This window comes from Thalassophryne amazonica, chromosome 13 (genome assembly GCF_902500255.1).
Source record: "Thalassophryne amazonica chromosome 13, fThaAma1.1, whole genome shotgun sequence".
Lineage (NCBI taxonomy): Eukaryota > Metazoa > Chordata > Actinopteri > Batrachoidiformes > Batrachoididae > Thalassophryne > Thalassophryne amazonica.
The window spans coordinates 97733228-97785864 of record NC_047115.1 but is presented as its reverse complement, the minus strand read 5'-3'; the positions used below and the strand labels follow the sequence as shown (position 1 = coordinate 97785864).

General features: G+C 44.4%; 2 protein-coding genes across 2 annotated transcripts; both read left to right on the top strand.

Annotated features, from left to right (window-relative positions):
* The first annotated feature begins 2928 nt into the window (after nt 1–2928).
* Nucleotides 2929–18586, top strand: LOC117523010 (F-box only protein 28-like). The gene is made up of 4 exons (XM_034184426.1): nt 2929–3187; nt 14094–14203; nt 17213–17351; nt 18326–18586. Exons 1-4 carry the CDS (start codon nt 3011–3013, stop codon nt 18584–18586), a joined length of 687 nt encoding a protein of 228 aa, XP_034040317.1. The 5' UTR covers nt 2929–3010.
* Nucleotides 18587–24966: 6380 nt separating this feature from the next.
* Nucleotides 24967–50741, top strand: fbxo28 (F-box protein 28). The gene is made up of 5 exons (XM_034185151.1): nt 24967–25225; nt 36121–36230; nt 39243–39381; nt 40357–40552; nt 48871–50741. The coding sequence occupies exons 1-5, from the start codon at nt 25049–25051 to the stop codon at nt 49380–49382; spliced, it is 1134 nt and encodes a 377-aa protein (XP_034041042.1). The 5' UTR covers nt 24967–25048; the 3' UTR covers nt 49383–50741.
* Nucleotides 50742–52637: the final 1896 nt, after the last annotated feature.

Sequence of the window (52637 nt, the reverse complement as noted above, 5' to 3'; positions counted from 1 at the left end):
AAAAAAAAAAAAACCTATTTTGTCATAAACCAATATAGAATAAACTTGTTATAGCCTGTCAAAGCGGGCACACAAAGTGCAAATTTGGTGACTTAACTAGCAAAATTTAAACATTTTTAATACAATGCCATATTTTTTTAATGCTTTCAAAATCTATGGGGGTAGTGTTAATAAAATGCAGTGTAACTTCTTATACTAGTAATTGCCCCTTTCTGGCTGTCTTCAGTTCAAGACTAAATTCTGCAAAAAATGATGTATCTCACATCTTTAAAACTGTCACCACAGGAACAAGGAAAGGTGAAATTCATACCGAAAAGTGCAGAATTTCCTATCAATTTTGTCACTGGACTTATGCAGCAACTTCTTGTAAGCGCCCATAATATCTGCTGAAATAAATTTTAAAAAGTTTTTTTCACACAAACCAAGCATAAAGACAATCTAAGGTTCAAAGAACAGAATTACTTGATTCAGTTTCAACACAGAACTTGGAATATGTGACACTTTGACACTTATTTTGTGGACATATTTTACTTAAAAACTCAATGAGAGACTCATATTTGGACAGTTTTGATACTTTTATCTGAACGAACACAGTTTTTTTTGCATAAAAAACACCCAAGGTTGTGTTCAAAAGTTAATTTTCATTTCCACCAGATTTTTTTTTTACACAAATGTCTACTAAATATGACTCAAACTTGTCATAAATAGAGATGATGACATCGTCCCTGTTTCTGAAACTCCAAATAAGAACAGACAAAGGAATAAAAAATAAATAAAGAAAGAAGCTGTGTTCTTCATCCAAAGAAGGCACAGTGTCCACAGAGTGTTGGAGGCCACAGAGAGGATCAAGTCAATGCATTGGTGTGACATACTTGTGTCCATGGTTGTGTGATGAATTTGTTCACATGCGGTTGATGGAGTTAAGTCAGGTGGCTCACGTGATGCAGGTTTCCCTCTGAACAAAAAAAAAAAAGCTCAGTAAATGTGTTTATTGTTAACCACATAAACACCTGTTAATTACATCTATCACACAGGGTGTTATTTTATATCTCAGACTCAGTTGGCAGTTGCACACGGTGCAGACTCATAAACTCATCAAACACGGCAAATAAGTCTATATTTTGCACACACTTTTCCAGGAACCATCACCTTATCGTGGTGGAGAGGTTTGCATGTTCCTATGAACCTGAGAGGTGTGTTGTTTGGAGCCTTCGTGCTCCTGGGTGACAAACTGTCCCATGACAAACTGGTCTCAGGCAAGGGGCCAGACTAAGAATGGTTCACAGTGACACCACGGAAAAATGAGGAAATGGAAATGTGTCCCAGCCCGGGCCCCCTGGCTGGAGCCAGGCCTGGACGACAGTGAGCACCTGCACCTGATGGCCAGGCTTGCCATGGAGCCCAAAAAGGCAATGTGGACTTTCCATCTCAACCCTGTGGGCTCACCACCCACAGGGAGAACTGCTAGAGTCAGGTGCGCTGTCCTATGGGTATCAGTGAAAGTAAAGGGCCTTGACGGACCAGACCCGGGCAGCAGGGGCCAGCTCTGGGACATTGGTGGTCAACGAAGCTGTCCAACTGAAGACAGAGTCCTCCAGGGTGTGTTATCTCTGAGGACTCCAGAGGCAGTTGCAAGGTACTGACAGACCCGAAGGGCAGCAGCCTCTGCTGTGGGGGAGGCAAAGCAGCAGGCATGGGAAGAGTTTGGAGCAACCATGGAGAAGGACTTCTGGTCTGCACCAAGGTGCTTCTGGAGGATCAGGAGGGGAAAACAAGGAACCATCCAAACTGTCTACAGTAAGGATGGGACTCTGTTGACCTCAACTGAGGATGTAATCCGCTCCTGGAAGGAACACTTTGAGGAACTCCTGAATCAGACTGGAGCACCTTCTATAGTAGGAGCAGAGCTGGTGGAAGTCACTGAGGTAGTCAAACAACTCTGCAATGGCAAAGCCCAGGGGATTGATGAGATCCGTCTACAAATGCTGAAGGCTCTGGGTGTGGAGGGACTGTCTTGGATGAGACGTCTCTTCAACATTGTGTTGAGGTCTTGGACAGTGCCTAAGGAGTGGCAAACCGGGGCGGTGGTCCCCATATTTGAAACGGGACCAGAGAGTGTGTGCCAATTACAGGGGCATCACACTACTCAGCCTCCCTGGTAAAGTCTACTCCAGGGTGCTGGAAAGAGGGTTCGGCCAATAGTCGAACCTCTGATTGAAGAGGAATAATGCAGGTTCCGTCCTGGTTGTGGAACAATTAACCAGCTCTTCACTCTCACAAGGATCCTGGAGGGTGCCTGGGGGTACGCCCATGCATTCTACATGTGTTTTGTGGACTTGGAGAAGGCGTATGACTGGGTACCCCGGGAGATACTGTGGGAGGTGCTGCAGGAGTATGGAGTGAGGAGATCTCTTCTCAGGACCATCCAATCTCTGTACTCACAAAGCGAGAGCTGTGTTCAGGTGCTCTGCAGTAAGTCAGACTCGTTTCTGGTGGGGTTTGGCCTCCACCAGGGCTGTGCCTTGTCACTAATCCTGTTTGTGATATTTATGGACAGGATATCGAGGTGTAGTTGGGGGGGGCGTCATAAAATGGTTTCATGTGCATTTTTACTTTTCTGTGAAATTATTGCTGTACTGTAGTGTTTTTCTACTTTTGGCAGCCGTGTTGGCCAACATCTTGAATTAGAGTATGATTGATCTAATTGAATTTGTATTTGTTTAAAAATGGCTATATACGAATTTTCATGCTTTTGTCACAAAATGCACAATATTACTGAGATCTGACTCTTATTTGAATTTTACGGCATATGTCAGGCTCCACTGGCGCTCCACGGGATCAATGTACCGTGTCGGCTTGTAAGCTGACAATAAACAGAAAGAGGAAGGAGGTGGCGGTGACGGTGGTTTTTCCTGCCAGCAGGTGGCGGTAATGCGCATCTTCTTTGTGCTCGCCGCCGCTAAGCTGCAGCGAAGAAGAAGCAGCGCGTGTCAGGGTGACACGGAGGAAGATGGCGGCCGTGGTGGACAGAGTTGATGTTAGCTCCTTGGACTCGGATTCGCCCAGACTCAGCACTCCTCCGCCGGACCAGCCGCACCAGAACAACCCGCTCCTCGGGCTGCCCATCGTGGCCATCGAGACCATTCTCAATTTTCTGTCTTACGACGAAATAAGCGTGCTGCGCTCGGTAAGAGCAAAAACAGGCTAACGTGGCTAATGCTAACTGTCTGCTGTCACATCTGGATTTAAAGTCTTTTTAAACATCTGGATTAAAAGTGTTTGTTCCAGCAAACTGCACAACACGTCATCACCGCTCATACGTGACGTCAGCATTGATCAGTTTGTGTCTTTAATGTGTCTTCCCACCTTCACTAGCTCCATCCTCCCTGTCTCCTTTGATTCTCGTACCCTTCCTCCTTTTTTCGCCCTCTCTCCTTCATTTTTCTTTCCTACATTTCGTCACCTACTTCTTTTCTTCCTTCATTCCTTCCACCTTTCTTATTCTTCATTTCCTTTGTTTCTGTTTTTCCAGCCTTCTTGCTTTGTTCCTTCCATCCTAATTTCCTTCCTTCCTTGCCACTCTCTCCCTCTCTCCTGTTATTTCTCCTGTTAATCTACTTTTTATTTTTTTACGTAATCTCTTCTTTTTATTACTTGATTAATGTAGTAGATGGCAGATTGATGATTATTTTAGAGATCTGGGAGTGGGTGGTTGCCATCCAGGACCCAAGCTGGTTCTGTGGTGTTGTGGATGTGGCAAAGTGCAGCATCAGCGCCTGATCCCAGTCCCAACTTTATTAATATGACAAAAAATTTACCCCAGTTACAGTTTGAAACCTTGTCATTTATATTTCAATATTAAATCATCTTCTCTTTAAAATGGTGTGTCCTCCACACTGGCACGGTTCTTGTGCACATATGAGAGAATGTAGGCTGAACTTTTTTAGTCTGTATGCGGCACTTTGTGTGTTTGCGTGCATGAGCAAATGAATGTCTGCGTACACTTGCATGAGAGCAACCCACATGCATCTCACACACACATACACCCCCACATCCCCGACGGGGCTTCTCTTTTTTTCCCCGTACAGGAAGCAGTACTGAATGTCAGAGCTGGTTGGTGCTCTGGTCTTTGGTCATTTAGCCCCTGGTTTCATTACCTGTCCCTCCCACACCTTAGATCATCTCTGGTGAGGTTTTTTCATTTCAGTTTGGTCCATGCTCTGATTACTGTCCTCCTTACAAAGCGCTGAGGCATGGTTTTTCTGGACTTCTCTGATTTGTTTTGTTTATTTGTATACCTGGTTATTAGAAAATGTTCACAAATAAAATGCATAAAAATATTAAGTTTATGCATTTCATAAAAATTTAACCCCAATGATGATGTTCCTAAATTGAAACCATTTAAAATAATTTGTAAAGTTGTCAGAAACCTGAGACATCTGGTTTGCACTGGGATGCACAACAGGGTTCTAGCTAGGACCATTTTAGTGCCAGGTAAATTATGTGATTGCGGCTCATAGTTGTAGGGGTTTTATACCACTAAAACATTATTGGCAAGCCCTATTTTAACTCATTTTGAATGGTTTTAGATGCATTGAAAGCAAGAATAATAAACCAAAAAATTCTATTTATGTTAAATGTTTGTAAGATCAATGTTGTTTTTGTAGGTTTATGTCTAAGTTAAATAATGTTGAAAATGTTAAAAACACATTAGCATTTAATGGACATAGCATTTACTCTCTTCTTCAAAAATGACACACAGTTGTTAATCCAGTGAAGCAGGCAGTTTTTCTGTCATCCTGACAGTTTTTCCCCCCAACATTTTTGGGTGGGATTGTGTGACATTTCTTTTTAAATAATATAACACTTAATTGCCTTGTTTGAACAAGAGCTGAACCTGGACTGATTTGTCAAACCTGCTCTTTTAAATGAAAAACTTTCTGAATCAGATTCAATTTAATCTTTCACTGACGCCGTGCTCCTCCTCCTCTCCACCCCTCCTCCTCCGCTCGCTCTCGCGCGCTCTCTCTCTCTCTCTCTCTCTCTCTCGCACTCCCCCTCCCTCGCTCATCACATCATCTGCTGTTTTTTGATCTCTGAGCTTTTTGAAAACACAAAGCCTTTTACCTGTAAAAGAAAGTGTAAATTTCTGAATATATCATCACAGAAGGACAGTAGAGAAGCTTAAATCTTTGACTGGACTGGGTTACTTGACGCGAAGACGTTTTGCTTCAAATCACAGAAGCTTCCTCAGCTAAAATTCTTGCTCTGGTAGTCAGACTTCTGTCTTGACTCTTGTAGAGAAGAATAAACAGAAGCCACAAAAGCTGGAGTTTTAAACCTAACCAGACTCCTCCTACCGAGAGGCAGACTGTTAAGGCTAGTGACTAAACAATAGCTCTAATTAGCACCTATTGTGCTTTAGTTAGCACCCTCCTAATGACAGGGCAGCTGTCCCTCCTAATGATGAAATTGACACCTCTCCTGATGGCTCCCTTGATGACTCTCCTGATGACGCGAATGACTCATTACCATGAACAAAAGATTGAAACTGATTTGACCTGAGTACCCCATTTTAAACAGGGGACAAAGCGTGTCTCAGACCCCCCTCCCCGGTTTAGGCTGGGTTTCAACTGTTTTACATAGAATGCCTCCTTGATCCCTCTCTCAAACCATTTCTTCTCTCTGATTTTAACTTCCTTGTCCTCAAACGTGTGGTTAGTGTCTTTAAGGTGGAGATGAACTGCAGACTGAGGTCCACTGGCGCCCTCTCTGCGGTGCTGGTATAGCCTTTTGTGTAAAGGTTGCTTAGTCTCACCTATGTAGTGTTCGTTACAGTTTTCCTGACGTCTGATAGAATACACTACATTGCTCTGTTTGTAACTAGGGATCCTGTCCTTAGGGTGAACTAATTTCTGTCTCAAGGTGTTAACCGGTTTAAAGTAAACTGGGATTTTGTGCTGTCTGAAGATCCTCTGTAGTTTCTCCCCTACTCCTGCTAAGTAAGGGAGAGACACTCCTCTTCTTCTTGTCTCTGTCTCCTGTCTATCTGGTCTCTTTGTTCTCTGGGACTTCTGCAGTGAACCAGTTTGCTGCGGGGAGAGGGGTGTTCTGAGCTGAGGTGACTCCATGGAGCTGTATATAAGAACTAGAGAGCGCAGTAGCGCTGAGCTGTGTGCCGACAAGGATTCGTGATCGCCATTTTAATTCCGGGCAAGTTAGTGATTTGCGTGCATAGAAGTTCACTTAGTCTCGTCAAGAAACAGGTGGAACATGCTGGAAAGCTGCGCATGTTGGCAAAGCCACAAACGGAGGAACAAGGGAGACAATATTTCCTTCCATAAGTAAGTGGTTTTGGTTCTTCTTGTCACTTTGTCCGTGATATTTGGATGATAAACAGCTGTATGTTTCCTGCCATACCTGTGTCGCCCGATGACACGGACCATTAACTCTTTACTTATGTCTAGTTGATATTTTCCACTGTTAGACCAATGTCTAGTTAAATACTTGTCGTTAGTGATTACAATTGTTCAAGACTGGGTATTTTTATTTATTTGCACCTTAAAATAATGAGATTATAATGACGCGCACTGTGCTGCTCACAGTCACACCCACACATCGAGATGTGTACCCACTAGAGCCCGACCGATATATCAGCCGGCTGATATTATTAGCCGATATAAGCCCTTTTCAAAGTACTCACTATCGGCCCAAATTTTGCCGATAGAATGCCGATAATTTCTCAGAAACAGAACAGTTACTGAAATAATGTTTGTGTCAGTAATGTAAAATGTCCTTACACCGTTTGTCCAGTAGATGGAGCTCTGACTCCATTCAACTGAGACCTGCTTACACCACTGCTTAAATGTGTTCATCACCGGCCCCCGTAGTTCGCCATCATACTGCCCTGATCGGCTGACAAAAGCATACAAGTAAGTTTGTAAGGATCTATATCCTTATCCTGAACCTATATCTAAGTTGTAGCAACAAGAGGTACAAGATCAGATGTATTTCACAACTCTTTTTAAGGATATGTATTTGCTAATTTAACAAAGGTTTAATTTTTGATTGCATTTTTTGAACTTGAAAATTCTTCTGTTATAAAGTTAATCAATATGAGGACAAAGCTTCAGCTTTTAGCTCATACCTTTTTTGTTAAGGGTCCAAAAATTAACATTTTATTCATTAAAAAAAAAACATCGGGTGATTTATCGGCTATCGGCATTTTTTTCATCCAAATATCGTTATCGGCATCGGCCTCAAAAAATCCATATCGGTCGGGCTCTAGTACCCACACCGACTTCATGAATGAAACTCAGTCAATAAAGGATAATTGTGTAAAAATATATATAAATGTATTGTAATGTTTTAGGAGCCGCGCTGTGTTGAACACAGCAGCAGCTCTGCCTGGCAGCGTAGCTTAACAGCGCAGATCTGTGTAACTTTAAACACTAATATTTGGGAATGTGTGAGTGTCCGAGTAAGTTTAATACTTTCCTGACATAATTTAATGTAATTTAATTTAACTGGCTTGATATCCAGGTCAAAATGGCATTTTAACACGTATTTTGCGAGCATTTTTCTGAGTGTTCAGTCGTGAATCTCCATTGAAAATGCATTGCAATCCGGGTACTTCATCAATATTTTGCCGGTTAGGAGACGTCATGTCGCTGTCCATGAAGGGACATTTTCATTTAGTGTGCAGCATTGGGAGTGTGGACTGTAGTACTCATATACAGCTCCATGGGTGACTCTCACTGCTGTTCATTAAGTTTGTGAGATGCCTGTTCTGTCGCTGATATTTGCAAAGCTGTTACTTGTTTATTTCAGCGGACGCACTGGGGGAAGGCAGATGCTCCGTCACATCCTGAATCAAACGTTTGAAAAAGCGCCACATTTAACAACGCAAGTATTTTTTTTTTAATCGGCGCAAAAAGACAAAATCAGTCAGGATGAGGTGATTTACCCAGACTGACTTCAAATATGAGTAAATTAACTATGTTTATTAATTTTTTTTGGTGGTTTTGTGTTGTTTTGTAAATGAAGAAAAGTACCAGTGACCGTCCTGAAAACGCTTCATGTATTCAGAGCAGGAGTGCCGTCTAGTGTTCAAGAGATGACCCATTATCATTTTTACACTTGGGTTTATATCGCGACCTGTACAGTTACCATGAAGGGATTCAGTTTATACTGTGATATGAGTTTTAGGTCATATCGTACAGCCCTACCGCTAACACCATGTCATGGCATGGCGTCAGTCAACTTAGTCTCTTTATTGCAGTATCACAAAAACTGTCTACCTTTTTTTTTTTTTTCTTTTTTCTAATTTGGCAAGGGTGTAATATGGGTCGTTGACATTGTTCCCATCTAAAAATCATATTTTTAGATTTGTTCGTTCGATTTGTTGTTTGGACATGGTGGCCATATTTATGTGGAAAACAACCATTTTGGGTTTTTGGACCCAATTTTCTCAAAAACTGTCTAAAATTTCTTTTAGTTTAACAAGGGCACAATATTGCTCATTAACATTGTTCCCATCCCAAAATTGTTTGCATAGATTTGTTCGTTTGGAAATGCCAGCTATTTTTATGCTGAAAATTGCCATTTTGCCTTGGGCATTCATTGAGCCTGTAACCCAGAGTGCCCTTGGCACTTGAGTTCTTCTAACGTCTTGGTTTAACAAATTTTAAGGCATAAAGTTCCTTATAATTGGGGAGGTGGTTGAGCTGATCCTGGCTCTCACTGTGTTGGTAACTCAGTCCGCTCGATGTGGCTGCTCGCTGCTGTTGCTGTGTCTCATTTTGAGTATTTTATTACAAACACCTGGAATAATATTTCTTGTGTGGTGAATAGGGATGGGTATTGACAAGATTTTATTGATGTCGATGCCATTATCTATTCCACTTAGCGATCCGATTGGTTATCGATTCCCTTGTGAACCTCTTGTGAATTTTCTGTGTACTAAAAGTAGGCGTTACAGGTTTTCTATGTCGGGAACATTTTATTGAGTCTTAAAGTAAAATTGAATTTGGTCACTGGATCCTTGATCTCTGGACATAAATAGAAATGAACAAAATCTGTAGTTTTTGTCAAAAGCATTTCCTTTCAGTTACAAATGAGACACGTCAAGATCAATGTTTTATGAAGAATAAAGGATGTCTCATTTTTGGGAGAAGAAAACCCATTTTTGGTCGGTTGTAGTTTGTATTTCAGCGTTTGGAAAGAGGTGTCATTTGACTTAAAATGGGGATTTGCTTTGAAGTTATTAATTCCCACTAGAATCTGTCATTCTAACTTTACTCTGCACAGAGCCGCGCAGTGTTTGGAGCTGTGCAGTTACTACCACAAAACAGAGGATGTCATTATTATTATTTCCTCTACCTGATGGACATCTTAAAACAGGGGTGCCCAAGTTCAGTCCTCGAGATCTACCTTCCGATGAAAGGCTGAATATGTCTTGGACTTTATTTACGTCAGTTATGAAGAAATACAAACAGTATGACACTCTGTGGTAAATCTGTGTGGAGTAGACAGTTCTCAAAAACTGAGTGTCTGTGCAAGAAGGAGAAGAGTGAGGAAAGCCACCAAGACACCCAGACGACCCAGAAAAAGTTTTAGGCTTCTGTGGCTGTGATTGAAGAAATTGTGCACAGTGCAAATTCCGCGTTTTGTATCTGCAGTTATACAGCTTCATGATGAAGTGGTACAGAGGAGGTTCTTCATTCACTAAAACATCAAATCTAGGCTTGCATCTCAAATGAACCTTCGGGCAAATTATAGGTGAACTTTCAGGTCTTCTTTTTAAGAAAATCCTCCTCTGTACCACTTCATCATTCAGTGACTTGGAAATGTTCATGTATCCATCCCCTTACTTGTCTGAAGAAAACTGGCAATTAAACTGATTATTTAAAGGTATTTACCAAAGGGGCTGATTACTTATACAACCCATCATCTTGGCTTTTATATTTTTATCCATCCATCCATTTTCTTCCACTTTATCCAGAGTCGGGTCGCGGGGGCAGCAGCTCAAGCAAAGCCGCCCAGACCTCCCGATCCCCACACACCTCCCCCAGCTCCTCCGGGGGAACCCCAAGGCGTTCCCAAGGGAGCCGAGAGATGTAGTCCCTCCAGCGTGTCCTGGGTCTTCCCCGGGGCCTCCTCCCAGTGGGACGTGCCCGGAACACCTCTCCAGCGAGGCGTCCAGGGGGCATCCGGAAAAGATGCCCGAGCCACCTCAGCTGACTCCTTTCAACGTGGAGGAGCAGCGGCTCGACTCCGAGCTCCTCCCGAGTGACGGAGCTCCTCACACTATCTCTAAGGGAGCGCCCAGCCACCCTGCGGAGGAAACTCATCTCGGCCGCTTGTACTCGCGATCTCGTTCTTTCTGTCATGAGCCAAATCTCATGACCATAGGTGAGGATCGGAACGTAGATCGATCGGTAAATCGAGAGCTTTGCCCCCCTACTCAGGTCTCTCTTCACCACGACGGTCCGATACAGTGACCGCATCACTGCAGATGCTGCACCGATCCGTCTATCGATCTCACGCTCCATCCGTCCCTCACTCGTGAACAAGACCCCGAGATACTTAAACTCCTCCACTTTAGGAAAGGACACTCCACCGACCTGAAGAGGGCAAAGCACCTTTTTCCGGTCGAGAACCATGACCTCGGATTTAGAGGTGCTGATTTTCATCTTGACGCTTCACACTCGGCTGCAAACCGCCCCAGTGCACGCTGAAGGTCCTGATTTGACGAAGCCAACAGAACTACATCGTCCGCAAACAGCAGAGACGAGATTCTGTGGTTTCCAAACCAGACCCCCTCTACACCCTGGCTGCGCCTAGAAATTCTGTCCATAAAAATAATGAACAGAACCGGTGACAAAGGGCAGCCCTGGCAGAGGCCAACGTGTACTGGAAACAGGTTTGACTTACTACCGGCAATGCAAACCAAGCTCCTGCTGCGGTCGTACAGGGACCAGATAGCCCTTAGCAAAGGACCCCATACTCCCGGAGCACTCCCCACAGGGTGCCCCGAGGGATACGGTCGACGCCTTCTCCAGATCCACAAAACACATGTGGACTGGTTGGGCGAACTCCCATGAACCCTCGAGCACCCGATGGAGCGTGTAGAGCTGGTCCAGTGTGCCGCGACCAGGACGAAAACCACACTGCTCCTCCTGAATCCGAGGTTCGACCATCGGTCGAATTCTCCTCTCCAGTACTCTGGAATAGACCTTACCGGGGAGGCTGAAGCGTGTGATCCCCCTATAGTTGGAACACACCCTCCGGTCCCCCTTCTTAAACAGAGGGACCACCACCCCGGTCTGCCAATCCAGAGGCACTATCCCCGATCGCCACGCGATGTTGCAGAGGCGTGTCAGCCAAGACAGCCCCACAACATCCAGAGACTTAAGGTACTTAGGACGGATTTCATCCACCCCAGGAGCCTTGCCACCGAGGAGCTTTCTAACCACCTTGGTGACTTTGGCCTGGGTAATGGATGAGTCCACTTCTGAGTCCCCAGTCTCTGCTTCCTCTTCGGAAGACGTGACAATGGGATTGAGGAGATCCTCGAAGTACTCCTTCCACCGCCCGACAACATCCCCAGTCAGGGTCAGCAGCTCCCCACCCGCACCGTAAACAGTGCTGGTGGAGAGCTGCTTCCGCCTCCTGAGGCGTCGGACGGTTTGCCAGACTCTCTTCGAGGCCGACCGATAGTCCTCCTCCATAGCCTCCCCGAACTCCTCCCAGACCCGAGTTTTTGCCTCTGTGACCGCATGGGCTGCGGCACGCTTGGCCTGCCGGTACCTGTCAGCTGCCTCTGGGGTCCCACCTACCAACAAAGATAAGTAGGACTCCTCCTTCAGCTTGACGGCATCCCTTACTTCCGGTGTCCACCACCGGGTTCAGGGATTGCTGCCGCGACAGGCACCAGAGACCTTGCGACCACAGCTACGAGCAGCCGCATCGACAATGGAGGTGGAGAACATGGTCCACTCGGACTCCATGTCTCCAACCTCCCCCGGGATCTGGGAGAAGCTCTCCTGGAGGTGGGAGTTGAAGACCTTGCTGACAGAGGGTTCCGCCAGTCGTTCCCAGCAGACCCTCACGATACGTTTGGGCCTGCCAGGTCTGACAGGCTTCCTACCCTCCCAGCGGATCCAACTCACCACCAGGTGGTGATCAGTCGACAGCTCTGCCCCTCTCTTCACTCGAGTGTCCGAGACACGTGGCCGAAGGTCAGATGATACGACTACAAAGTCGATCATCGACCTCCGGCTCAGGGTGTCCTGGTGCCACGTGCACGTATGGACACCCTTGTGCTCGAACATGGTGTTCATGATGGACAAACTGTGACTAGCACAGAAGTCCAACAACTGAACACCACTCGGGTTCAGGTCGGGGAGGCCGTGCTTCCTGATCACCCCCCTCCAGGTCTCACTGTCGCCGCCCACGTGGGCGTTGAAATCCCCCAGGAGAACAATGGAGTCCCCAGTCGGAGCGCTATCTAGTACCCCTCCCAGGGACTCCAGGAAGGTCGGGTACTCTGCACTGCTGCTCGGCCCATAGGCCGAGACAACAGTGAGAGACCTGTCCCCGACCCGAAGGCATAGGGACGCGACCCTCTCGTTCACCGGAGTGAACTCCAACACTTGGCGACTGAGATGGGGAGCAATAAGCAATGCGACCCCAGCTCTCCGCCTCTCCCCGTGGGCGACGCAAGAAAAATGAAGCGTCCAGCCCCTCTCCAGGAGTTGGGTACCAGAGCCCAAGCTGTGCGTGGAGGTGAGCCTGACTATCTCTAGTCGGTATCTCTCAACCTCCCGCACAAGCTCAGGCTCCTTCCCCCCCTCGCGAGGTGACATTCCACGTCCCAACAGCCAGGGGCTGTGAGCATGGACCGGGCCGCCGGGCCACCCGCCCTCGACCGCCACCCAATCCTCTCTGCACCCGACCTCCATGGCCCCCTCTGCAGGTGGTGAACCCACAGGAGGGTGGGCCCACGTCACTCTTTCGGGCTGAGCCTGGCCGGGCCCCATGGGCTAAGGCCCGACCACCAGGCGCTCGCGCGCGAGCCCCAACCCCAGGCCTGGCTCCAGGGTGGGACCCCGGCTCCACCATACCGGGCGACGTCTCATTCCTTGATCTTTTACTCGTCATGGAGGTTCTGAACTGCCCTTAGTCTGACCCGTCACCTAGGACCTGTTTGCCTTGGGAGACCCTACAGGGAACACAAAGCCCCCGACAACATAGCTCCTAGGATCATCTGGGTACGCAAACTCCCCCACCACGATAAGGTGGCAGCTAGAGGGGGAGTTTTATATTTTTAATTAATTTATATCAGGTTGTAGAGATTTACTTTCAGTTTGAGTTCAAGAAAGATAATTTTAGAAAATTTTATATTGAGAAGCCTGGTTTACTTTTTTATTTGAAATGCCATAAACAAATTAAAATGTGTGAAATACCAAGAGGCTGAATACTTTTACAAGCCACTGTATGTCATACGTCATAGAATCCCATGGACGTCGACCTTGTTTGACCTTTACTTTGCAAACCAAGCATTTAACACAGTCAAATCTATTCCTTTTGTTAATGCTATTACTTCTACCAATAATGTGCATCACTTTCTACCTAAATTGCAGCCACTTTAACTTGTGGTCCCTGTACAAACTGATTGTCACCATTCTTAAAGTTTTTACCCCATAACTCCATTCTTATTGTTCTTACTACAGCGTTTTCAGGCTGTTTGAGTGTTAGGACACCAGCACTTTGAAAGAAAATGAGATTTCTGTCTTGTCCACACAGTAAAGACATAACATACTGATGACATCATCAAAAAAAGTTTAAACATTCAATGGTTGGAGGAAAAGGACTAAAGATTATCTTTCGGACTCCGTGAGGAAGCTGTATCATCATAATTATTATGATGATAACCGCCACAGTGGTGGTGCTCCACAGCTAGCTACCCCCCCCAACCCATGCAGGCCAAGGCTCTGAACCAGGAATTGGGCCAGCACCAGGACCCAGGGGCTCTTCTGTTTCAGAGCTACCCAGACTCCTAACAGAACTGTGTGTGTGTTTTGTTGTAGGTGTGTAAGCGCATGGACATGATCTGTCAGCGTGTCCTGAATCAAGGCTTCCTGAAGGTGGAGCGTTACCACAGCCTGTGTCAGAGACAAGTCAAAGCCCAGCTGCCCAGGTGAGTGGCACCAGAAACTGTTCACAGTGATGACATCACAGACACTTACAGCAGCACGCCTCTCTGGACCAGACAGCACTTTCTGCTGAAGAGTCTGAGTGGACCTTGTGGTGGGTTCTTCATCGGTCTTTCTGGTGCACCGATCTTGCATCATATGCATGTTTGGTTGTTATTTGGCTGTTTTGCGATGTGGCTGAAACTGATACTCTTAACATACACTTAACATAAGAAACAGAGTGTAAGTTGACTTCATTCAATAATGACTTTTTTCATTGCTACAGCAATTTAATGGTCATATTGAAGCATTGATTCACACCTTGAATATATAGATAGAAATGAATATCCGTTAGAAACGCAACTTCATACAATAAGTAAAACTGAACCAGTAAAATAAATGTTCTGTGCACAGATCTGTGCAAATGTGCCAGACGTGATTTGTCATAACATCACTGAGTGTAATATATTAGATAATGATGACAGTGAAGATTCTGATGAGGACGGCAGCGACGAGGAAATGAACTGATCACCTTTTGCTTATTTAATAATAAAATCCATAAATACTGATGAAAGTATTTATTAAAGTCAGTTTCGTGCTTTCTGTGTTATTTTGATTTTATTCATTTTTAAACAACATGCTTGATTCATGTTGACATTTTGGGACAGCTGTTCTCACTAACGGTCAAAGGTCATGTTTGTAGAATACAGTATGTTGTTTGAGGGTACTGTAGGTTTTCATTTGCCAACATTTTCACACCCACCCCAGACATAGGTCATGGTCTTAAAAGTCCAAAGGGATATTGATTACATTGCCAGTGGTATATTGGTGTAACTTGGTAATGTGCATATTATGTCATTTGAGTTTGGCCCATTTTACCAGAGTTATGGTCCTTGATTAACAAACCTGGGTACGGCAGTTCATGAGTTGGTGTCTGCATTCTGAAATTCAACCCCTCTGTCATTTTTAGGAGGAATTCATGAAACTTGGTATAGGTTGGTAATACGAGCAAGTGGCACCAGCTTGCTCATGGTACAAGGAGTCCCAACAGGAAGTGCCAAATTTTGAACCCACAGTGAAACAGGAAATTGTCAAATGTTGAACACTTCCTGGAGCTACAGCAAAGGATATTAACCTGTTTTCCATTGTGTTGTTTTTGTGCTGGTATGTTTATCCTCTCTAAAGTTTTTTGTGTAACTTCATTGTTTGTCATAATTTTTAAGAAGATTTAAAAAAGAGAGAGAGATCTTGTGTGAATTCAGTGCAACAGTCCACAAATGCTGAATGTTGAGTCGACACTGAATCCCAGTAAGGCTAAAGTGGAGAGGGAGCGTGCACCTTGACAATGCATGAGGGTCAGCCAGTGACTATTCAGTGTGTAAATTGTATGAAGCTTTTAGCCAGGCTGATGCTGCCCAGAAGCATTTACTGAAAAATAAAGTCTGAAGGACCTGAATGAGATGGTGAGATGCTGAGAGCTTTGTGTGTTCATGTCTGCGATATGTTCCCATGGGATAAAAAGCTTTTTAACCTACCATCCCTGGTTCTCAAGACCAGCACCTAAGTGGCTCTACTCTACTCTTTTCTACTCTCCTATTTTACTCTTCCTTTTTAGATATTTAGATATACCTTTGTATACTGGCATAGTTCCACCTTAGAATTGGAATATAATATATAAGATATACCTTACTGAATTTTTATGTACATATTGCACATATTGTCATATTGTTTGAGTTGGGCCCATTTTACCAGTTTTCACTGGTAAAAGGCTAAGGAGGAGCTACTTTGTTCATTATTTTACCAACTTTAAAGATTTCAATTCAGTTTTGAAGAAATGGTGCTTGGAGCCTCCGACACAAACTTTTTCAATCAATCAATCAATTTTTTTTATATAGCGCCAAATCACAACAAACAGTTGCCCCAAGGCGCTTTATATTGTAAGGCAAGGCCATACAATACTTATGTAAAACCCCAACGGTCAAAACGACCCCCTGTGAGCAGCACTTGGCTACAGTGGGAAGGAAAAACTCCCTTTTAACAGGAAGAAACCTCCAGCAGAACCAGGCTCAGGGAGGGGCAGTCTTCTGCTGGGACTGGTTGGGGCTGAGGGAGAGAACCAGGAAAAAGACATGCTGTGGAGGGGAGCAGAGATTGATCACTAATGATTAAATGCAGAGTGGTGCATACAGAGCAAAAAGAGAAAGAACAGTGCATCATGGGAACCCCCCAGCAGTTTACGTCTATAGCAGCATAACTAAGGGATGGTTCAGGGTCACCTGATCCAGCCCTAACTATAAGCTTTAGCAAAAAAGAAAGTTTTAAGCTAATCTTAAATGTAGAGAGGGTGTCTGTCTCCCTGATCTGAATTGGGAGCTGGTTCCACAGGAGAGGAGCCTGAAAGCTGAAGGCTCTGCCTCCCATTCTACTCTTACAAACCCTAAGTAATGTTAACTTCCAGTGTTTAATTAAACATATGTTTAAAGGTCATTCAGTGAAATTTTGGCCATTGGACAAGTGAGGTTGTGCTTAGTCAGCTGTTACTGTTGAGCCCTGTACAAGCGTTTTGGGGGGGGTGTAACTCCTCTGACTTGACTTTCCTCCGACACCAGGGGTCAGTAGCGCTGCAGCTGCCCTGCATGTTTTCATGCTCTCTCTGTTCCTCTCTCTGATCACCAGCATGGAAACACCAGATGGGAGATGTGCAAACCTGCAGAATATATTCATTTATTTATTTATTTTGGTAAAAATGTGACTGTCTCTGATTATTTTCATCACTTTCATTTTCTTGCGCCTTTTGTCTTTTTTTTTTTTTCTTTCTCCCCATCACATCTCATTTTGCTATGAATGTTGTTCTGCAGAAATCTGTGTGTTACAACATCATGTGTGGTTTAACTTTTGTTTTTGAGCTGGTGAGAAGATGTAACTGAGCTAAATTGTCAAACGTTCAGATGTTAGGAGAGGACTGTGTCGACATGCAGGGATCCTGCTCTTACCCAGATGTTGAATGTTTCCAGGCGAGAGTCGGAGAGGAGAAACCATTCGCTGGCTCGCCATGCCGATATCCTGGCTGCCGTGGAAACGCGCCTTTCCTTGCTCAACATGACCTTCATGAAATACGTCGACTCCAATCTCTGCTGCTTCATCCCTGGAAAGGTTAGTCGGTCTGATGTTTTAGGAACACCTGTCCTCGTTTACTGCTTCCCTGCCTATGGATGGAATGGAAGGCTTTTGAAGAGAAGTGTAGAATACATGATGGAACACAGTAGACCTGAGCAGTCCACTACAATGGGTGGGTAACAGCTTGTCTGTAGACGTACATCACCGTCAGCAGGACTCGTGTCACTTTCCCTGGTTTCTTACTCTGAGAAAAAATAAAAAGATGATTAATGAATGTTGGTTGCAGGTCAACTGCAACAAAGTGAACTTGATTTTCAGCCCTCAAAATTCATCACTTATGATGTACACATACTGGATCTCAAGAAACAACCCACAGGTTGGGAGCCCCCCCCCCCCATCTACAACTTGCACGTGTGATGGATGTAAAACTCTTAGGTCGAAACTTTAAACCAGGTCTCAGACACTTCCAAACAGATAACACAGACAAACACTTGATAACTAACATAAAATAAGGAATTATCACAGATATTATCTAAAAATACAGTACACTAAGTATTCACAGCTTTTGCTCAGTACTTTGTTGATGCACCTTTGGCAGCAGTTACAGCCTCAAGTCTTCTTGAATGTGATGCCACACCCACTGATCCACTGCGTCCACATTCCTGTTTGTTCTGTTTCCTGCTGCACAAAGTATTGTTTGAGTATCGCTGCTGTTGTGTAGTCGTCACACCACAGGACACATTTAAAAAGTCACTCTAGAATGTTTCTGTGGCTCAGCCTAAAACAATTTCTAAACTTGCAGAATTGTTGTTTTCCATGACCAATATAAAATAGAAACCCATCTGATGCACAGTTCGCCACACCACATGTTCTTGTGGGTTTAAGTTGAGGGATTAAAAAAACAGACCAACTGAGAGTGCTGATGGAGAAGTATAAATATGACACTGAGCGTTTCTGAGTTTCAGACACATTGAGATGTGGTTGGTCATGGCGCTCTCCTGTCTTGTCAGGTGATTGATGAGATTTACCGTGTGCTGCGTTACGTGAACTCCACTCGGGCTCCTCAGCGGGCTCACGAGGTTCTGCAGGAGTTGAGGGACATCTCCTCCATGGCCATGGAGTACTTTGATGAGAAGATCGTCCCCATCCTGAAGAAGAAGTTGCCGGGAGCCGACCTGTCCGGGCGCCTCATTGGCTCTGCACCAGGTAATGGGCGTGTGCTTTTTCAGACGAACAAAGATCTGAGTCACAGCTTCAAAAAGGTTCAGTGAGTGCAGCTGTGGTCCTGACCCACGTGCAGGTAATCAGTATACAATAACAAGTGCCATCGCCAAGTTCCCATGTGGATTAGAGTTTGTAACACTGACCTGTGGTCAGATTTTGACAAGATTTCAACTCTGTCCGGGGCTGAAATGATTTGTTGCGTAACTCGAATAATTCGATTACAAAAAATGTTTGAGGTAAATTCTGTGCCTTGAAGCTCCGTTTAATGCTGTAGTACATATGTCAGGCCTGTGTGTGGAGCTGTAACGTCCCCGGAAAAAAAAACAGAACAACACTAGAGCATGCGCATATGTTGTGTTAGAGCTAATCAATGTAGCACCAAAGCTACAGCTTTCCAACACGACACACAGAGTAAAATAAAGCTTTTTAAGAGAGAGAGGCTCCAGGCTGATCATCTGAAACAGACTGACTGCACATTTAAAGTGAAGCAGTGTGTTTGTCTATTTTAGAAAACACACTGTTTGGTCCGCTGGCTGCTCTCCGCCCGGCTGGGTGCCCGCAGTCGAAGTCTGCTGTTCGTCCTGCGCCGGCTGCTGTCTCTCTGTCACAGTCACAGCTCCGTCCTTGTTCACACGGGCAAACGGTCTGAAAGAAGATCCTCTCAGCAGACGTCCACTCTTCCTTCTCTGTTTTGCTCAGACTTGCACTGTTTTGCTTTTTAATTTTCGCTTTTTTGGGCAACACACAAGACTTCACAAACACAGTAACTTAAATAAAATAATAAAAAAAAACACCTGACTGTGAGGCTGCATGTTCAGCCTCCAGCTGAAGTGCATCTGCTGAATTGCAGAGAAAGAAGGATAAAAAAAATTAATGCAGGCACCCAGTTCACCAACCCAAAAAAAAAAAAAAAAATCCAAAATGGTAAAAAAAAATTTTACAAGGGGGGGGGACAAAATCAGAAAACCACATCCCATCGTCATTTCATCAAAATGTCAAGACTTTGGCCAAACCGTGGTCAGGTGAATAGACTATTGTGCCTTATTCAGCTGACGATCAGGCGAATAGACATTTTGACACAGCTTTGTGTCCCTGGCTGCCGGGCGAATAGACTCGGCCCTCTGTGTGTGCACTTTAAGTCAAGATTTCGTCGACAGGGCGCAGAGCGGATTTATCAGTGTGGTTTTTGTGGAAAAGCTGCACTCCAAAGCTCAGTTTTTCACAGGCTGTGCTCACGTTCACGTGCAGCCTGACTGAATGAGGATCACACCGACCGCCTGCACTTACAGTCCGGTGTCAGGGAGTGCTGAGCTCCTGACACCGGGAAAGATCCAAAACTTGTATCTTTAGGGGAGGTGATGGTCTAGTGGTTAAGTGTTGGGTTTGAGACCAGAGGATCCTCGGTTCAAATCCCAGCCTGACCGGAAAATCACTAAGGGGCACTTGGGCAAGGTCCAGTCCTTAATGTGTGGTGGGCGATTTGCATGGCAACAGCCTGACATCAGGGTCAGTGTGAGGCGTTATTGTAAAGCGCTCTGAGCGTCTGATGCAGATGGAAAAGCGCAATATAAATGCAGACCATTTACTTGTAAAGATGTGAAAAAATAATTACCCAGGAAAACAGGAAGGGATACACTAAATTTAACAGTCTGTGTGATGACACAGTGACATTGTGCCATTGCTTAGGGAGAGCCCTGGACTGTTGATGTTGTTAAAAATGCAAAAGTACTTTTTATGCAATTACTTGATTAATCACCAGAATAACCAGTAGAATACTCCATTACTAAAATAATCAATAGCTGCAGCCCTAACTCTCCCTTCTTCAAAAGTAAAAATCAAGTAAGTTAAACATTAAATTTGAGGTGAAGAAAAAAATGAATGTTTTTTTGTAAAAGCAGCAGGAGATCTCTGACATATCAATCAATCAATCAATCAATTTTTTTATATAGCGCCAAATCACAACAAACAGTTGCCCCAAGGCGGTTTATATTGTAAGGCAAGGCCATACATAATTATGTAAAACCCCAACGGTCAAAACGACCCCCTGTGAGCAAGCACTTGGCTACAGTGGGAAGGAAAAACTCCCTTTTAACAGGAAGAAACCTCCAGCAGAACCAGGCTCAGGGAGGGGCAGTCTTCTGCTGGGACTGGTTGGGGCTGAGGGAGAGAACCAGGAAAAAGACATGCTGTGGAGGGGAGCAGAGATCGATCACTAATGATTAAATGCAGAGTGGTGCATACAGAGCAAAAAGAGAAAGAAACAGTGCATCATGGGAACCCCCCAGCAGTCTACGTCTATAGCAGCAAACTAAGGGATGGTTCAGGGTCACCTGATCCAGCCCTAACTATAAGCTTTAGCAAAAAGGAAAGTTTTAAGCCTAATCTTAAAAGTAGAGAGGGTGTCTGTCTCCCTGATCTGAATTGGGAGCTGGTTCCACAGGAGAGGAGCCTGAAAGCTGAAGGCTCTGCCTCCCATTCTACTCTTACAAACCCTAGGAACTACAAGTAAGCCTGCAGTCTGAGAGCGAAGCGCTCTATTGGGGTGATATGGTACTACGAGGTCCCTAAGATAAGATGGGACCTGATTATTCAAAACCTTATAAGTAAGAAGAAGAATTTTAAATTCTATTCTAGAATTAACAGGAAGCCAATGAAGAGAGGCCAATATAGGTGAGATATGCTCTCTCCTTCTAGTCCCCGTCAGTACTCTAGCTGCAGCATTTGAATTAACTGAAGGCTTTTTAGGGAACTTTTAGGACAACCTGATAATAATGAATTACAATAGTCCAGCCTAGAGGAAATAAATGCATGAATTAGTTTTTCAGCATCACTCTGAGACAAGACCTTTCTGATTTTAGAGATATTGCGTAAATGCAAAAAGCAGTCCTACATATTTGTTTAATATGCGCTTTGAATGACATATCCTGATCAAAAATGACTCCAAGATTTCTCACAGTATTACTAGAGGTCAGGGTAATGCCATCCAGAGTAAGGATCTGGTTAGACACCATGTTTCTAAGATTTGTGGGGCCAAGTACAATAACTTCAGTTTTATCTGAGTTTAAAAGCAGGAAATTAGAGGTCATCCATGTCTTTATGTCTGTAAGACAATCCTGCAGTTTAGCTAATTGGTGTGTGCCTCTGGCTTCATGGATAGATAAAGCTGGGTATCATCTGCGTAACAGTGAAAATTTAAGCAATACCGTCTAATAATACTGCCTAAGGGAAGCATATATAAAGTGAATAAAATTGGTCCTAGCACAGAACATCAGATGCTCAAAGTGCTTTACAATTATGCCTCACATTCACCCCGATGTCAGGTGCTGCCCTACAAGACGCTCACGACACCCGGGAGCAATAGGGGATTAAAAGCCTTGCCCAAGGGCCCTGAGTGATTTTCCAGTCAGGCGGGGATTTGAACCCATGATCTTCTGGACTCAAGCCCAACACCTTAGCCACTAGACCAAAAACAAGCACATTACTGTTTAACATTCACGTTTTAAGTAAAAAAAAAAAAAAAAACCTATTTTGTCATAAACCAATATAGAATAAACTTGTTATAGCCTGTCAAAGCGGGCACACAAAGTGCAAATTTGGTGACTTAACTAGCAAAATTTAAACATTTTTAATACAATGCCATATTTTTTTAATGCTTTCAAAATCTATGGGGGTAGTGTTAATAAATGCAGTGTAACTTCTTATACTAGTAATTGCCCCTTTCTGGCTGTCTTCAGTTCAAGACTAAATTCTGCAAAAAATGATGTATCTCACATCTTTAAAACTGTCACCACAGGAACAAGGAAAGGTGAAATTCATACCGAAAAGTGCAGAATTTCCTATCAATTTTGTCACTGGACTTATGCAGCAACTTCTTGTAAGCGCCCATAATATCTGCTGAAATAAATTTTAAAAAGTTTTTTTCACACAAACCAAGCATAAAGACAATCTAAGGTTCAAAGAACAGAATTACTTGATTCAGTTTCAACACAGAACTTGGAATATGTGACACTTTGACACTTATTTTGTGGACTATTTTACTTAAAAACTCAATGAGAGACTCATATTTGGACAGTTTTGATACTTTTATCTGAACGAACACAGTTTTTTTTGCATAAAAAACACCCAAGGTTGTGTTCAAAAGTAATTTTCATTTCCACCAGATTTTTTTTTTACACAAATGTCTACTAAATATGACTCAAACTTGTCATAAATAGAGATGATGACATCGTCCCTGTTTCTGAAACTCCAAATAAGAACAGACAAAGGAATAAAAAATAAATAAAGAAAGAAGCTGTGTTCTTCATCCAAAGAAGGCACAGTGTCCACAGAGTGTTGGAGGCCACAGAGAGGATCAAGTCAATGCATTGGTGTGACATACTTGTGTCCATGGTTGTGTGATGAATTTGTTCACATGCGGTTGATGGAGTTAAGTCAGGTGGCTCACGTGATGCAGGTTTCCCTCTGAACAAAAAAAAAAAAGCTCAGTAAATGTGTTTATTGTTAACCACATAAACACCTGTTAATTACATCTATCACACAGGGTGTTATTTTATATCTCAGACTCAGTTGGCAGTTGCACACGGTGCAGACTCATAAACTCATCAAACACGGCAAATAAGTCTATATTTTGCACACACTTTTCCAGGAACCATCACCTTATCGTGGTGGAGAGGTTTGCATGTTCCTATGAACCTGAGAGGTGTGTTGTTTGGAGCCTTCGTGCTCCTGGGTGACAACTGTCCCATGACAAACTGGTCTCAGGCAAGGGGCCAGACTAAGAATGGTTCACAGTGACACCACGGAAAAATGAGGAAATGGAAATGTGTCCCAGCCGGGCCCCCTGGCTGGAGCCAGGCCTGGACGACAGTGAGCACCTGCACCTGATGGCCAGGCTTGCCATGGAGCCCAAAAAGGCAATGTGGACTTTCCATCTCAACCCTGTGGGCTCACCACCCACAGGGAGAACTGCTAGAGTCAGGTGCGCTGTCCTATGGGTATCAGTGAAAGTAAAGGGCCTTGACGGACCAGACCCGGCAGCAGGGGCCAGCTCTGGGACATTGGTGGTCAACGAAGCTGTCCAACTGAAGACAGAGTCCTCCAGGGTGTGTTATCTCTGAGGACTCCAGAGGCAGTTGCAAGGTACTGACAGACCCGAAGGGCAGCAGCCTCTGCTGTGGGGGAGGCAAAGCAGCAGGCATGGGAAGAGTTTGGAGCAACCATGGAGAAGGACTTCTGGTCTGCACCAAGGTGCTTCTGGAGGATCAGGAGGGGAAAACAAGGAACCATCCAAACTGTCTACAGTAAGGATGGGACTCTGTTGACCTCAACTGAGGATGTAATCCGCTCCTGGAAGGAACACTTTGAGGAACTCCTGAATCAGACTGGAGCACCTTCTATAGTAGGAGCAGAGCTGGTGGAAGTCACTGAGGTAGTCAAACAACTCTGCAATGGCAAAGCCCAGGGGATTGATGAGATCCGTCTACAAATGCTGAAGGCTCTGGGTGTGGAGGGACTGTCTTGGATGAGACGTCTCTTCAACATTGTGTTGAGGTCTTGGACAGTGCCTAAGGAGTGGCAAACCGGGGCGGTGGTCCCCATATTTGAAACGGGACCAGAGAGTGTGTGCCAATTACAGGGGCATCACACTACTCAGCCTCCCTGGTAAAGTCTACTCCAGGGTGCTGGAAAGAGGGTTCGGCCAATAGTCGAACCTCTGATTGAAGAGGAATATGCAGGTTCCGTCCTGGTTGTGGAACAATTAACCAGCTCTTCACTCTCACAAGGATCCTGGAGGGTGCCTGGGGGTACGCCCATGCATTCTACATGTGTTTTGTGGACTTGGAGAAGGCGTATGACTGGGTACCCCGGGAGATACTGTGGGAGGTGCTGCAGGAGTATGGAGTGAGGAGATCTCTTCTCAGGACCATCCAATCTCTGTACTCACAAAGCGAGAGCTGTGTTCAGGTGCTCTGCAGTAAGTCAGACTCGTTTCTGGTGGGGTTTGGCCTCCACCAGGGCTGTGCCTTGTCACTAATCCTGTTGTGATATTTATGGACAGGATATCGAGGTGTAGTTGGGGGGGGCGTCATAAAATGGTTTCATGTGCATTTTTACTTTTCTGTGAAATTATTGCTGTACTGTAGTGTTTTCTACTTTGGCAGCCGTGTTGGCCAACATCTTGAATTAGAGTATGATTGATCTAATTGAATTTGTATTTGTTTAAAAATGGCTATATACGAATTTTCATGCTTTTGTCACAAAATGCACAATATTACTGAGATCTGACTCTTATTTGAATTTTACGGCATATGTCAGGCTCCACTGGCGCTCCACGGGATCAATGTACCGTGTCGGCTTGTAAGCTGACAATAAACAGAAAGAGGAAGGAGGTGGCGGTGACGGTGGTTTTTCCTGCCAGCAGGTGGCGGTAATGCGCATCTTCTTTGTGCTCGCCGCCGCTAAGCTGCAGCGAAGAAGAAGCAGCGCGTGTCAGGGTGACACGGAGGAAGATGGCGGCCGTGGTGGACAGAGTTGATGTTAGCTCCTTGGACTCGGATTCGCCCAGACTCAGCACTCCTCCGCCGGACCAGCCGCACCAGAACAACCCGCTCCTCGGGCTGCCCATCGTGGCCATCGAGACCATTCTCAATTTTCTGTCTTACGACGAAATAAGCGTGCTGCGCTCGGTAAGAGCAAAAACAGGCTAACGTGGCTAATGCTAACTGTCTGCTGTCACATCTGGATTTAAAGTCTTTTAAACATCTGGATTAAAAGTGTTTGTTCCAGCAAACTGCACAACACGTCATCACCGCTCATACGTGACGTCAGCATTGATCAGTTTGTGTCTTTAATGTGTCTTCCCACCTTCACTAGCTCCATCCTCCCTGTCTCCTTTGATTCTCGTACCCTTCCTCCTTTTTTCGCCCTCTCTCCTTCATTTTTCTTTCCTACATTTCGTCACCTACTTCTTTTCTTCCTTCATTCCTTCCACCTTTCTTATTCTTCATTTCCTTTGTTTCTGTTTTTCCAGCCTTCTTGCTTTGTTCCTTCCATCCTAATTTCCTTCCTTCCTTGCCACTCTCTCCCCTCTCCTGTTATTTCTCCTGTTAATCTACTTTTTATTTTTTTACGTAATCTCTTCTTTTTACTTGATTAATGTAGTAGATGGCAGATTGATGATTATTTTAGAGATCTGGGAGTGGGTGGTTGCCATCCAGGACCCAAGCTGGTTCTGTGGTGTTGTGGATGTGGCAAAGTGCAGCATCAGCGCCTGATCCCAGTCCCAACTTTATTAATATGACAAAAAATTTACCCCAGTTACAGTTTGAAACCTTGTCATTTATATTTCAATATTAAATCATCTTCTCTTTAAAATGGTGTGTCCTCCACACTGGCACGGTTCTTGTGCACATATGAGAGAATGTAGGCTGAACTTTTTTAGTCTGTATGCGGCACTTTGTGTGTTTGCGTGCATGAGCAAATGAATGTCTGCGTACACTTGCATGAGAGCAACCCACATGCTCACACACACATACACCCCACATCCCCGACGGGGCTTCTCTTTTTTTCCCCGTACAGGAAGCAGTACTGAATGTCAGAGCTGGTTGGTGCTCTGGTCTTTGGTCATTTAGCCCCTGGTTTCATTACCTGTCCCTCCCACACCTTAGATCATCTCTGGTGAGGTTTTTTCATTTCAGTTTGGTCCATGCTCTGATTACTGTCCTCCTTACAAAGCGCTGAGGCATGGTTTTTCTGGACTTCTCTGATTTGTTTTGTTTATTTGTACCTGGTTATTAGAAAATGTTCACAAATAAAATGCATAAAAATATTAAGTTTATGCATTTCATAAAAATTTAACCCCAATGATGATGTTCCTAAATTGAAACCATTTAAAATAATTTGTAAAGTTGTCAGAAACCTGAGACATCTGGTTTGCACTGGGATGCACAACAGGGTTCTAGCTAGGACCATTTTAGTGCCAGGTAAATTATGTGATCGCGGCTCATAGTTGTAGGGGTTTTATACCACTAAAACATTATTGGCAAGCCCTATTTTAACTCATTTTGAATGGTTTTAGATGCATTGAAAGCAAGAATAATAAACCAAAAAATTCTATTTATGTTAAATGTTTGTAAGATCAATGTTGTTTTTGTAGGTTTATGTCTAAGTTAAATAATGTTGAAAATGTTAAAAACACATTAGCATTTAATGGACATAGCATTTACTCTCTTCTTCAAAAATGACACACAGTTGTTAATCCAGTGAAGCAGGCAGTTTTTCTGTCATCCTGACAGTTTTTCCCCCCAACATTTTGGGTGGGATTGTGTGACATTTCTTTTTAAATAATATAACACTTAATTGCCTTGTTTGAACAAGAGCTGAACCTGGACTGATTTGTCAAACCTGCTCTTTTAAATGAAAACTTTCTGAATCAGATTCAATTTAATCTTTCACTGACGCCGTGCTCCTCCTCTCTCCACCCTCCTCCTCCGCTCGCTCTCGCGCGCTCTCTCTCTCTCTCTCTCTCTCTCGCACTCCCCCTCCCTCGCTCATCACATCATCTGCTGTTTTTTGATCTCTGAGCTTTTTGAAAACACAAAGCCTTTTACCTGTAAAAGAAAGTGTAAATTTCTGAATATATCATCACAGAAGGACAGTAGAGAAGCTTAAATCTTTGACTGGACTGGGTTACTTGACGCGAAGACGTTTTGCTTCAAATCACAGAAGCTTCCTCAGCTAAAATTCTTGCTCTGGTAGTCAGACTTCTGTCTTGACTCTTGTAGAGAAGAATAAACAGAAGCCACAAAAGCTGGAGTTTTAAACCTAACCAGACCCTCCTACCGAGAGGCAGACTGTTAAGGCTAGTGACTAAACAATAGCTCTAATTAGCACCTATTGTGCTTTAGTTAGCACCCTCCTAATGACAGGGCAGCTGTCCCTCCTAATGATGAAATTGACACCTCTCCTGATGGCTCCCTTGATGACTCTCCTGATGACGCGAATGACTCTTACCATGAACAAAAGATTGAAACTGATTTGACCTGAGTACCCCATTTTAAACAGGGGACAAGCGTGTCTCAGACCCCCCTCCCCGGTTTAGGCTGGGTTTCAACTGTTTTACATAGAATGCCTCCTTGATCCCTCTCTCAAACCATTTCTTCTCTCTGATTTTAACTTCCTTGTCCTCAACGTGTGGTTAGTGTCTTTAAGGTGGAGATGAACTGCAGACTGAGGTCCACTGGCGCCCTCTCTGCGGTGCTGGTATAGCCTTTTGTGTAAAGGTTGCTTAGTCTCACCTATGTAGTGTTCGTTACAGTTTTCCTGACGTCTGATAGAATACACTACATTGCTCTGTTTGTAACTAGGGATCCTGTCCTTAGGGTGAACTAATTTCTGTCTCAAGGTGTTAACCGGTTTAAAGTAAACTGGGATTTTGTGCTGTCTGAAGATCCTCTGTAGTTTCTCCCCTACTCCTGCTAAGTAAGGGAGAGGACACTCCTCTTCTTCTTGTCTCTGTCTCCTGTCTATCTGGTCTCTTTGTTCTCTGGGACTTCTGCGTGAACCAGTTTGCTGCGGGGAGAGGGGTGTTCTGAGCTGAGGTGACTCCATGGAGCTGTATATAAGAACTAGAGAGCGCAGTAGCGCTGAGCTGTGTGCCGACAAGGATTCGTGATCGCCATTTTATTCCGGGCAAGTTAGTGATTTGCGTGCATAGAAGTTCACTTAGTCTCGTCAAGAAACAGGGTGGAACATGCTGGAAAGCTGCGCATGTTGGCAAAGCCACAAACGGAGGAACAAGGGAGACAATATTTCCTTCCATAAGTAAGTGGTTTTTGGTTCTTCTTGTCACTTTGTCCGTGATATTTGGATGATAAACAGCTGTATGTTTCCTGCCATTACCTGTGTCGCCCGATGACACGGACCATTAACTCTTTACTTATGTCTAGTTGATATTTTCCACTGTTAGACCAATGTCTAGTTAATACTTGTCGTTAGTGATTACAATTGTTCAAGACTGGGTATTTTTATTTATTTGCACCTTAAAATAATGAGATTATAATGACGCGCACTGTGCTGCTCACAGTCACACCCACACATCGAGATGTGTACCCACTAGAGCCCGACCGATATATCAGCCGGCTGATATTATTAGCCGATATAAGCCCTTTTCAAAGTACTCACTATCTGCCCAAATTTTGCCGATAGAATTGCCGATAATTTCTCAGAAACAGAACAGGTACTGAAATAATGTTTGTGTCAGTAATGTAAAATGTCCTTACAACCGTTTGTCCAGTAGATGGAGCTCTGACTCCATTCAACTGAGACCTGCTTACACCACTGCTTAAATGTGTTTCATCACCGGCCCCCGGTAGTTCGCCATCATACTGCCCTGATCGGCTGACAAAAGCATACAAGTAAGTTTGTAAGGATCTATATCCTTATCCTGAACCTATATCTAAGTTGTAGCAACAAGAGGTACAAAGATCAGATGTATTTCACAACTCTTTTTAAGGATATGTATTTGCTAATTAACAAAGGTTTAATTTTTGATTGCATTTTTTGAACTTGAAAATTCTTCTGTTATAAAGTTAATCAATATGAGGACAAAGCTTCAGCCTTTTAGCTCATACCTTTTTGTTAAGGGTCCAAAAATTAACATTTTTATTCATTAAAAAAAAAACATCGGGTGATTTATCGGCTATCGGCATTTTTTCATCCAAATATCGTTATCGGCATCGGCCTCAAAAATCCATATCGGTCGGGCTCTAGTACCCACACCGACTTCATGAATGAAACTCAGTCAATAAAGGATAATTGTGTAAAAATATATATAAATGTATTGTAATGTTTTAGGAGCCGCGCTGTGTTGAACACAGCAGCAGCTCTGCCTGGCAGCGTAGCTTAACATCGCAGATCTGTGTAACTTTAAACACTAATATTTGGGAATGTGTGAGTGTCCGAGTAAGTTTAAATACTTTCCTGACATAATTTAATGTAATTTAATTTAACTGGCTTGATATCCAGGTCAAATGGCATTTTAACACGTTTTGCGAGCATTTTTCTGAGTGTTCAGTCGTGAATCTCCATTGAAAATGCATTGCAATCCGGGTACTTCATCATATTTTGCCGGTTAGGAGACGTCATTCGCTGTCCATGAACGGGACATTTTCATTTAGTGTGCAGCATTGGGAGTGGGGACTGGTAGTACTCATATACAGCTCCATGGGTGACTCCACTGCTGTTCATAAGTTTTGGAGATGCCTGTTCTGTCGCTGATATTGCAAAGCTGTTACTTGTTTATTTCAGCGGACCGCACTGGGGGAAGGCAGATGCTCCGTCACATCCTGAATCAAACGTTGAAAAAGCGCCACATTTAACAACGCAAGTATTTTTTTTTTAATCGGCGCAAAAAGACAAAATCAGTCAGGATGAGGTGATTACCCAGACTGACTTCAAATATGAGTAAATTAACTATGTTTATTAATTTTTTTTGGTTGGTTTTGTGTTGTTTTGTAAATGAAGAAAAGTACAGTTACCGTCCTGAAAACGCTTCATGTATTCAGAGCAGGAGTGCCGTCTAGGTTGTTCAAGAGATGACCCATTATCATTTTTACACTTGGGTTTTATATCGCGACCTGTACAGTTACCATGAAGGTGATTCAGTTTTATACTGTGATATGAGTTTTAGGTCATATCGTACAGGGGCCCCACCGCTAACACCATGTCATGGCAGGGCGTCAGTCAACTTAGTCTCTTTATTGCAGTATCACAAAAACTGTCTACCTTTTTTTTTTTTTCTTTTTTCTAATTTGGCAAGGGTGTAATATGGGTCGTTGACATTGTTCCCATCTAAAAATCATATTTTTAGATTTGTTCGTTTCGATTTGTTGTTTGGACATGGTGGCCAGTATTATGTGGAGAAACAACCATTTTGGGTTTTTGGACCCAATTTTCCTCAAAAACTGGTCTAAAATTTTCTTTAGTTTAACAAGGGCACAATATTGCTCTTAACATTGTTCCCATCCCAAAATTGTTTGCATAGATTTGTTCGTTTGGAAATGCCAGCTATTTTTATGCTGAAAATTGCCATTTTGCCTTGGGCAGTCATTGAGCCCTGTAACCCAGAGTGCCCTTGGCACTTGAGTTCTTCTAACGTCTTGGTTTAAAACAATTTTAAGGCATAAAGGTTCCTTATAATTGGGGAGGTGGTTGAGCTGATCCTGGCTCTCACTGTGTTGGTAACTCAGTCCGCTCGATGTGGCTGCTCGCTGCTGTTGCTGTGTCTCATTTTGAGTATTTATTACAAACACCCTGGAATAATATTTTCTTGTGTGGTGAATAGGTGATGGGTATTGAACAAGATTTATTGATGTCCGATGCCATTATCTATTCCACTTAGCGATCCTGATTGGTTATCGATTCCCTTGGAACCTCTTGTGAATTTTCTGTGTACTAAAAGTAGGCGGTCAGGTTTTCTATGTCGGGAACATTTTATTGAGTCTTAAAGTAAATTGAATTTGGTCACTGGATCCTTGATCTCTGGACATAAATAGAAATGAAACAAAATCTGTAGTTTTTGTCAAAAGCATTTCCTTCAGTTACAAATGAGACCGTCAAGATCAAGTTTTATGAAGAATAAAGGATGTCCATTTTTGGGAGAAGAAAACCCATTTTTGGTCGGTTTGTAGTTTGTATTTCAGCGTTTGGAAAGAGGTGTCATTTGACTTAAAAAATGGGGATTTGCTTTGAAGTTATTAATTCCCACGAGAATCTGTCATTCTAACTTTACTCTGCACAGAGCCGCGCAGTTGTTTGGAGCTGTGCAGTTACTACCCACAAAACAGAGGATGTCATTATTATTATGTTCCTCTACCTATGGACATCTTACAACAGGGGTGCCCAAGTTCAGTCCTCGAGAGTCTACCTTCCGATGAAAGGCTGATATGTCTTGGACTTTTATTTACGGCAGTTAGGAAAAATACAAACAGTATGACACTCTGTGGTAAATCTTGTGTGGAGTAGACAGTTCTCAAAAACTGGAGTGTCTGTGCAAGAAGGAGAAGAGTGAGGAAAGCCACCAAGACACCAGACGACCCAGAAAAAAGTTTTAGGCTTCTGGGCTGTGATTGGAAGAAATTGTGCACAGTGCAAATTCCGCGTTTGTATCTGCAGTTATACAGCTTCATGATGAAGTGGTACAGAGGGAGGTTCTTCATTCACTAAAACATCAAATCTAGGCTTGCATCTCAAATGAACCTTCGGGGCAAATTATAGGTGACTTTCAGGTCTTCTTTTAAGAAAATCCTCCTCTGTACCACTTCATCTATCAGTGACTTGGAAATGTTCATGTATCCATCCCTTACTTGTCTGAAGAAAACTGGCAATTAAACTGATTATTTAAAGGTATTTACCAAAGGGGCTGATTACTTATACAACCCATCATCTTGGCTTTTATATTTTTATCCATCCATCCATTTTCTTCCACTTTAATCCAGAGTCGGTCGCGGGGGCAGCACTCAAGCAAAGCCGCCCAGACCTCGCCCGTCCCCACACACCTCCCCCCAGCTCCTCCGGGGGAACCCCAAGGGCGTTCCCAAGGGAGCCGAGAGATGTAGTCCCTCCAGCGTGTCCTGGGTCTTCCCGGGCCTCCTCCCATGGGGACGTGCCCAGAACACCTCTCCAGCGAGGCTCCAGGGGCATCCGGGAAAAGATGCCCGAGCCACCTCAGCTGACTCCTTTCAACGTGGAGGAGCAGCGCTCGACTCCGAGCTCCTCCCGAGTGACGGAGCTCCTCACACTATCTCTAAGGGAGCGCCCCAGCCACCCTGCGGAGGAAACTAATCTCGGCCGCTTGTACTGCGCGATCTCGTTCTTTCTGTCATGAGCCAAATCTCATGACCATAGGTGAGGATCGGAACGTAGATCGATCGGTAAATCGAGAGCTTTGCCCCCCTACTCAGGTCTCTCTTCACCACGACGGTCCGATACAGTGACCGCATCACTGCAGATGCTGCACCGATCCGTCTATCGATCTCACGCTCCATCCGTCCCTCACTCGTGAACAAGACCCCGAGATACTTAAACTCCTCCACTTTAGGAAAGGACACTCCACCGACCTGAAGAGGGCAAAGCACCTTTTTCCGGTCGAGAACCATGACCTCGGATTTAGAGGTGCTGATTTTCATCTTGACGCTTCACACTCGGCTGCAAACCGCCCCAGTGCACGCTGAAGGTCCTGATTTGACGAAGCCAACAGAACTACATCGTCCGCAAACAGCAGAGACGAGATTCTGTGGTTTCCAAAACCAGACCCCCTCTACACCCTGGCTGCGCCTAGAAATTCTGTCCATAAAAATAATGAACAGAACCGGTGACAAAGGGCAGCCCTGGCAGAGGCCAACGTGTACTGGAAACAGGTTTGACTTACTACCGGCAATGCAAACCAAGCTCCTGCTGCGGTCGTACAGGGACCAGATAGCCCTTAGCAAAGGACCCCATACTCCCGGAGCACTCCCCACAGGGTGCCCCGAGGGATACGGTCGACGCCTTCTCCAGATCCACAAAACACATGTGGACTGGTTGGGCGAACTCCCATGAACCCTCGAGCACCCGATGGAGCGTGTAGAGCTGGTCCAGTGTGCCGCGACCAGGACGAAAACCACACTGCTCCTCCTGAATCCGAGGTTCGACCATCGGTCGAATTCTCCTCTCCAGTACTCTGGAATAGACCTTACCGGGGAGGCTGAAGCGTGTGATCCCCCTATAGTTGGAACACACCCTCCGGTCCCCCTTCTTAACAGAGGGACCACCACCCCGGTCTGCCAATCCAGAGGCACTATCCCCGATCGCCACGCGATGTTGCAGAGGCGTGTCAGCCAAGACAGCCCCACAACATCCAGAGACTTAAGGTACTTAGGACGGATTCATCCACCCCAGGAGCCTTGCCACCGAGGAGCTTTCTAACCACCTTGGTGACTTTGGCCTGGGTAATGGATGAGTCCACTTCTGAGTCCCCAGTCTCTGCTTCCTCTTCGGAAGACGTGACAATGGGATTGAGGAGATCCTCGAAGTACTCCTTCCACCGCCCGACAACATCCCCAGTCAGGGTCAGCAGCTCCCCACCCGCACCGTAAACAGTGCTGGTGGAGAGCTGCTTCCGCCTCCTGAGGCGTCGGACGGTTTGCCAGACTCTCTTCGAGGCCGACCGATAGTCCTCCTCCATAGCCTCCCCGAACTCCTCCCAGACCCGAGTTTTTGCCTCTGTGACCGCATGGGCTGCGGCACGCTTGGCCTGCCGGTACCTGTCAGCTGCCTCTGGGGTCCCACCTACCAACAAAGATAAGTAGGACTCCTCCTTCAGCTTGACGGCATCCCTTACTTCCGGTGTCCACCACCGGGTTCAGGGATGCTGCCGCGACAGGCACCAGAGACCTTGCGACCACAGCTACGAGCAGCCGCATCGACAATGGAGGTGGAGAACATGGTCCACTCGGACTCCATGTCTCCAACCTCCCCCGGGATCTGGGAGAAGCTCTCCTGGAGGTGGGAGTTGAAGACCTTGCTGACAGAGGGTTCCGCCAGTCGTTCCCAGCAGACCCTCACGATACGTTTGGGCCTGCCAGGTCTGACAGGCTTCCTACCCTCCCAGCGGATCCAACTCACCACCAGGTGGTGATCAGTCGACAGCTCTGCCCCTCTCTTCACTCGAGTGTCCGAGACACGTGGCCGAAGGTCAGATGATACGACTACAAAGTCGATCATCGACCTCCGGCTCAGGGTGTCCTGGTGCCACGTGCACGTATGGACACCCTTGTGCTCGAACATGGTGTTCATGATGGACAAACTGTGACTAGCACAGAAGTCCAACAACTGAACACCACTCGGGTTCAGGTCGGGGAGGCCGTGCTTCCTGATCACCCCCCTCCAGGTCTCACTGTCGCCGCCCACGTGGGCGTTGAAATCCCCCAGGAGAACAATGGAGTCCCCAGTCGGAGCGCTATCTAGTACCCCTCCCAGGGACTCCAGGAAGGTCGGGTACTCTGCACTGCTGCTCGGCCCATAGGCCGAGACAACAGTGAGAGACCTGTCCCCGACCCGAAGGCATAGGGACGCGACCCTCTCGTTCACCGGAGTGAACTCCAACACTTGGCGACTGAGATGGGGAGCAATAAGCAATGCGACCCCAGCTCTCCGCCTCTCCCCGTGGGCGACGCAAGAAAAATGAAGCGTCCAGCCCCTCTCCAGGAGTTGGGTACCAGAGCCCAAGCTGTGCGTGGAGGTGAGCCTGACTATCTCTAGTCGGTATCTCTCAACCTCCCGCACAAGCTCAGGCTCCTTCCCCCCTCGCGAGGTGACATTCCACGTCCCAACAGCCAGGGGCTGTGAGCATGGACCGGGCCGCCGGGCCACCCGCCCTCGACCGCCACCCAATCCTCTCTGCACCCGACCTCCATGGCCCCCTCTGCAGGTGGTGAACCCACAGGAGGGTGGGCCCACGTCACTCTTCGGGCTGAGCCTGGCCGGGCCCCATGGGCTAAGGCCCGACCACCAGGCGCTCGCGCGCGAGCCCCAACCCCAGGCCTGGCTCCAGGGTGGGACCCCGGCTCCACCATACCGGGCGACGTCTCATTCCTTGATCTTTTACTCGTCATGGAGGTTCTGAACTGCCCTTAGTCTGACCCGTCACCTAGGACCTGTTTGCCTTGGGAGACCCTACAGGGAACACAAAGCCCCCGACAACATAGCTCCTAGGATCATCTGGGTACGCAAACTCCCCCACCACGATAAGGTGGCAGCTAGAGGGGAGTTTTATATTTTTAATTAATTTATATCAGGTTGTAGAGATTTACTTTCAGTTTGAGTTCAAGAAAGATAATTTTAGAAAATTTTATATTGAGAAGCCTGGTTTACTTTTTTATTTGAAATGCCATAAACAAATTAAAATGTGTGAAATACCAAGAGGCTGAATACTTTTACAAGCCACTGTATGTCATACGTCATAGAATCCCATGGACGTCGACCTTGTTTGACCTTTACTTTGCAAACCAAGCATTTAACACAGTCAAATCTATTCCTTTTGTTAATGCTATTACTTCTACCAATAATGTGCATCACTTTCTACCTAAATTGCAGCCACTTTAACTTGTGGTCCCTGTACAAACTGATTGTCACCATTCTTAAAGTTTTTACCCCATAACTCCATTCTTATTGTTCTTACTACAGCGTTTTCAGGCTGTTTGAGTGTTAGGACACCAGCACTTTGAAAGAAAATGAGATTTCTGTCTTGTCCACACAGTAAAGACATAACATACTGATGACATCATCAAAAAAAAGTTTAAACATTCAATGGTTGGAGGAAAAGGACTAAAGATTATCTTTCGGACTCCGTGAGGAAGCTGTATCATCATAATTATTATGATGATAACCGCCACAGTGGTGGTGCTCCACAGCTAGCTACCCCCCCCAACCCATGCAGGCCAAGGCTCTGAACCAGGAATTGGGCCAGCACCAGGACCCAGGGGCTCTTCTGTTTCAGAGCTACCCAGACTCCTAACAGAACTGTGTGTGTGTTTTGTTGTAGGTGTGTAAGCGCATGGACATGATCTGTCAGCGTGTCCTGAATCAAGGCTTCCTGAAGGTGGAGCGTTACCACAGCCTGTGTCAGAGACAAGTCAAAGCCCAGCTGCCCAGGTGAGTGGCACCAGAAACTGTTCACAGTGATGACATCACAGACACTTACAGCAGCACGCCTCTCTGGACCAGACAGCACTTTCTGCTGAAGAGTCTGAGTGGACCTTGTGGTGGGTTCTTCATCGGTCTTTCTGGTGCACCGATCTTGCATCATATGCATGTTTGGTTGTTATTTGGCTGTTTTGCGATGTGGCTGAAACTGATACTCTTAACATACACTTAACATAAGAAACAGAGTGTAAGTTGACTTCATTCAATAATGACTTTTTCATTGCTACAGCAAATTTAATGGTCATATTGAAGCATTGATTCACACCTTGAATATATAGATAGAAATGAATATCCGTTAGAAACGCAACTTCATACAATAAGTAAAACTGAACCAGTAAAATAAATGTTCTGTGCACAGATCTGTGCAAATGTGCCAGACGTGATTTGTCATAACATCACTGAGTGTAATATATTAGATAATGATGACAGTGAAGATTCTGATGAGGACGGCAGCGACGAGGAAATGAACTGATCACCTTTTGCTTATTTAATAATAAAATCCATAAATACTGATGAAAGTATTTATTAAAAGTCAGTTTCGTGCTTTCTGTGTTATTTTGATTTTATTCATTTTTAAACAACATGCTTGATTCATGTTGACATTTTGGGACAGCTGTTCTCACTAACGGTCAAAGGTCATGTTTGTAGAATACAGTATGTTGTTTGAGGTACTGTAGGTTTTCATTTGCCAACATTTTCACACCCACCCCAGACATAGGTCATGGTCTTAAAAGTCCAAAGGGATATTGATTACATTGCCAGTGGTATATTGGTGTAACTTGGTAATGTGCATATTATGTCATTTGAGTTTGGCCCATTTTACCAGAGTTATGGTCCTTGATTAACAAACCTGGGTACGGCAGTTCATGAGTTGGTGTCTGCATTCTGAAATCAACCCCTCTGTCATTTTTAGGAGGAATTTCATGAAACTTGGTATAGGTTGGTAATACGAGCAAGTGGCACCAGCTTGCTCATGGTACAAGGAGTCCCAAACAGGAAGTGCCAAATTTTGAACCCACAGTGAAACAGGAAATGTCAAATGTTGAACACTTCCTGGAGCTACAGCAAAGGATATTAACCTGTTTTTCCATTGTGTTGTTTTTGTGCTGGTATGTTTATCCTCTCTAAAGTTTTTGTGTAACTTCTTGTTTGTCATAATTTTTTAAGAAGATTTAAAAAAGAGAGAGGAGATCTTGTGTGAATTCAGTGCACAGTCCACAAATGCTGAATGTTGAGTCGACACTGAATCCAGTAAGGCTAAAGTGAGAGGGAGCGTGCACCTTGACAATGCATGAGGTCAGCCAGTGACTATTCAGTGTGTAAATTGTATGAAGCTTTTAGCCATGCTGATGCTGCCCAGAAGCATTTACTGAAAATAAAGTCTGAAGGACCTGAATGAGATGGTGAGATGCTGAAGAGCTTTGTGTGTTCATGTCTGCGATATGTTCCCATGGGATAAAAAAGCTTTTTAACCTACCATCCCTGGTTCTCAAGACCAGGCACCTAAGTGGCTCTACTCTACTCTTTTCTACTCTCCTATTTTACTCTTCCTTTTTAGATATTTAGATATACCTTTGTATACTGGCATAGTTCCACCTTAGAATTGGAATATAATATATAAGATATACCTTACTGAATTTTTATGTACATATTGCACATATTGTCATATTGTTTGAGTTGGGCCCATTTTACCAGTTTTCACTGGTAAAAGGCTAAGGAGGAGCTACTTTGTTCATTATTTTACCAACTTTAAAGATTTCAATTCAGTTTTGAAGAAATGGTGCTTGGAGCCTCCGACACAAACTTTTTCAATCAATCAATCAATTTTTTTTATATAGCGCCAAATCACAACAAACAGTTGCCCCAAGGCGCTTTATATTGTAAGGCAAGGCCATACAATACTTATGTAAAACCCCAACGGTCAAAACGACCCCCTGTGAGCAAGCACTTGGCTACAGTGGGAAGGAAAAACTCCCTTTTAACAGGAAGAAACCTCCAGCAGAACCAGGCTCAGGGAGGGGCAGTCTTCTGCTGGGACTGGTTGGGGCTGAGGGAGAGAACCAGGAAAAAGACATGCTGTGGAGGGGAGCAGAGATTGATCACTAATGATTAAATGCAGAGTGGTGCATACAGAGCAAAAAGAGAAAGAAACAGTGCATCATGGGAACCCCCCAGCAGTTTACGTCTATAGCAGCATAACTAAGGGATGGTTCAGGGTCACCTGATCCAGCCCTAACTATAAGCTTTAGCAAAAAAGAAAGTTTTAAGCCTAATCTTAAATGTAGAGAGGGTGTCTGTCTCCCTGATCTGAATTGGGAGCTGGTTCCACAGGAGAGGAGCCTGAAAGCTGAAGGCTCTGCCTCCCATTCTACTCTTACAAACCCTAAGTAATGTTAACTTCCAGTGTTTAATTAAACATATGTTTAAAGGTCATTCAGTGAAATTTTGGCCATTGGACAAGTGAGGTTGTGCTTAGTCAGCTGTTACTGTTGAGCCCTGTACAAGCGTTTTGGGGGGGGTGTAACTCCTCTGACTTGACTTTCCTCCGACACCAGGGGTCAGTAGCGCTGCAGCTGCCCTGCATGTTTTCATGCTCTCTCTGTTCCTCTCTCTGATCACCAGCATGGAAACACCAGATGGGAGATGTGCAAACCTGCAGAATATATTTCATTTATTTATTTATTTTGGTAAAAATGTGACTGTCTCTGATTATTTTCATCACTTTCATTTTCTTGCGCCTTTTGTCTTTTTTTTTTTTCTTTCTCCCCATCACATCTCATTTTGCTATGAATGTTGTTCTGCAGAAATCTGTGTGTTACAACATCATGTGTGGTTTAACTTTTGTTTTTGAGCTGGTGAGAAGATGTAACTGAGCTAAATTGTCAAACGTTCAGATGTTAGGAGAGGACTGTGTCGACATGCAGGGATCCTGCTCTTACCCAGATGTTGAATTGTTTCCAGGCGAGAGTCGGAGAGGAGAAACCATTCGCTGGCTCGCCATGCCGATATCCTGGCTGCCGTGGAAACGCGCCTTTCCTTGCTCAACATGACCTTCATGAAATACGTCGACTCCAATCTCTGCTGCTTCATCCCTGGAAAGGTTAGTCGGTCTGATGTTTTAGGAACACCTGTCCTCGTTTACTGCTTCCCTGCCTATGGATGGAATGGAAGGCTTTTGAAGAGAAGTGTAGAATACATGATGGAACACAGTAGACCTGAGCAGTCCACTACAATGGGTGGGTAACAGCTTGTCTGTAGACGTACATCACCGTCAGCAGGACTCGTGTCACTTTCCCTGGTTTCTTACTCTGAGAAAAAATAAAAAGATGATTAATGAATGTTGGTTGCAGGTCAACTGCAACAAAGTGAACTTGATTTTCAGCCCTCAAAATTCATCACTTATGATGTACACATACTGGATCTCAAGAAACAACCCACAGGTTGGGAGCCCCCCCCCCCCATCTACAACTTGCACGTGTGATGGATGTAAAACTCTTAGGTCGAAACTTTAAACCAGGTCTCAGACACTTCCAAACAGATAACACAGACAAACACTTGATAACTAACATAAAATAAGGAATTATCACAGATATTATCTAAAAATACAGTACACTAAGTATTCACAGCTTTTGCTCAGTACTTTGTTGATGCACCTTTGGCAGCAGTTACAGCCTCAAGTCTTCTTGAATGTGATGCCACACCCCACTGATCCACTGCGTCCACATTCCTGTTTGTTCTGTTTCCTGCTGCACAAAGTATTGTTTGAGTATCGCTGCTGTTGTGTAGTCGTCACACCACAGGACACATTTAAAAAGTCACTCTAGAATGTTTCTGTGGCTCAGCCTAAAACAATTTCTAAACTTGCAGAATTGTTGTTTTCCATGACCAATATAAAATAGAAACCCATCTGATGCACAGTTCGCCACACCACATGTTCTTGTGGGTTTAAGTTGAGGGATTAAAAAAACAGACCAACTGAGAGTGCTGATGGAGAAGTATAAATATGACACTGAGCGTTTCTGAGTTTCAGACACATTGAGATGTGGTTGGTCATGGCGCTCTCCTGTCTTGTCAGGTGATTGATGAGATTTACCGTGTGCTGCGTTACGTGAACTCCACTCGGGCTCCTCAGCGGGCTCACGAGGTTCTGCAGGAGTTGAGGGACATCTCCTCCATGGCCATGGAGTACTTTGATGAGAAGATCGTCCCCATCCTGAAGAAGAAGTTGCCGGGAGCCGACCTGTCCGGGCGCCTCATTGGCTCTGCACCAGGTAATGGGCGTGTGCTTTTTCAGACGAACAAAGATCTGAGTCACAGCTTCAAAAAGGTTCAGTGAGTGCAGCTGTGGTCCTGACCCACGTGCAGGTAATCAGTAATACAATAACAAGTGCCATCGCCAAGTTCCCATGTGTGGATTAGAGTTTGTAACACTGACCTGTGGTCAGATTTTGACAAGATTTCAACTCTGTCCGGGGCTGAAATGATTTGTTGCGTAACTCGAATAATTCGATTACAAAAAATGTTTGAGGTAAATTCTGTGCCTTGAAGCTCCGTTTAATGCTGTAGTACATATGTCAGGCCTGTGTGTGGAGCTGTAACGTCCCCGGAAAAAAAAACAGAACAACACTAGAGCATGCGCATATGTTGTGTTAGAGCTAATCAATGTAGCACCAAAAGCTACAGCTTTCCAACACGACACACAGAGTAAAATAAAGCTTTTTAAGAGAGAGAGGCTCCAGGCTGATCATCTGAAACAGACTGACTGCACATTTAAAGTGAAGCAGTGTGTTTGTCTATTTTTAGAAAACACACTGTTTGGTCCGCTGGCTGCTCTCCGCCCGGCTGGGTGCCCGCAGTCGAAGTCTGCTGTTCGTCCTGCGCCGGCTGCTGTCTCTCTGTCACAGTCACAGCTCCGTCCTTGTTCACACGGGCAAACGGTCTGAAAGAAGATCCTCTCAGCAGACGTCCACTCTTCCTTCTCTGTTTTGCTCAGACTTGCACTGTTTTGCTTTTTAATTTTCGCTTTTTTGGGCAACACACAAGACTTCACAAACACAGTAACTTAAATAAAATAATAAAAAAAAACACCTGACTGTGAGGCTGCATGTTCAGCCTCCAGCTGAAGTGCATCTGCTGAATTGCAGAGAAAGAAGGATAAAAAAAAATTAATGCAGGCACCCAGTTCACCAACCCAAAAAAAAAAAAAAAAATCCAAAATGGTAAAAAAAAATTTTACAAGTTTGGGGTGGGGGACAAAAATCAGAAAACCACATCCCATCGTCATTTCATCAAAATGTCAAGACTTTGGCCAAACCGTGGTCAGGTGAATAGACTATTGTGCCTTATTCAGCTGACGATCAGGCGAATAGACATTTTGACACAGCTTTGTGTCCCTGGCTGCCGGGCGAATAGACTCGGCCCTCTGTGTGTGCACTTTAAGTCAAGATTTCGTCGACAGGGCGCAGAGCGGATTTATCAGTGTGGTTTTTGTGGAAAAGCTGCACTCCAAAGCTCAGTTTTTCACAGGCTGTGCTCACGTTCACGTGCAGCCTGACTGAATGAGGATCACACCGACCGCCTGCACTTACAGTCCGGTGTCAGGGGAGTGCTGAGCTCCTGACACCGGGAAAGATCCAAAACTTGTATCTTTAGGGGAGGTGATGGTCTAGTGGTTAAGTGTTGGGTTTGAGACCAGAGGATCCTCGGTTCAAATCCCAGCCTGACCGGAAAATCACTAAGGGGCACTTGGGCAAGGTCCAGTCCTTAATGTGTGGTGGGCGATTTGCATGGCAACAGCCTGACATCAGGGTCAGTGTGAGGCGTTATTGTAAAGCGCTCTGAGCGTCTGATGCAGATGGAAAGCGCAATATAAATGCAGACCATTTACTTGTAAAGATGTGAAAAAATAATTACCCAGGAAAACAGGAAGGGATACACTAAATTTAACAGTCTGTGTGATGACACAGTGACATTGTGCCATTGCTTAGGGAGAGCCCTGGACTGTTGATGTTGTTAAAAATGCAAAAGTACTTTTTATGCAATTACTTGATTAATCACCAGAATAACCAGTAGAATACTCCATTACTAAAATAATCAATAGCTGCAGCCCTAACTCTCCCTTCTTCAAAAGTAAAAATCAAATAAGTTAAACATTAAATTTGAGGTGAAGAAAAAAATGAATGTTTTTTTGTAAAAGCAGCAGGAGATCTCTGACATATCAATCAATCAATCAATCAATTTTTTTTATATAGCGCCAAATCACAACAAACAGTTGCCCCAAGGCGGTTTATATTGTAAGGCAAGGCCATACAATAATTATGTAAAACCCCAACGGTCAAAACGACCCCCTGTGAGCAAGCACTTGGCTACAGTGGGAAGGAAAAACTCCCTTTTAACAGGAAGAAACCTCCAGCAGAACCAGGCTCAGGGAGGGGCAGTCTTCTGCTGGGACTGGTTGGGGCTGAGGGAGAGAACCAGGAAAAAGACATGCTGTGGAGGGGAGCAGAGATCGATCACTAATGATTAAATGCAGAGTGGTGCATACAGAGCAAAAAGAGAAAGAAACAGTGCATCATGGGAACCCCCCAGCAGTCTACGTCTATAGCAGCATAACTAAGGGATGGTTCAGGGTCACCTGATCCAGCCCTAACTATAAGCTTTAGCAAAAAGGAAAGTTTTAAGCCTAATCTTAAAAGTAGAGAGGGTGTCTGTCTCCCTGATCTGAATTGGGAGCTGGTTCCACAGGAGAGGAGCCTGAAAGCTGAAGGCTCTGCCTCCCATTCTACTCTTACAAACCCTAGGAACTACAAGTAAGCCTGCAGTCTGAGAGCGAAGCGCTCTATTGGGGTGATATGGTACTACGAGGTCCCTAAGATAAGATGGGACCTGATTATTCAAAACCTTATAAGTAAGAAGAAGAATTTTAAATTCTATTCTAGAATTAACAGGAAGCCAATGAAGAGAGGCCAATATAGGTGAGATATGCTCTCTCCTTCTAGTCCCCGTCAGTACTCTAGCTGCAGCATTTTGAATTAACTGAAGGCTTTTTAGGGAACTTTTAGGACAACCTGATAATAATGAATTACAATAGTCCAGCCTAGAGGAAATAAATGCATGAATTAGTTTTTCAGCATCACTCTGAGACAAGACCTTTCTGATTTTAGAGATATTGCGTAAATGCAAAAAGCAGTCCTACATATTTGTTTAATATGCGCTTTGAATGACATATCCTGATCAAAAATGACTCCAAGATTTCTCACAGTATTACTAGAGGTCAGGGTAATGCCATCCAGAGTAAGGATCTGGTTAGACACCATGTTTCTAAGATTTGTGGGGCCAAGTACAATAACTTCAGTTTTATCTGAGTTTAAAAGCAGGAAATTAGAGGTCATCCATGTCTTTATGTCTGTAAGACAATCCTGCAGTTTAGCTAATTGGTGTGTGTCCTCTGGCTTCATGGATAGATAAAGCTGGGTATCATCTGCGTAACAGTGAAAATTTAAGCAATACCGTCTAATAATACTGCCTAAGGGAAGCATATATAAAGTGAATAAAATTGGTCCTAGCACAGAACCTTGTGGAACTCCATAATTAACTTTAGTCTGTGAAGAAGATTCCCCATTTACATGAACAAATTGTAATCTATTAGACAAATATGATTCAAACCACCGCAGCGCAGTGCCTTTAATACCTATGGCATGCTCTAATCTCTGTAATAAAATTTTATGGTCAACAGTATCAAAAGCAGCACTGAGGTCTAACAGAACAAGCACAGAGATGAGTCCACTGTCCAAGGCCATAAGAAGATCATTTGTAACCTTCACTAATGCTGTTTCTGTACTATGATGAATTCTAAAACCTGACTGAAACTCTTCAAATAGACCATTCCTCTGCAGATGATCAGTTAGCTGTTTTACAACTACCCTTTCAAGAATTTTTGAGAGAAAAGGAAGGTTGGAGATTGGCCTATAATTAGCTAAGATAGCTGGGTCAAGTGATGGCTTTTTAAGTAATGGTTTAATTACTGCCACCTTAAAAGCCTGTGGTACATAGCCAACTAACAAAGATAGATTGATCATATTTAAGATCGAAGCATTAAATAATGGTAGGGCTTCCTTGAGCAGCCTGGTAGGAATGGGGTCTAATAAACATGTTGATGGTTTGGATGAAGTAACTAATGAAAATAACTCGGACAGAACAATCGGAGAGAAAGAGTCTAACCAAATACCGGCATCACTGAAAGCAGCCAAAGATAACGATACGTCTTTGGGATGGTTATGAGTAATTTTTTCTCTAATAGTTAAAATTTTGTTAGCAAAGAAAGTCATGAAGTCATTACTAGTTAAAGTTAATGGAATACTCAGCTCAATAGAGCTCTGACTCTTTGTCAGCCTGGCTACAGTGCTGAAAAGAAACCTGGGGTTGTTCTTATTTTCTTCAATTAGTGATGAGTAGAAAGATGTCCTAGCTTTACGGAGGGCTTTTTTATAGAGCAACAGACTCTTTTTCCAGGCTAAGTGAAGATCTTCTAAATTAGTGAGACGCCATTTCCTCTCCAACGTACGGGTTATCTGCTTTAAGCTACGAGTTTGTGAGTTATACCACTGAGTCAGACACTTCTGATTTAAAGCTCTCTTTTTCAGAGGAGCTACAGCATCCAAAGTTGTCTTCAATGAGGATGTAAAACTATTGACGAGATACTCTATCTCCCTTACAGAGTTTAGGTAGCTACTCTGCACTGTGTTGTTATATGGCATTAGAGAACATAAAGAAGGAATCATATCCTTAAACCTAGTTACAGCGCTTTCTGAAAGACTTCTAGTGTAATGAAACTTATTCCCTACTGCTGGGTAGTCCATCAGAGTAAATGTAAATGTTATTAAGAAATGATCAGACAGAAGGGAGTTTTCAGGGAATACTGTTAAGTCTTCTATTTCCATACCATAAGTCAGAACAAGATCTAAGATATGATTAAAGTGGTGGGTGGACTCATTTACTTTTTGAGCAAAGCCAATAGAGTCTAATAATAGATTAAATGCAGTGTTGAGGCTGTCATTCTCAGCATCTGTGTGGATGTTAAAATCGCCCACTATAATTATCTTATCTGAGCTAAGCACTAAGTCAGACAAAAGGTCTGAAAATTCACAGAGAAACTCACAGTAACGACCAGGTGGACGATAGATAATAACAAATAAAACTGGTTTTTGGGACTTCCAATTTGGATGGACAAGACTAAGAGACAAGCTTTCAAATGAATTAAAGCTCTGTCTGGGTTTTTGATTAATTAATAAGATGGAATGGAAGATTGCTGCTAATCCTCCGCCCCGGCCCGTGCTACGAGCATTCTGACAGTTAGTGTGACTCGGGGGTGTTGACTCATTTAAACTAACATATTCATCCTGCTGTAACCAGGTTTCTGTTAGGCAGAATAAATCAATATGTTGATCAATTATTATATCATTTACCAACAGGGACTTAGAAGAGAGAGACCTAATGTTTAATAGACCACATTTAACTGTTTTAGTCTGTGGTGCAGTTGAAAGTGCTATATTATTTTTTCTTTTTGAATTTTTATGATTAAATAGATTTTTGCTGGTTATTGGTAGTCTGGGAGCAGGCACCGTCTCTACGGGGATGGGGTAATGAGGGGATGGCAGGGGGAGAGAAGCTGCAGAGAGGTGTGTAAGACTACAACTCTGCTTCCTGGTCCCAACCCTGGATAGTCACGGTTTGGAGGATTTAAGAAAATTGGCCAGATTTCTAGAAATGAGAGCTGCTCCATCCAAAGTGGGATGGATGCCGTCTCTCCTAACAAGCCCAGGTTTTCCCCAGAAGCTTTGCCAATTATCTATGAAGCCCACCTCATTTTTTGGACACCACTCAGACAGCCAGCAATTCAAGGAGAACATGCGGCTAAACATGTCACTCCCGGTCCGATTGGGGAGGGGCCCAGAGAAAACTACAGAGTCCGACATTGTTTTTGCAAAGTTACACACCGATTTAATGTTAATTTTAGTGACCTCCGATTGGCGTAACCGGGTGTCATTACTGCCGACGTGAATTACAATCTTACCAAATTTACGCTTAGCCTTAGCCAGCAGTTTCAAATCATATCATATCAGCTTCTGCAGTTTGTCGTCTTCCCAAAAAAAGCTCATGTTGACCTTGACCCAGATCCAGTGCATAGTCACGGCCTGTTTAAGAGGCTGTGGTGCTGGATGGTGGATTATCTTAAAAATGAAACATTGGCCATAAACAGAAAGTTATCAAATGTCAACACATTCTGCTTTTTAACTGTATAGCAGTAATGATGAGTTTGGTTTTGTTTTTTGTCTTTATAGCCATTGTTTTCAGTACTTACTTATACTGTGGCTGCATGAATGCACTATTTGTGTGTCAGCAGGTTGTGGCACAGTATTAAAGGTGTGACAGAATCACTGCGTGGCCTTGCGTTTTGCTGCATCTATACTCGTTTGATTCCTTATAAACCTAAATGAAAGCAGCTCCACTGAACTACTTTTTCAAATGGCAACTTTCTGATTTTAAGAAACACTATAAGAAATCAGGAAAAAAAATTGTGGCAGTCAGTAAAGGTTAATTTTTTAGACCAAGCAGAGGGAAAAAATATGGAATCACTCAATTCTGAGGAAAAAATTATGGAATCATGAAAAACAAAAGAACGCTCCAACACATCACTAGTATTTTGTTGCACCACCTCTGGCTTTTATAACAGCTTGCAGTCTCTGAGGCATGGACTTAATGAGTGACAAACAGTACTCTACATCAATCTGGCTCCAACTTTCTCTGATTGCTGTTGCCAGATCAGCTTTGCAGGTTGGAGCCTTGTCATGGACCATTTTCTTCAACTTCCACCAAAGATTTTCAATCGGATTAAGATCCGGACTATTTGCAGGCCATGAAATTGACCCTATGTGTCTTTTTGCAAGGAATGTTTTCACAGTTTTTGCTCTATGGCAAGATGCATTATCATCTTGAAAAATGATTTCATCATCCCCAAACATCCTTTCAATTGATGGAATAAGAAAAGTGTCCAAAATATCAATGTAAACTTGTGCATTTATTGATGATGTAATGACAGCCATCTCCCCAGTGCCTTTACCTGACATGCAGCCCCATATCATCAATGACTGTGGAAATTTACATGTTCTCTTCAGGCAGTCATCTTTATAAATCTCATTGGAACGGCACCAAACAAAAGTTCCAGCATCATCACCTTGCCCAATGCAGATTCGAGATTCATCACTGAATATGACTTTCATCCAGTCATCCACAGTCCACGATTGCTTTTCCTTAACCCACTGTAACCTTGTTTTTTTCTGTTTAGGTGTTAATGATGGCTTTCGTTTAGCTTTTCTGTATGTAAATCCTATTTCCTTTAGTCGGTTTCTTACAGTTCGTCACAGACATTGACTCCAGTTTCCTCCCATTCGTTCCTCATTTGTTTTGTTGTGCATTTACGATTTTTGAGACATATTGCTTTAAGTTTTCTGTCTTGACGCTTTGATGTCTTCCTTGGTCTACCAGTATGTTTGCCTTTAACAACCTTCCCATGTTGTTTGTATTTGGTCCAGAGTTTAGACATAGCTGACTGTGAACAACCAACATCTTTTGCAACATTGCGTGATGATTTACCCTCTTTTAAGAGTTTGATAATCCTCTCCTTTGTTTCAATTGACATCTCTTGTGTTGGAGCCATGATTCATGTCAGTCCACTTGGTGCAACAGCTCTCCAAGGTGTGATCACTCCTTTTTAGATGCAGACTAACGAGCAGATCTGATTTGATGCAGGTGTTAGTTTTGGGGATGACAATTTACAGGGTGATTCCATAATTTTTTCCTCAGAATTGAGTGATTCCATATTTTTTTTCCCTCTGCTTGGTCTAAAAAAGTAACCGTTACTGACTGCCACAATTTTTTTTTCCTGATTTCTTATAGTGTTTCTTAAAGCCAGAAAGTTGCCATTTGAAATGACTTTAGTTATGTGTCATGTCCGTGATCAGCTTTTTTTCTACAAAATTAAACAACTGAATGAACATCCTCCGAGGCCGGTGATTCCATAATTTTTGCCAGGGGTTGTAGCATACATCTGAATGTTAACTTCAGGATAGATGGATGGGAGGTCATTAAGATAAATACTGTATGAAATAAAAGTGGTCCTAAAATTGAGCCCTGTGGTACACCATACCACCAATTGAAAACAATGTCAATCCCTTAATTCTTGTAGACTGGCATCTGTTACTGAAATGCGACACCACAAAATGGACACATTTTGACCTTTTGACATTTTCCAAAGCCCTCTTCAGATCTGTAAATATGGTTTCAACCACACCTCCTTTATCCAGCCGTTTTTGTTTTTTTTTTTCTCTCAGCTGTGCAACACTGTAACAAGGAGCTGTTTGTGTAGCGTGTTACAGTCTAAAACTAAACTGCATTGGGCTCAGAGAACACTGACCATTATTCACGTCTTATCTGCCTTAGATGTTATTGGGGGGCACTGGCTGGTCTATGAGTGGCGCCCTCTGAGGGAGCTCCTCCCCTAAAAATGATCTCATGTCTCTTGTTCCCTCAGTGGCTGGTCCTTCTACTTCCCTAACCACTATGTCCCTGCTGGCTAAAAACACACCATCACGCTCTGAGATGACCAAGGTCCAGCAGCAGGTTAAGGTGAACGGGGCGTCGATGACGGTAATGCGGCGGGAGATGCAGGAGATTCGTGTCAAGCAGCTGGAGCAGCAGAAGCAGCTGCAGGATCAGGAACAGAAGCTGCTGGAACAGACCCAGGTGATCGCCGAGCAGAACACCCGCTTGGCTGAGCTAGAGCACAAGCTCCGTGAACTGATGGAGAGCAGCGCCGCCGCTATGGGCGGGTCGAGGCCTGACGCGGCTGTACCCTCGACATCCGCCTCTGCTACTGTGTCTTCCACCGTCAGCACCACGTCCTGTTCGGTGTCGGTGAGCGTTGGTGTCACCGCAGCCTCTCTGCCTCTGGAGTCCGGGGACGAGGGAGGGCCCTCACTGAAACGCACCAGAAAGAGTGCGGACCTTCCGCGACAGTCCAAACGGCTGCGCAGCAAGAAATGAGGGACTGTGTTTGGTTTTGTTTTCAGTCGGACGCTTGACACTTTACCCCTGCATCGTCCCGGCGCCTGAACCCCTCCTCTAAGCTTTGCCCCTCCCACCTACCATGTTCTAAGTCGGTTCCTTGTCGTGGACTTTGACTTGGACCTGACCACAGTTGTGTTTAATGCTGTCGAGCCCGGAATGGCATCAGAGGTTTGCAGGACACTGACCAAGTTACCGTTGAGATGTTTGTCAGGCCCTCAGCCGAATCGATGTCACTCACCCACTCGTCGACCTGCGGGGGACAAGTGAAGGACAAACGCTTGTTATCATGCTGAAATTTTAAAATTTGGTTTATTAAAAACAAACTTTGGATGATCTGTGAATTTGATCGATCCCATAAATTTTCCTCCTGCAGGCTGTAAGAGCGTAACCAACGGGTCCCGACAGGTCCTGGGTCCGATGGGGCTGGGTCCCGACAGGTCCAGATCCATCCAACATGTGAGGTTACACCGCGAGCAGTTTCAGTGTCCAGTGTTTTGTCCACCCTAAATTTGTTTGCATAGACTTTTTGTGTACCAGAAGGTTTTTGGGTGCATCACCTCAGAGGTCAAGTCTTGGCCACAGAGTTTGGATCTCGATCACCTTTGACCTTTTTACTGGTGATCAAAATAACCCCCGCAATATTCCAGATGATAATTTAGTCTGTGATGCAACAGGACACAGTCGGGTCATAAATCTGGGCTGCGTCGAACCCTCGTCACGACTTTGAAGATGTTTTTGTTGCATCAGGACGTGATCATGGAGCTTCAACAAAATGCTCAGACCAAACAGAATTTTAACTTTTTAGCTTTGTCTTAACTTTCTGTTACTGAAGCTGGCAGTGTGTTGGTCTTCACGTTCCCATGTATCAAACTTCTCTTTCTTTCTTTGTTTTGTCATCGATTCTTTCGAACATGCTTCTTTTCTTCCGTTCAGTGCAATAAATACGTGTCAAAGGTCGGCGTGTGGTTTGTGATCGTCACCTGCAGTCTGCTGATTTGTTAAGTAAACGAGAGAAACGTGTTTTGAGGCATTCGTGAACATGCCTGTGATGTCACAGGACCACCTGCTGGTGAGTGGGTGTACGAAGTGCCTCAGTATCTAAATGGGCTGCGTTTGTGTTAGTTTTCTATCTACGTAAAGCAGATGCTCAAAGCTCGCTCACCCGTTAATGCGCTCACGGGGGTCAGCGCAGAGGCACGCGGCCACATGCCGGCGGCAGCCTGAGCCGGAGAAACGCTGTCTGCCTGCAGTGTTCTCTATCTGATTTAAGAGTCAAACCTACAACCTTCTTGTCACAAGTCCTACTTAGGTTTGGCTTTGGCTCCACCCCTGGGATGCACACAGTGGAATGCCGGCTCCTGATTGGCTGATTAAACTAGCTGTTATTAGAGCAGCTCAGCAGTAGACTGACGATCCCCATCAGAAACCGGGTTAGAACCTGTTCATGCTTTGAATTTGTTCAGGCTCCCTGACACCTGCACGACTTTGATCCGCACACTTGCACGCACATTGTCATGACGATTCCACCCGCTGTGCTACCAGCTGGAAGCCGTGCTTTGTTCCACTGGCTGCTACGTGCTCTGCTCTCTTATTTGTCATGTTTATATTGTCGTGGCTTGGTAAAACAGTTGCATGTTCTTTCCTTCTTGTGTATTTACATTTAACATCTCGTTATAATCGTTCAGATGAGCTGCGCTCTGATGTGGTGCACTGACAACCATTCGCACTGTTCACTTCTTTACTCGATTTGACGAGCTGCACGTTGTGTTGGCGAGCAGCTCGTACGACATTTATACGTGAAAGATTTTTGGAACATTTCAAAATTCTCTTTGCACAATTGCACGTGCTGGTGCCCCGCTCACGTTCAGTCTGCACTTGTTAAAGACGAGTTTACTCTCCTGCATGACACAGGGCGTGCAAGTGTGTGCATCAAAGTCGCGCAAGTGTCAGGGGGCCTTTAGTCAAACTAACACCTATTTATTGACACCGGTGGGGGGGGGGCACTCTGTGCCGTTGGCTCCCCACTGAGCCCAGCTCCTGGCTGCTGGTTTTAGTGAAGCATGGTCTGAATGGTTTGAACCACTCGTGAACATTTACTGAAGTCATTCTGGAAACACAGTTCACATCTTAAACACTCCCCCCGTTTTGTTTTGTTTTGGGGTTTTTTGGAGCATACAACACGACACTGTTCTCTAGTGGCTAACTCATAGACTGCGTCTCAGTGTAGAAAGTTATACTGTAATCAACTTGTAATTAAGTGAAATTGTAAATTAATTTATGTATCCTAACTAACCAGCTTTTCAGCTGACTGTGCACTTTTGTTGCACACATTACTGTTACAATTGTACAATTCCAACCGATTAAAATTCAACTGAAACTGTCCACGTCTTCTGCTCGTCTTTTGTTACACTCTCAGGCTCTTTGGAGCAGGTACCAGGTTCCTGGCGTCCTGGATCAGTGATGTTGGTTTGGGCCCCACATCGTCTTTGATCTTTCCTGACACGATGGTGTTGAGATGCTTTTCCGGGTGAGATCTGTGCTCCGCCTCTCAGCAGGGTTCCTGTGGGCTCCTAGACTGGCACCTGTCTGTGGACGGGGGGTCCAGGTGTTGGCCCACAGGGTATTTGTCCCTGTGGTGTGTCCGTACTGTGACGTTCCACACCAGTCTGTTGACCTGATACTATGATTCACATGAAGTCAGCTTGGTGGTTCAGTGATCTGCACTCTTTAGTCAACGGAAAAAAGGTTGTGGGTTCAGGCCCACCATTGCTCAGTTACTTTGTGTGGAGTTTGCGTGTTCTTAGTCGCTCTATCAGTACGGCACCAAATCACAAGTTGATGATACAGAAATAAGGTTTAACCCTCACCTGGCAAGTAAATCAACACACGTGTCGTGAATCGGGCAGGTTTGGTATCGGTAGAGAAAAATGGATCGTGACCAAAGATTCAACCACCTGATGAGAAAACAATATTATACCTCCTAGTGTTAAAAGTTATTATGGATTTATGACTTAGACATGGAAGGGGGGGTTTCAGTCCCCTTCTTATTAGGTGATTTGGGGGTCACTTCTTACTGAAATGCTGCATTCACACCACCAGAGGAAAGGGGGGAAAGCTTGGGTTCAGTGCCCTTTGTGGAATCGTGTTATGACCCTGCAAGCTAACATCATGATCAGTCCATCTATCAGGAGGAGGTTTGGTGGCGTGGCGGCTTAGAGTTGAGCGTTGTTG

Bases quoted from the DNA above. Each gene is read 5' to 3' on its own strand.
- LOC117523010 (XM_034184426.1), top strand. From the start codon at position 3,011: ATGGCGGCCGTGGTGGACAGAGTTGATGTTAGCTCCTTGGACTCGGAT. The intron at 14,204-17,212 runs GTGAGTGGCACC...GAATGTTTCCAG, and splicing joins GTCAAAGCCCAGCTGCCCAG to GCGAGAGTCGGAGAGGAGAA. The intron at 17,352-18,325 runs GTTAGTCGGTCT...CTGTCTTGTCAG, and splicing joins GCTGCTTCATCCCTGGAAAG to GTGATTGATGAGATTTACCG.
- fbxo28 (XM_034185151.1), top strand. From the start codon at position 25,049: ATGGCGGCCGTGGTGGACAGAGTTGATGTTAGCTCCTTGGACTCGGAT. The intron at 25,226-36,120 runs GTAAGAGCAAAA...GTTTTGTTGTAG, and splicing joins AAATAAGCGTGCTGCGCTCG to GTGTGTAAGCGCATGGACAT. The intron at 39,382-40,356 runs GTTAGTCGGTCT...CTGTCTTGTCAG, and splicing joins GCTGCTTCATCCCTGGAAAG to GTGATTGATGAGATTTACCG.